This window comes from Lactuca serriola, chromosome 1, assembly GCF_051521515.1.
Source record: "Lactuca serriola cultivar US96UC23 chromosome 1, Lser_US96UC23_V15, whole genome shotgun sequence".
In the NCBI taxonomy this organism is placed as follows: domain Eukaryota; kingdom Viridiplantae; phylum Streptophyta; class Magnoliopsida; order Asterales; family Asteraceae; genus Lactuca; species Lactuca serriola.
In genome coordinates this window covers 11,848,724-11,920,812 of record NC_136408.1, presented here as the reverse complement: position 1 = coordinate 11,920,812, position 72,089 = coordinate 11,848,724, and the positions used below count along the sequence as shown (strand labels likewise).

The 72,089-nt window shown below is 36.0% G+C and overlaps 2 protein-coding genes across 2 annotated transcripts; both read right to left on the bottom strand.

Annotated features, from left to right (window-relative positions):
• Window positions 1-33,963: 33,963 nt before the first annotated feature.
• Window positions 33,964-34,456, bottom strand: LOC145051615 (uncharacterized). The gene is made up of 2 exons (XM_078999500.1): window positions 34,177-34,456; window positions 33,964-34,070 (listed from the first exon to the last, which is right to left on the bottom strand). Exons 1-2 carry the CDS (start codon window positions 34,454-34,456, stop codon window positions 33,964-33,966), a joined length of 387 nt encoding a protein of 128 aa, XP_078855626.1.
• A 9,575-nt stretch (window positions 34,457-44,031) lies between these two features.
• LOC145099971 (2-oxoisovalerate dehydrogenase subunit alpha 2, mitochondrial-like) lies at window positions 44,032-49,282 on the bottom strand. The gene is made up of 8 exons (XM_079037451.1): window positions 48,856-49,282; window positions 46,485-46,622; window positions 46,212-46,394; window positions 45,306-45,463; window positions 45,143-45,242; window positions 44,838-44,949; window positions 44,618-44,757; window positions 44,032-44,516 (listed from the first exon to the last, which is right to left on the bottom strand). Exons 1-8 carry the CDS (start codon window positions 49,129-49,131, stop codon window positions 44,163-44,165), a joined length of 1,461 nt encoding a protein of 486 aa, XP_078893577.1. The 5' UTR covers window positions 49,132-49,282; the 3' UTR covers window positions 44,032-44,162.
• Window positions 49,283-72,089: the final 22,807 nt, after the last annotated feature.

Genomic DNA, 72,089 nt, shown 5'->3' with positions numbered 1-72,089 from the left:
TACTAAAATGTAGTTTAAGTTTACCTTTATTGCTCTAATTTTTTATCGTTTTTTTCTAGATGATGAGAATCGACTGTTTTTCTTGAAACATTTCCTGAAATTGAAGAAAGAAAGATATTTAATTCATTTATATATAATCACAAATAATTAATAGGACATGCAAAAATTCCCATAGGTGAATAATTAACCTATAGTACATGGAAATATATACAAATAATACTTCGTTATTCACATATAATTACAATGTATATAGTTTTATTTACAGAAAAATACATAAGAAAACTCCTGAATCATCTCTGAATAAAGATATAATACATGCAAATACATGACAATTTTGTTATTTATATATGATTACCATATATGAAATTGTATTTGAAGAAAACACAAGCAAAATTTTCCAATATTCATATCTAAATAAACCTATAATACATGTAAATATATAATAAATCATCACGTATGATTACAATAAATATAACAATATTTATAGATAACTTTGTAAAACCAAAAACATATATTATTTAAATTAGTTGTGAGACTCATATATTACATGAGTTAATTAAAAAAAAAGTTAAATATAAAGACCAAAATATTTGAAAATATTTGAATTTATAAGAAAATAAGAAAAAATAATGAATTATTATAATGAAAATATTTTTTATCTTTTAAATTTAAACAAATAATTTAAATAAATAAAAAAAATTAATGAGGAAAATCTGAAACTAAAATGTAAGTTCATTAATAAAATTGATATCCATTTATTACTATATTTATTGCAATCATTACATTAAAAAATTATGTGAAATTTAATAAAATAGAAAAACTCATAAAATGACATGTAGAAAAAAAATTAATTCAAAATAACTACAAAATAACAACGCAGTTTTATAATACCTTTATGTTTATGTTTGGCTTTTGATTTTCTTGAATACATGTTTTAAAACTTTTTTTTTTGTAAGTTTGAAAAATAGTATTAGTACCAAAACCATACAAAGTTCATAATAGACAAAAATAAACAACTAAATAAACAAATTAGTAACAACAAGAAGGCAAAAAAAAAACTGTTAAATAAACAAAAATCGATTATCAAGTATGTAAAATGAAAAATCAACTACTTTCCATTGATTATAAACTAAAAAGTAGAATAAAAACAAAAATAAAAAATAAAATAGTTTGATTGTTATTAGGGCTAAGAAAAACCGAATCATTTGCATCAAGGAGGATGCGATTTTGTTTAAGCGTTCATCGGATGACATTTTCGAGAGTTTATTCTGGATTTACTGCAAAATGTCGAAAGATTTCTATGGTTTTCACAACTTAATGGAGAACGAGAGAGAAGCAAAGGAAGAAGAAAAGTGAATTGGCCATAATGCCCTTACCGTCATTTAATTTGAAGTTGCATTTCACAATATTAGAAGTTTACCAATTCTCACAATCTCAACATTTTTTCAATGCTCAATGGAACTTATATATAATTAGAACTTGTGTGTAATAAATTAAAATCCCATATTTTTAGGTAATATATTATTATATATTCCGAGGAATTACTAATAATGCTAGTCAAAAGTCGACATAGATTTTGCCTCTTGAATACGACTACTCAGGTTGTTAGTTATAATTTTCGAATATTTGATATGAGTTTAAAAGACAGTATAATTTAGTGTATTTTAGGAATGTGACATTTATCTATTTTACGATCGATTTGATGTGGATTTTGAGCCATGAAAAATGGAATCTTATTCGTGGCTTTTAGGCTTTTAGGGGGGGTCTCCTTCTTGTTATCTATTCGGGAACAACGATGAAGCATCAACCAATCATTTGTTTAAATAATATACCCTTTTCAAGGTTTCCTTTGTTAAGAATTTAAACCCTTGCTTTCATAATCATTACTTTTTCTCCTTTCAATAATGTCTTAAATGATAGTAATATTTTAATAGGCCGAGTTGAGTTATTTAATTAGCAAGTGAAAATTTTATTACGTGTCCATCGTAGCAACTCTGGATGACACACAAATATACGAAGTATAATAAAGAAAACTTGTTACTGTGTTTGTGTAAGGTTCATCAATGCATATAAGAGGATGATAAGGCATGCATAATTGGAAGTAAAGAAAACAAAGTTCGAAGAGTGCTAAAGTCTAAATGGTAGCTAAAGAAACTAACCACTGACACAAGCATATATCGAAGGGGTCTCAAAATGAATCACACCATGAATAGTTATCAAGATGAAACACACTAGCTTAGAACTCGTCGGTAGTTTGAATCTTATTGAATATTCTTTTTACTTTTTAGTATAAATATAATTATTAATCACCTAAAACTAAAAGTAAAAGTAACCTATGCTCAAATCGTGCCCCTATGGCCATGAAAAATCGTCTACAATGACTCTGTGACAGCTTCATAGTCGTATTGAGATTAGTTGGTATGTGAAAATTGGTTAGGAAAACCCTCATTTCTCTTTAAAAACGTTGTTAATTTTTTAATTTAAATTAGAAGGCATGTCCCGAATAAAAAGTCTTAATTGATCTACATTAAGGGGTTGTTTGATGTAGAGTCTAACTGGATCAAAAAAAGACCGGGTCCAAAAAAAGTCAATTGAGATGTTTAATAAAGATTAAAAAATAAAGGACTCGATCCAAGTTTTTCATCAGTTTCGGTCCTTTCTTTGCAATCCACAGACCGGGAACAAAAACGATGACTTCCCATTTTGCCCTGTTATTTTTTTGTACGCCTCCATTGAAGAAATAGAGAAACCGAAGGTTGAAGTCGTTCACTTCGAGTCAATTTCTTCCCCCGACGAAGCAACCGGAGCAGCCTACTTCCGACGACGAGGTATCTGTTTCTTCCCATCTTGTTCCTAAGTTTATTGGTATCGATTTTTTCTATATAACACCCTATTGGTATCGATTTTTTTCTTTTTGCAGATCTATTTATGAGTTTTTTTTGAGATTTTTGATTGGCTAGTTGTTGCTGTGATTTTATTCTTGTTTTGCTGGGATTTTCAATTGAGTTTTCGTTCCTCTTTTGTTTAATTTTTTGACTGTTTGTGCTTTTTTTTTTTTTCTGTAGATTCTATGTGCTTTTATGTAATTTTGTTATAGAAGTAATGCAAATGGTGTAGCCTCCTTGTTAAAGTTACATTAAAGAATTTCTGGAAGCGTGATCTCTGCATTGAAGCCCCTGCAACAGGCTAATTAATAATATATATATTGTGGTTTTTTATAGTTTTCAATTGGTAAGAAGATGAAGACAAATCAAGAAATATGTTGTTTTTTTTCTTTTTATTTTCATTTTTTTAGAGTATTGTATAAATGAAGTTAATTAATAATATATTATGGTTTGAGATTATTGCATAAATGTATTATTATACAAAATGTTTTCGAGGGTAATATAGTCATTTTGCTCAGTCAGTCAGATGCAAAATCAAACAACAAGATTCAGTCTGAAGTTAACTCGATCAGAACTTCTAACCCAGTCAGCTTCTAATCCAGTCAGCTCTAACCCAGTCAACAACTATCAAACGACCCCTAAGTTTATAATAAAATCTTATAAACTTTTGAAAACAAAATCAAAGTAACAAACTACCACGTGACATATGACATTGGTAGTTAATAAATGGATTATTTTTGACAAAAATACCTCTGGATATTATCTTATGTCCTTATACTAACTACCAAGGAAATCAAATTTTGATTTTTATTTCGATTACAACCATTTTGGATTTCTTTTACTTCCATGGATGAAACTGTTTTAAGAAACAGACGCGTAGCTTTCTTAGTTTTCAAAAAGTCATCATGCAGTAAGAACTATGAACTAAGAAGCTACAGTAGCATCCACTCTTTGTTGGTGGCATCATAGATACTTATAAAGCTAGCATTTTTTCTTGAATCTCATGCATTTGAAACCCCCATTTTTTAACTTTCTCAAACCACATTCATTTGAAACCCCCTTTTTTAACTAATGCAACTCAAAAGTTTTCTTAATTATGATTTAACACTCAAAAGTTTTATAACTTATATTATGTTTAATTATCATTTAGTGAAAAGTTTCCTATAAAAATGTCAATCTTTTATGTATTTTGTGTTATATAAAATCTTACATGTAAGAAGGATGTCATAACATCAATGTTTTACTTGGAATATCTTTCAACCAAAACAAATGAAACTTTTCTATTCTTTCTTTATATTCGGTTTCTCATTTAATCGTTATATGTGATTTGTATGTATTATTCAATCTTGAATGTGACTCTCCAAACATCAATGTTTTGCTTGAAATATCTTTCTGATTCTTCTTTTTCAACAAAAAATATTTTGATTGCAGGTTAGTGAAGAATTGTTATCAAGATTCTATGGTTGAATGGTGTTAATGAAGAAAAAAGATTCGGAAAACGGATATAAGTTTTTTTTTTAGCAAAGTTGAAGAATACTCCCTCTATCCCAAAATGATAGTCCATTTTTGATTTTTGAATTCTTTTTTCTTCAACTTTGACCTTAAATATTTTTATTTGTGTTATATATTACTTGATAAAACTTATAAAAATGAAAAAATATTTAAAATACAACCCATTCATATATTTTTCATCAAGTATTATCTATCAAAAACAAAAATATTTAAGGTCAAAGTTGAAGAAAAAAGACTTCAAAAGTCAAATTGGACTATCAATTTGGGACAGAGGTAGTATTAGTTTTTTCTTTTGATTTAAATGTATGTTTATGTAACATCTTTATTTATATATTCAACCACCCAATGCTCCTATTTATTTGATTGTAGTTTTTTATTCTGATTATGTTTATTTTCTATTATTGTTTTGTTAGGTTATCCTACACAACATATTTAAAAGACAATATTTAAAAGATAACATAATTTTTAACATTTGATATGTAATTATGATAGAATTATCATGATATGTTCTTCATATGAAAGTAATTTATCCATATTACTACGACAAGAATTACATATGACATTTACGAAAATATATATATTATATGTGATTTGTTAACATGTATATGCACCTATGTATGTTATAAATTTATAATTAAATATCTTTATGTTTAATAATTGAAGAGGTTAAAATGATGCATCAAAACCAATTATTTAGACGATAATAATAATAATAATAATAATAAATACACATTTCCAAGTACTGGATTCATTTGAAACTCACACTACAACTCAAGAGTTTTATAATTTATGTATATTTATTAGTTACAACTCAAGAGTTTTGAACTTATGATTATTAATTAGTAATCACTAATAACTTTTTATTTTCCTTTCTTTTATAAGGTTGTAAAATTTTGCTCATTAAAAACATTAATGTATTTGAAGAGATTTGTGATTTAAATATGAAGAGTTAATAGAAATGTTATAATATATGTTTTAGTGTTTCTATGTTATTAAAAGTTATAGTGTTTATTTTTCATATTTTTTATTATTCGTTGTATATATATCTTTTTTAATACAAATGTTATAATAGATGTTTTTTTTTTTTTTTTTAATTTTATGTTTTTAAAAGTTGCAGTTCATTTGATATATAATTTACACAATTTTAAACGGTTTATAAAATTATCAAATAGTTGTATATATATCACAATGACTTAAAAATTAAACTATAATGTTTAATAAAATTAACATGGTAACTATATGTTTGCTTTACTACTAACATTTTGTTTCAAAGTAGAAATATTAAATAATAATTTGGTAAAAGTTATTATTTTAACCATATAATTCTATTCCCGCGCAACGTGCGGGGATTCGCCTAGTATAAATATATAATCATCCGCTTCAATTTCTATATCTAATCCAACAACACATGACACACGCATGGAACCCAAAAATCGAAACCGCAGTCTTTTCTATTCACTAGGACATAAGTTATTTAAAATAGTGTGAGTGGTTTTTATTTTTTGATGCTGTCCCGTCCAAAAACCGCCTTATTAAATATCTACAGCATCAATGAATCACAGAGAGTTTGTAGCCACTACAAAGATCTAACCCTTTGCAGACGACACCTATCCAGACGACACATGTCGTCGGCAAAAGTCAATATATAGAGACGACATGTCGTCTGAAAAGAGTTTTCAAACATTGACCATATAGCGTTGACCAGAACAGCTATACAGACGACAAGTCGTCTGCATAGGCTCGGCGGGAAGGGGCAAAATGTTGGCGGTATATCGAATTTCTATACCGACGACATGTCGTCGGGAGGAGGAAATAAAAACATATTTTCGATTTATTTTAATTCTTTGTCGCAGAAAAGCAATACGATGTCGTTTTGGTCAGCCTATGCAGACGACATGTTGTCTCTATAAGGTACTTAAAAATTAATTTTGATTTATTTTTTATCCGGCTTGCAGAAACGGAATACGATGTCGTTTTGGTCAAGCTATCCGGACGACATGTCGTCTGGAAAAGGTGGGACCGATCCGCGTGAAAACCTTTTTTTATTTTATTTTATTTTTTAATGAAACGAAGTGGAACGACGCCGTTTTTGTTTACCATGTCGTCTCTATAGGGTTTCGCTGTAACAAAAACCCTTTCAGTCTTCATTTTCCAGTCGGTTGCCCATGTATTTTCTTCTCAACTGCTTCGGCGATCCCAAGTCTTTTCCAACATTCCACTTCATTATCCAGCTAAAAGGTAAAGTTTTGCTCCTTGATTTCTTCTTAATTAGTAATAGCTTGAGTTTTATTCCGATTTTGGAGCCCTAAAACATTGCTGCCGGCTGGACAACGGTGAACACCGCCATAGAAAACAATTTCCAGTGATATACCTCTCTTCACCACCGATTTTAAGGTTGGTTTTCTGATTTTTTTTTCCCTGCTTAAGGAAACGTGAATGCATGAATGCAGTGTTCATATATATATATATATATATATATATATATATATATATATATATATATATATATATATATATATATGCATTTTGAGGAATGAAAGTGTATTTTGACAACCAATTTCTCTTAAGAAATTATACAGTGAAAATTAAAATAATGCCCTTGAGGCTAACAAGCTTTTAACGAACTCAATCATCTAACGTCTTATGAAAAATATTTTACTGTAATTGGTTTGCTTGTTATAATTTTTATCATTTATTTATTATTATTACACATTTTTGAAAAACTTTAAAGTTATAGTAAGCCATTTATTGTAAAATATCTTTTATAGTGAAAATTACAATAATGCCCATTGTGGTATGATTGTATGAAATTGAATGTATGTCTGAAATTGGATGAAAATTTGTATTGTATGTTTGATTTTGAAATTGAATGAAAATTGGAATTGGATGAAAATTGAAATTGTATGAAATTGGAATTGTATGTTTGATTTTGATTTTGTATTTAGATGTATATATTTTGTATTATGTGCCTAAAATGAAATGAAAATTAGAATTGAATGTATTGTATACATGTATGATTATATGATACTTTTGTTAATTGATAAGTTATAGTTTTTGTATTTAGATGCTATTGTTTGTATTGTAAAGTGCTTAATATGGTTTCAAAGTGCTTAATTTTGTTAGTGACTTAATGTTGGTCATTACGACTTTAGCTTAATTAGGTTATTAATAGCAACATACTTTTAGTAATTATAAATTAATTATCAAGTAAAGTTGAATTAATTAAAAAAAATCAATAAAAATAAAATATTAAATTAATTGTAAAATCAAATTAAATTAGCTTTAAAATCAAAGTAATATTAATTTTAAAACAAAATCAAATTAATTATAAAATCAAATTAAATTAGTTTTAAAATCAAATTAATATTAATATTAAAATAAAATAAAGTTAATTATAAAATCAAATTAAACGGTAAATTTTTTAAACCAAAATATTATGTAATATAATATTAAATATACGATGCTATAATAGAAAATAAACCAAAGTATGATGTTATAATTAACAAAGTTATGATACTTTTGTTAATTGATAAAATCAAATTAAACGGTAACTGGTTCAATGCGTCATTAGGTAATGGACGTTTAATTAGTAAAAATAATATGGTTGTTATCAATACCAGTCATGAATGGTATGTCGGTAAAACATGGTATGACGATCAACAATACATCTTAACGACTCAAGCTAAACAAGTGTTTTATCTCCAAGATCTTACTCGAAACAATAACTAGAGAGTTGTGGAAGATGTTCATCATCGAAAACTTTGGGATCATCCAAGTATCGGTGTTAATGAGATAGATGTGGTGAATGACACTCGATTAAATGATTTTCCCTTGGCTGCCGATTTAGGTGATGATGATGATGATACATACTCTGTTGATGGTGATGATATATACTTTTTAGATAATGATGCCGGTGGTGAACAAGTGTGGCTCCTACTATAAACGATGACAATTTCTTTAATGATGATGATGATGGTGGTGATACATACTCTTCAGATAATGATGACGATTTCAATGACGATTATGAATTTATTAATGATGATGTTGTACATGTATATTGTTCTAGTGATGATTCTAATTGATGGTATGTTACAGTTGTTATACATTTTGATTGCTTAAAATTGTTTATTATTTATTTAATGCATGTTTAGTATATTTTCTAATATTTGTTAAACAAATGGCTACACATGTCGCGAGGGGGCATGAAGGAGATGGCGGGGAACGACCTCTATATGAGCATGCATGTAAGATACCTGCGGGTTGTCAATCTTGTAAGTTACATGAAATTCCTAAATATATTGGATATATTTTTAAAGTATTAATTTTCTAAATTTTTAGTTCTATGTGTCAATGTAGCAAACCCGATGCGTCGGTGTGGAAAAGGAAGATGCTTAAATATGCGAAAAAAGTTCAATCACAACGGTCAACCTTTACCTGTGGAAATTGATAGCAACGGGAGGACCTATAGATTGATAACTACAAATGGCAAAATGTTGACAAGGTTTATCTCAAATTTTGTGGCAAATCATGTACCACTCCATTATAGGACTTGGAGACGTGTTCCTTTCCATTACTATGAATCTATGTATCCTGAGATTGAAGTAAGTAGAAAATACATTTTATATGTGAAAAATTTTATACTTTTTAAATATATTTATTACTAATTAAATTTGTTTTTTATGGCAGACATATTTTAATCTTGATATGTATCGGGGTACAGATCTATGGGAAGCCGTTCGAGCGACTGTACAAAGCGATTCCCAAAGACCTTATAAACAACACAACCATGATGTGAAAAAGTATTTTGATAGGGTTGGTGGATATAATGACGTGGAAGGTGCAAGACAATGTCCACTGGATGATATTAACGACGAAGCTTGGGATAACACGATCGATCTTCTTTTTTTGGATGAGGGTTATAGGAAGCAGTGCGAAGAAGGTAAAGAAAGAAGGTCCAAACTTCAATTTACGAGTTCTCATGGAAGGAAAACATATGCAGACAGACGACGTGAGGAGGTAATTAAATTTATTTGTATTTTATAAAATTTTTTTATTAACACTTATATAAATATATTAATTGTTTTTGGCTTATTATACAGAGAAAAAGGACAAGACCCGCAACATATCGACGGTTGGAGACAGATGCGATTTAAAGAAAGTCGGGGTTGGTGTACACCGCAAGCAGAAGTAGTTTGGGTAAGTAATAAACAAAGTTAATAAGTTGTTTGATAAATATGTTATTATTATTATTATAGTTAGTTTAAGGTATATTATTATTATTTTAGTGTATAAATTTAGTTATTTTTTTAATTAATGTATTTTTATTGTTTTCTTTATTTTAGGAAAATATTCAACGAGAGAGGATGTTGATGCAATCGCAGCTCGGGGAGAACGAAAAGTTAAATGAAGAACAATGTCTCGCTCGTGCCCTCGGTGAGAGACATGGGCATATTCTTGGAATTGGAAGGAAACCAAGCATCAACAATAATTTATTTCCAAATGAACATACCAAATGTTCCGAAGCTTCCACGTCCCAATCTTCAGATAATCCCCAAGTTGCTGTATTATCCCAACAAATTCAAATCATGCAACAACAAATGCTACAAATGAACCAAATGTTTAATAACACTTTCGTGTCTTTCATTCCAAACTTCCAACCACAACCAATGTCACAATTCCAGTTTAATCCCAATATGTTTCCATAAATAACCCCGAAACATCAAATGAACTCGCGGAGGATGATGATGATGATGATGTTGATGATGGTGGTGGTGATGATGATGATGATGAGGAGGAGGAGGAGAACTAGAATGGTAATGACAACAATATTTGTTAAAAACTTGCTTTTTTGTTATTTTGTTTGATGATGTTGATGATGGTGGTGATGATGAGGAGAAGGAGAACTAGAATGGTAATGACAAAAATATTTGTTAAAAACTTGTTTTTTTTTGTTATTTTGTTATGTAGTAGAATTTGAATGGTATGTTATGTTTATTAAGTGTTTTTGGATTTTAATGGTATGTTATCTTATGTTTATATATATTATTCTGCAAATATCCCTTTTGGATTTGTTTTAAATGGTATATATAACAAAACCTGTGGAAAATATTAAAAAAATAAATAAAAGGCTATAGAGACGACATGTCGTCGGTATAGCTTTCCAACTGTAAAAACGGTTTTCACATTCCAAACGACATGTCGTCTGTATTGATCAACTTTTCCAAACGACAAGTCGTCTCTATAGCTCACACTTGTCCAAACGACAAGTCGTCTCTATAGGGTCACACTTTTACCGACGACAAGTCGTAGGTTCCGAATAAAACTTTTTTTTTAATTTCCTCGAAAATCAATCCCGACGACCCTTTGCAGACGACATGTCGTCTGGACTGACTATGCTATACCGGCGACTCCTGTACCGACGACATTTTCGACTTTTACCGACGGACCTATACGATGACTTTTTACAGACCACATGTCGTCGGTATAGGCTTTAGAGACGACAAGTTGTCTGGAAAGAGTTCAAAATTGTCGTCTGCATAGTGTACAATCCTTGTAGTGAGCCTCTCACGTGAGTCATGGCTATAAGCTTGTTCTAATGCTTTCCAGATTTCATGGGCTGTAACCAGGCCAAGGGTTTCGGCCATAGCTTCCTCAGATAATGAGGATTGGAGAATAAGAAGTGCCCTTTGATCAACCTCTTTCCAAGCTGTATAAACAGGATTGGGAGTAGTTTTACCTTCAACTGTAATGGTGACAGGAGGAGCGACAGAAGACCCATCAATGTGTCCCAAGAGATTTTGATATGAAAGAAGCAGTTGGATTTGATTTTTTCCAGAGAAGGTAGTTGGATGATGATAGCTTAATAGTAAGAAGGTGAAGAATTGTTGAGAGAGGCATTATGTCAAAACGAAGAAGCCATAGCAAAATAAGAATCGATGGAAAAAAAGGAGGGGGTAATCGGCAAGATTAGGTTAACTAGGCTGATACAATGTTAATTAATATTTTCCACACTTTGTGGCTGCTATTTATTCATGTATATATATAATATATCGGTACATAAGTTATAGATAAGGATTACATAGGTTTACAAATATTTAAACTTTATACAAGATAAGATCTATTTAATGAGAAAAATAAAAGTTTTAATTCTTAAATATATATTATAAATTACATTTTATAATATTTTATTGAACTTTGTAGAGTTCATTATAGGAAAAAAAAATGGGAGAGTTGTATGGATTGTAAAAAGATGATGTGACAATCCATTGAACTCTATGAAATTGAATGATTTTTAAGATGACATTCTAATGCAGTTAAAAAGATTTTTATGTATCTATATAGCTATTCTGCAAATTTAGCGAATAGGTGGAGCAGCAGGATTATATGCATGCATGGAAATATATCCATGTTGTTTTTCTAGCAGATGAGCAAGCAAAACTATAGAGGATAACATAAGTAACATGAAAAGAATGAGGGCTAGCCTCATATAACAAAGCCCCTTCTAATTTTTACCACGTCATTTGATGTAGTAAAATGCTGGATATGGAGTCCGGAGTCAAACCTAAAAAACCCATGTTTGGAAAGGAGTTTGAATCAAACCTAAAATTAAAATAACATTTGGTTTTTACTTTTGGTAATTGAGTTTGATTCTGTCTTACTTTTGATTTTGATCTTAATTGGTTTGATTTTTGGGTTAACTTTGATTAAATTCGGTTTGATTTTTAAGGTTTAAGATCAACAAGATGCATGAATCGAGTAGATTTTAGAGTTAATTAATTTATAGTTGAAGAAGATGAAGATGAAGGCAAAATAAGTTATCCAAGCAAGGAAACAGACATGAAATGAAACTGCTTATTAATAATAATAATATATATGCGACAAATCAAATATTTGGACGAAAGAAAACCATGACTTTTGACATACTGTAAAGGACGCAAATTGTTATTTACGCTAGCTATAAATATGTTTATAAAATGGAAACCCCTCCTAATCAACTTTTCGTCGGATTAATCATTAATCTAATCGTATAAAATTCTTTATATAGCAAATTAAGATCTAGTGTAGCTTACAACAAAAGCAATTGGAGGATTATGGGTAAACTATTTATGCATCTATGCATATATAGTTGAAGGATGCATAGAAGAAAAAAGATAGTGGTGGTGGGGATGCGACTTGTAAATAGTTGAATAATGTGTGGATCTCCGCCCTTCACTGTTTATCAACTGATATTCTTTTTGGGGTGCCTATTACGTCACATTCTTTGCCAACCCCACACCCTTGAACACCTGCCATATTTAATTTAATCTTATAATAAAAGCTTTTAGCCTAAAGTTTTCGGTGTCATCTGATTTTAATACTCTATTGTGGCTCTTAAATAAATTTTAGCTAGGACAAATACTTTGATGTGGTTCTTAAATAACTCACCCCGCTTTAATATGTAGAGTCAGGTTTTAGGACAAATCGAAGCATGATTAAAGAAAAAGAAGACATTATCTTATTAACTATATGCAAATTTAAAGCAAAATATCATCAGTTTTCTTAATGCTCTATGGGATTAATTCATTTGTACATCTCTCTTTTCGGTACATTTTATCTTAGCCTAATCGGGCCTTTACATATAATGCATCAAATTAAGGTGGATTGCGTCTTCGCCTAATCGTGCTGTTGGAAGTCGGCACTTGAACATCAACCCATACTAAAGATTAATGTTGCCATCAGAGTAGCTTTTATGCTATATACATTGAACATTGTGCAGTCGTTACTTGGGTTGTGCAGGAGATGCAGTTGCATGGGGCCGCTAATCATAAAGGGCCCGACTAGAAATTTCATTCGATATTATATTACTAAATAATTAATAGACAAAATTAAGGATACATCAATTAAAACATATTTGCATCCCACTACTCTTCTTTATATTTTATTAACAATAAAAAATAGGTTTGTTAAATATATTATTATTAATTAGAATTTATATACCAATATAAAAAAAATTGCATGATCATGTACATAATATATTGAATCTCGGATGATTTTTGAGGGTGAAACTTTAGTTTACTGGACATGTAAATTTTTAATATTGGTATATATATATATATATATATATATATATATATATATATATATATATATATATATATATATATATATATATATATATATATATATATATATGAAAGTTAGGAATAGTAAATTTCCTAAGTGTTTGACAAAATTGATCCCTAAGGTTATGTATGTTTGCTCCTCTTCTTTTGTCAAATTTTTTGTCACTTTTGGTCCTCCAACTTATGTTGGTTTTAAAAAACTATTTACAATATTGACCCTTCACCTTTATGCTTTTGTTCACAAACAACCCTTTCACTTTCGTTTGAATTTTCATAACCCTTGCATTTTATTACATATTATTAGTATTTAGTCTTTTGACAGAAATGGTCCCTCATTATTATTATTATTATTATTATTATTATTATTATTATTATTATTATTATTGTTAGACAAAATTATACGTTTGGTCCCTGTGGTTTACCAGATTTAACACATTGAGGACAACGATGGAAATCGAAATCACTCTTTTACTCCTAATCCGATTTGTTTTTATTAATTTATATTTCTCTTTTTGGTTTTAAATTAATGTTTTATTTATTAGAAAATACCCACCCAATACCATAAAGCCACTCACCAATTGTCATCACCACCACCACCACCACCGCCAAAATTATATAAATGGTCCATATGGTTTACCCGTCGTCACAAATTCAGTCCCTACTACCTAAAAAACCAAATTACCCTCACATTAACGGACAAAAAACAACGGTCTATATTTTCCGGATTGGTTTTCCGGCCGTTGCCATACATGACAATAAAGTTCAATTTGTGAGAGCATTTCTTTATTTTCCTCATTTATTGCAAGAAATAATGATTTAGATTTCTTTACTTATGTAATTAGATGACATTGTTTATCTTCCTTTACTAGATTATCTCAATGCAATTCAACATGCTACTTTACTTTACAAAGCAATACCTTCCAACCCCGGCAACGCCGGAGACTCTTTTCTAGTTATAATGATAATAATGATATACTTAAGAAACCTAGTTTTTATTGTCAATAAAATATGAAGAAGATTAATGGAATGCAAATATGTTTTAATTGATGTATCTTTAATTTTGTTTTCTAATTATTTATTAATATAATATTAAATAGAATTTTCAATCAGAGGCCCCGTACAACTGTCTCACACACTCCAAGGCCGTCAATGGAACCACAATTTGTTTCTTTTAAAGGACTTGGATACCAATTATGGTCCAACTCCTTTTTATAAGTTTTCACTCTTGGTTCTTCCTGGATGGGTTCAAAGAGGTAGTTAAAAACTCATAAAATCAAACAAATAGACAATCCATATAATGATATGTTAGACTTTTTAAGTAAAAACTCCAATTCCTTAAAAGGTAATTTGGATGCTTAGTATTTGGAACGAAAAAGGTAGAATATGAGAAAGAAATGAGATTCAAAAGAATCTTAGTAAGATCGATACCTAATTATGAAGGTATTGCAATTAGGGCTGGCATGGAGTTATATATTAATTCCATGAAGGAGTAGAAAGATATTGATCATATTGTAAATATGGACTTAGTGCAAAATGCTAATGTACAATATGGGATTGAAGGCGACGAAAGAGATGGAAAAACGTAATTCATGGTATCATGGTCTAGGAGGAATGAATATAGAGCCTCAATGGGTAAACCATAAACCATAATCCATAAATCATCAATTGTTGACCACTTCCCACCACCATTTGACTCAACACATTAGTCAAATCTAAGAGTTTTGATTCCAAATGTTAGGTGTTGCTAACTTCACCAACAACTTGTGGGGAACTTCTCTTCATGTCATTTTGAGGCCTAAATTTTCTTTGATTTCGAGAAATGGTACCAAAAAGTGATCTTATTTCTTGAGGTGTCTTGTAAATATGTCACCACCACTTGAAACATCAATCGTCCTCTAATCTTGCTCATTCATACCCTCATAAAATTGTTGAAGTAATTGTTCAGGTATATTGTGTTAAGGACAACTTGTACACAAGTTGTTGAATCGCTCCCAAAAATCATGAAAGTCTAATTCTCCCCTTGACGAATCCCCAACATGTCACTCCTTTGACTTAATATTCGAGAGGTGGAATATAAATTGCTATTGAAGGCTTTGAGTACCCCTTCCCATGTATGAATAGATGATGGTGGTAAGTTGAATAACCACTATCTAGCTTTATCTTCCAAGGTGAGTAGAAAGGCGGTTAACTTGAAATCATCCAATGTCACATGTCCAGGGCACATAGTAACACATATCATATGAAAAGGCATCAAGTGCCTTTGATGGTCTTCTCTATACAAATCATCACCAATGCAATCCAATAAAACAAGTGTAATAAAATTAACTAACTACAATTAAACTAAGGGGGAACGTAACGTCCCAAAATTTATAAGGTAAAAATTTCATTTTAGTTCAACCATAAACACCATTTAATCATTTCAATCATTCAAAAGTATAACAAAATAAAAATAGTTATTAAAGTAAAATTTCTCAAAATCATATAGTGCGGAAACATGGGTGGATGCGCTGCGATCAAGTCAATCCCTTCCCTCTCGAACTAGGAGTACCTGAAAAACATTTTAAACATAAACCGTAAGCATGAAGCTTAATGAGTTCCCCAAAATACCGCATACCATACATATCTGCCAACTTAAGGATTTGTTGGGTCTATTTCACCCCTGAGTCTATTGCAACTCATGTGTCGGCCCAAGGCCATACTGGGTCTATTTCACTCCCGAGTCTATTTCAACTCATATGTCATCATAAGGCTATATCGAGTCTATTTCACCCCTGAGTCTACTTCACCTCACATACATATAGCAAACATGCACATATGCATACATACATACAACGTGAGTCACAAAGACTACAATCATATACATTCCTAGTGTCCTACAATATAGTGAGCAAACTCACCTGAATCACAAAGACGGCTAACACTCAGCTCAAAATCGTGTCGACCACTGCTAATTGCTTTCCTGTCAAATGATGGGTGCTTAACACCCCCTGTCAATCCACATAAGGTAAACCATTAGTTAACCTTTTAAAACCAAAATTTGACCAAAAGTCAAATTCAACAATCCTATGTCAACTTATCCATCCTCACATAATGACCAGTCCTTACTCACATCGTGAGATCTCACTCGGTCCGATTCCAACACATCCCGACTCAACTCAGTCAACTCGGACATAAAAAGTCACCGGAGCTGACCTCACGTCGTGAGAAGTCTCCTCTCATGTCGTGAGCTCTAAGAAGCTAATCTGAAAATGAGGTTTGTAACACCCTATTTCCAGATTGGATCGAATTTGGGCTTCAAGGAGTCAAAGGCCTATTTTTTGGGTAAAATCAGGTCTCACGACGTGACCATTGAAGGGTCACGACGTAAGGATGGATCAATAAAGATTTTGATTTAAAACTGAGATCACGACGTGAGCTTTAAGAGCTCACGGTGTGAGGTTCGCTGCAGCCTAAGCCCACGATCTTTTAGGGTTTCCATGATATTTAAACCCCATAAACTTCATTTTAGGGTTCCAAACCAGCCTTCTTCATCTCTAAACTCAGTAAAACCCTAACCCTAACCTCTATTTGTGTTTCTTGAGCTTTTGGTGGAGTTTTGATGGTTTGAAGTAGGCCTGTCGAAAAAACCCGAAACCTGTTCTACCCACCCGACCCGTTCCGAATTCGGGTAGAATGAGTCGGGTAGAACGAGTAACGGGTATGAACATTCGGGTAATAGGTTAACCCGATAATAATATAGGTTGGGTTTTAGGTATGAATATTTATTTTCGGGTATACCCGAATTCGTTTTTTAAATAATACCAAATATACAATGCAATCGCGTACGCACACTTCAAATAAAACAAAATTGTTCGTTTCCTTCTTATGAACGACGGCTCGACAGTCGACGCAAACTTGCAAAGGGAAAACGACGCTGAAGCTGAAGTCCTGAACCGTCATCGCAATTCTTAGTTTCTCTCTATCGCACGTAATGTAATTAAAAAATTACATAACATATTATAATGATTTGTATTGTTATTATAGATGTACTTGTTAATTATATGGAGTAATTTCCCATCCAATTCTTTATTAAACCAACCAACATGTAAAAAAAGATCAATAAGTGTTATTTAAGAAATTTTCGGGTATACCCGATAAGTACCCGACCCGACCTCAAACCCGAATACCCGAAACCCGAAAACCCGAATTACAATATAGGTTGGGTATCGGGTATTATTTTCGTAAGGAAATACCCGTTCTACCCGAAACCTGAAAATTTTACCCATTCGACACCCCTAGTTTGAAGAGGAAGAGATCACCATGGAAGCATAGTTGCAGCTTGGAAGCTTCATTTGCAACCTTTAGCTACACTTCTGGACGAATGTGAGTAATCAAGATCCAAGCTTTATGTTTCCTTGTTGCTATATCTAAGATTTAATGCATATTCATCCAAGATCTTAAGAGTTGGAGTGTTAGGACTCCATAAAGTTAATAACTTTATAGGTCCTTAGGGTCCTTAGATGCTTATATGTCATGGATCTGAAGTTTGAATGATGTTGGAGTTCATGCATGAAAATTTATCCTCTTTTTCTCCATGAATGACCCATTTTGAGTTCATGTCTTGTATTGGACATACAAGACCTTGAAACATCGATTTTATGACCCTAGGAGTGTTAGGAAGCCTCATGGAAAAGATGGATTGGTGGCTTAACGGATTAACAGGTTTTTGGATCAAAATGGCGTATAGACGGATCTCACGACGTGAGGAAGATGCATGTAATGTCATGAGGGTTGCATGAATCGATTATCTTGTCCTGTAGTGGCTCACGAAGTGGGCCATAGATGGTCACATCGTGAGGGCTTGTTGGCCGTTGACTTTTGACCAAGTTGGACTTTAGGTCAAACATGAGGATTTTGGGCTATTGATTGAGATTCTATCTGGTTCTGGTGTTAGTGGATTCGCGGGAGAAAGTAGTGCTAAAAAGGGGTCGTATCGTAGTGTTCAGAGATCTTCAATTTAGGTAGGTTTCGCCTCATTGTACCATGGGTCGAAGGCACCAACGCTGACCCACTAGTCTTTGGTTGTCTTTTAGTAGATGGATGCCATAAGGACTGTGTATGGTCACATATGATAGACTGAGGACTCTTGATCTAGGTTATCTTACCTGTTCCTCGTTTGGTTGTGGTTCTAGGGTAGGATCATCTTCCCGGGTGGTTATCTCACCTCTGATTATGTACGGCCAAACATTTCTTAGATTGTTGCCACTTAGTATGACACTGTGCTGTAGTGATTTGTTAGATCTGTATTCTGGTATCGAGTATGCTGATAGGCTGTAGTGATCTGTTGGATCTGTATTCTGGTATCGAGTATGCTGATAGGTTGTAGTGATCTGTATTCTGGTATCGAGTATGCTGATAGGCTATAGTGATTTGTTGGATCTGTGTTCTGGTATCGAGTATGCTGATAGGCTGTAGTGATATGTTGCATCTGTATTCTAGTGTCGGGTATGCTTCTATGTTGTAGTGATCTGCTAGATCTATATTCCGGTATTAAGTACGTTGTTATGTGGTAGTGATCTGATAGATCGGCATCCTAGTATGTAGGATGTGGCTATGCTTTATTGTACTGTCGGATTGGTATGTTATTTGTACTTGCTAGTTATCATCTGGTGGAGTGCCCTAGGGACTGTTTGTAGTTATGTAGGATAACCTGAGAACTCTTGGTCTAGGCTCTCTTGCCTGTTCCTCGTTTGGTCGTGGCTCTAGAGTAGGGACATCTGTTCGGGTGACTATCTCAACTCTGGCTACTTATGGTTATGCATTTCATGGAGGTTAGCTAGTAGTAGGACTATGTACTGTGAGAGGATTAGTGCGCGAGAGTGAGCTGTATGATTGATGTTTGCCTGTTTTATGTGTCTGCTTGATCCTTGTTTGTTTGCATGTCGACATGTGGTGGTGGTGAGTTGAGGTGGACCAGTGTAGACTGAAGGCCAAGGAGACCCAGGGCGTCATGGATAAACTGTAGGCCTGAGAGGCGTACTAGTCAGGCCAAAGGCCCATAGAATGGTACAGATAGGCTGAAGGCCCGGTGAGGCGTTCCAATCATGTGTGAAGGTTCTATGAGTGTTCCAGATAGTCTGTAGACCGGTGTGACGTTCTATTCATGCTGAAGGTTCTGTGAGCATTCCAGATAGTCTGTAGGCTGGTGCGGCATTCCAGTCATGCTGAAGGTTCTGTGAGCGTTCTAGATAGTTTGTAGGCCGATGCGGCGTTCCAGTCAAGCTGAAGGCTCTATATGCATGCTATTTGTTATTATGTTTATGTGGTGGTATTTTGGGGGAAACCCACTAAGCTGTAGTTTTACCCAATTGTTTATGGTTTCAGGTATCATTGGTGATTGGGGGAAGGCGAAGGCGGGACTGTACACACTGATCAGCAACATAGCTGATTTCGCGTTTTCTACAATACTCTGATTTTTAATAAATGTAATTTGAAATAAATGATTTTCTTAAATAATGGATTTAGGGATGTCAACGGGGGCAAACGGGACGGGGAGTGCATCCCCTGCCCCACCCCTAAAATTTCCTTGTTCCCCCGCCCCCGCCCCCGAAATGTTCAGCCTTCCTACCCCCGCCCCCGAATCCCCTTTATTACCCCCGCCCTAGATTGATTTTAGGCTGCCTTTTTTTGGCTAAAAGAAGTTGTTGTTTACGCTAAAAGAAACTATTTTTTAGGTAACAAATAATTATTTATAGTAGAATTTTACATGTTAAAAATAAAAAAGTTATGACATCTTAAAAACATTATACTAACAATTTAAAAACATGTTTTTTTTATTTTTTTTTATTTTTATTTTTTTATGAATTTTGAAAGCTCAAAATCATGTTATTGTTTATTATATTTATATAATTAATATATGTCTAATTTATTAACGGGGTCCCCATGGGGGTTTCGGGACGGGATTGCCTATCCCTGCCCCCGCCCCCGAAATTAAAACGGGGGTTAACCTTGTGTAACACCCGAATTTTCAAATAATTTTTCACATTTTAAAAACACACTTTCATTCATAATTGTTATAAAAATATCATTGTATCACATAAAAATCCATAACATCACATCCCAAAATCATAATATGTAAAAACTCCTTGTGTGTGTACTGATCAAGCCGGTGCCTTCCCGCGATCCTCACTGGTACTTGAAACACATAACACAACACTGTAAGCATAAATGCTTAGTGAGTTCCCCAAAATACCACACACTACACATATTAGCCACTCGAGGCTATAACTCTGTTTGACCCTCTGGTCAATGTGTCTCAGTGGGACCCTCCAGTCCCATAACTCTGTGGACCCTCTGGCCCTAACTCTGTGGACCTTCCGGTCCTAACTCTGTAACTCTGTAACATACATAGCATGAATCACATAGAAATCTCATCATGCAAAAACATACAAATACTCTGTTACATAACTCTAATTGCCACTCTAGGTAAAGTATAGTGAGAAGACTCACCTCGGGTAACTCGGTAATCTCGAACTCTATAAAAATCTGGTCTAGCCTGCGCCTAATCATATGAAATAAACACTCTTAATCAATACATCTCTCAAGGCTAGACTATTCCCTCTCTTAGTACTCTCAGAAGGGTAAAAGACCATTTTACCCCTCTCATGGCTCAAAGACCCTAAAGTTGACCAAACCCTAAAAGTTAACAAAAGTCAACTCTCCGGGTTACGCTGCGCGTACCAAACATGTACGCTGGGCGTACCCGGCGTCCTCACAGAAACGGGCTACGCGACCCCTTACTCCGCGCGTACTGGGATTACGCTCCGCGTAACTCGCAATTTCAGACTCTTAAGTTCTTGAGGTCTTAAATAGTTAAGACACACGTCCAACTTCTAGATCTGACCATTTCTAAGCCTCTTAATCCATAAAGATGGTTACTTTAAGCCTTTGCATGGCTGGACAAGTCACTAACACCCATAACATTCCATTTCCAACCCTAGAAAGCTCATAACTCAAGCATGATCCCATAACAACGACCAAGTTGGGATTTTTATGGCTCTATAACACAAATATCACTGAAATGGGACAGATCTAGGTCCATGGAGTCCATTACACTCATAAAGTCTCCACCTTTGGGACTTTTAACCCTAGAAATGGTCCATACAACATCAAACCAAATAAAGAGGAAAGTTTTGAACTTTATACCTCTAGATGAAGCTCCTTCCTCTGAAGATCTCAGATCCAAACTTGCACTTCAAGCCCTAGCCTCCACAAGCTCCTCTCCTTCTTCTTCACTAACACACCAAGGCACTTTTAGCTCCAAAACACTCACACTCAAGCTAAGGACGGTGGAAGACTTTCTTAGGGTTTCACTCTCTGATATGGAGGCTGAGAAATGAGCCTTAGCATCCCTTATATAGGGTACAAGACAAATATTAGGGTTTGCATCTGGGCCTGCTACGCCCAGCGTAACCCTGGGTACGCTGCGAGTCCGCGTCCAAAATAAGCGCTTGAGTACGCGCAACATACTCCCCAGTAAGCCCAACGTACTCATTTGCTACAAGAACTCACTCAAGGGACTAATCTTGACAACTTGACAAAAGGGAAGGCTTAAATAGCTTTACCTGAATTTCAGGATGTTACACCTTGCCCCCGACCTCGTCCCCGCCCCCGATTTTTTTTAAAAATTTACCCCAAACGGGACGGGGCCCCACGGGAATTTTTGACATCCCTAAATGAATTAATAAATTGGGAATTTTTTACCTTAATAAAATGAAAAGTTTTGGTTGTTAGAAATGGGACGTTATAGGGTCATTCAACCCTCACGTCGTGAGACCCCATGTCTCACGTCGTGACAACAATCTAAAGCCAAAACTCTAATCTCATCAATTATTCCCTGGAGAACAATACGAGTACAATCAAATGTAACACCCAAAAATTTCGAACGAATTTAAACTTTCAAAACATGTCAAGTTCATCAAAACATTACAACTTTGTTTTCAAAATACATTTTTATCAGAGTATTCCCAGAAACATAAACATAGTTGGAGGAGCGGTACGATCATGCCTTCGCCTTGCCGCGATCACCTGAGGTACCTGAAACAATGAACTAAAACTGTAAGCCCGAGAGCTTAGTGAATTAACCCCAAAATACCAACGCCATACGGATATAACCGTATTATATCATATAAACATTGTAGCGAACAATACACCATGCATAATGAGCCATCAGTTTGACTGGACCTAATCCCGGTCCTTAGTCTATCTGGACCGCTCTCCGAGCCCTCGGCACGTCTGGACCGCCCTCCTCGGGCCTTCAGCATATCCGAACCGCTCACTGGGCCTTCGGCCTGACTAGATTTGCCCCGCCCGGGCCTGCAGTCTACCCGGTCCGCCCAGGGTGTCTTGGCCTACTGCACACAGCAAGACCTGCCTCAACCCTTTCCCCAAACCAACAAACATGTGCACATAACATATAATCGTCTACAATCCTCAACCAGAAAAACAGTCTAACAGATCACATAGCATATCAATATCCTAACCAGGATTCCGATCTAACCGGTCACTAGCATAACATTACCCTATATCCCGGGTACCGACCTTCACCGGGTCTCTAACACATACCATCCTAACTACCAGGATGCAAACATAGCAAAGCAATCACAAAACAACAACTACCCGGATTTCCATCCGATAAGGGCCGGACTTGGTGCCGTAGACCCTGTCGATATAGTGAGGATAACTCACCTTGCAACTGTTGTCTGAACTGGAAAAATCAACTCCCAGATCCAACACGAACTCCACCACCTATAGATACGTAACCCCTTTTTATAAATCTCCAAATTACCAGAATACCCTCAGAAGTCAACTGGTCAACGCTTGGGTCCAAGTCAAAGTCAACAGTCCATGTTGACTTGACTCGTCGAGTGCAGATCACCAACTCGTCGAGTCCTTCCTGAACTCGAGAAGTCGTGAATTCCTTGATTGGCTCATCGATTTCCCCTTTAACTCGCCGAGTTCATACGTGTCCAAGACTTTTAGGAGAAACCCTAGCCGACTCGCCGAGTCCACGAACGACTCGCCGACTTTAAGGCAATCTTTAACTGACTCGCCGAGTTGTTCATCCACTCGTCGAGTTCAAGGCCATCTTCAACGGACTCGCCGAGTTGTTCATCCAACTCGCTGAGTCCTTGCAGATCTTTATCCATGCAGATGCTTTTTAAGACATGGCAAGGTTCCAGATTACAGATCCAAGCTTCTAGGGCATGATTATCACGTAAAGTTGCAAACTTTACGTGCATGCAAGGCTTTAAGACTCTTAAATGGAAAAACTAAGCTTGCAATGAAGTCTCACACTTGAGGGAAGGCTCCTGCTAGGCAAAGCTGATGACTTTATGGATCTAGAGGTCAAAGGGAGTCCAGATCTGAAGTTACAACTTCAGATCTTATCTTAAACATAGGGAGCCTTTCATAATACTCATCCAAAGGAAGTTAAAAGAGGGATGAGCTAAAGGAACAACTTAATACCTTCCAAAGAGTGACAACTGATGAATCTCTTAGCTCCCCATGAGTTCCTGGCCTTGATTTCCTTTTTTCCCCAAGTGTTTCTTTCTCCAAATTTCTCCCTCCAAGCTTGAACACACCAAAGGAACACACACACACACACGAGTTAGGGTTTGAGAGGGACAAGGGGCAGTAAGGGGGAGGCTGGGGGAGGCCAATGATCCTTTAAATAGGGTGCCAAACCCCGAGGTTTAGGGTTTCATCCTCCGGCTCCTACTCGTCGAGTCCATTATTGGACTCGGCGAGTAGGTCACTTAAACGTGCGACCCAACCCACTGCTACTCGACGGGTAGGGCAACCAACTCATCGAGTAGACCTTGAAAACAAGAAAATTCTTATATAACATCGATACCTGAGAATCGGGGCGTTACAATTCTCCCCCACTTGAACTAGACTTCGTCCTCGAAGTCTTCTGCGGTGAACAGTCCCGGATAATGCTCCCGTATCTCTGCCTCTGGCTCCCACGTCCATTCAGACCCCTTCCGGTGCTCCCACTGTACCTTCACCAAAGGTATCTCCTTGTTCCTTAGAATCTTCATCTTTCTCTCCAGTACGACCACGGGCCTCTCCACATAATTCAGGCGCTCATCGACCAGAATATCATCCAGCGATACCACCGCCTCCTGATCCATGACGCACTTTCTCAGCTGCAAAACGTGGAAAGTGCTATGTATCCGACTAAGCTTCTCCGGCAACTCTAGCCTGTAAGCCACCTTGCCAAGCCTGGCAATGATCCTGAACAACCCAATATATAGGGGACCCAATTTTCCCCTCTTCCTGAAGCAGATCACGCCTTTCCAGGGCGATACCTTCAGGAGTACCATGTCACCCACCTGAAATTCCAACTCAGATCGGCGTTTGTCGGCATAACTCTTCTGCCGACTCTTAGCGGTCTGCAAACGCTGTCTAACCTGCTGGATCTTTTCGGTAGTCTGCAAGACTACCTCCGTACTACCCATCACTCTGTGTCCAACTTCACCCCAACAGACCGGGGTGCGACATCTCCGCCCGTACAACAGCTCGAATGGCGGGGCGCCAAGGCTAGAATTATAGTTGTTGTTGTAGGTGAACTCTGCAAGCGGTAGGTGAGAATCCTAACTCCCCCCGAAATCAATGACACATGCCCTCAACATGTCTTCGAGGGTCTGAATAGTCTGCTCGCTTTGGTCGTCTGTCTGCGGTTGGAATGTTGTGTTGAAGTGCAACCGCGTGCCCAGCTCCTCGTGAAACTTTTGCCAGAAGCGGGAGGTAAACCTGACATCCCGATCAGAGACAATGGAGACATGAATCCCATGGCGAGACACGATCTCGTGAACATATAATTCGGCCAATTTCTTGGCCGATGATCTCTCCCGTATAGCCAAGAAGTGGGCGCTCTTGGTCAGTCGATCCACGACGACCCATATAGCATCAAAACCCCTTTCCGTCCTCGACAACTTGGTAATAAAATCCATCATGATTTGTTCTCATTTCCACATGGAAATCTCCAGGGGTTGCAGCTTTCCATGCGGCCTCTGATGCTCGGCCTTGACCATCCTACAGGTCAAGCACCTCTCGACGTACCAAGCAATCTCTTGCTTAATGCACGACCACCAGTAACTCAAACTCAAGTCTCAATACATCTTGGTGGCCCTCGGGTGAATAGAGAAATGAGACTTATGAACCTCCTCCATAACCTTCTGCCTAACTCCACCAGACATTGGAACCCAAACCCGACCGCATCGGGTCAAGTCCCCGACTATCCCGTATGAACCGGGTATTCTCACCCCTGATTCTCTTTAGCTTCCAATTCTCCAGTCGCATGCCCTCTACCTAGGCATCTCTGATCAAGCTCACAAGCGGAGAATCCACTGTTATCCTCATACATACCGCGGGGGTGGAAGACCCAGCTGACTTGCGACTCAAAGCGTCCGTAACCATATTCGCTTTACCGGGGTGGTAAAGGATCTCACAATCGTAATCCTTGACTACATCCAGCCACCTGCGCTGCCTCATGTTCAGGTTTGGCTGATCCATGATATGTCTCAAGCTCTTGTGATCCGTGTAAATGGTACAGCGGACCCCATAGAGGTAACGTCTCCATATCTTGAGGGTGAACACCACCGCCCCCAGTTCCAAGTCATGCGTAGGGTATCTCGACTCATGCGGCTTCAGCTGCCGTAATGCGTAGGCTATCACTCGTCCTTTCTGCATGAGGACCGCCCCTAAATCTGTGATGGATGCATCACAGAACACTGCAAATCCTCAACTCCCTTCGGGAGTGTCAATACTGGTGCCTCGCACAAACGCTGACGAAGGGTCTCAAACGCACTCTGCTGCTCGGGACCCCACCGGAAATCCACCCCCTTCCTCGTCAGACGAGTGAGGGGCACTGCAATCTTGGAGAAATCCCGTATGAACCCCCGGTAGTACCCTGCCAATCCCAGGAAGCTCCTAATATCTATGGGAGATTTCGGAATCTCCCACTACATAACCGCCTCGATTTTGGCCGGGTGGACCAAAATCCCCTCCTGGTTAACGAGATGTCCGAGGAACTGGACCTCTCGTAACCAAAACTCACACTTCGATAACTTGGCGTACAGCCGTTCCCGTCTCAGAACTCCCAACAACTCTCGCAGATGCTCCTCATGCTGCTCTCGGGTCTTGGAATACACCAAGATATCATCTATAAATACTATGACCGAGCGATCAAGCATCGGTCTACCCCGATTCATTAGGTCCATGAACACTGCTGGCACGTTGGTGAGCCCAAACGGCATCACCACGAACTCGTAATGTCCATAACGGGTTCGGAACGTGGTCTTCTCCACATCCTCCTCTCTGACCCTGACCTGATGATACCCAGACCTCAAGTCTATCTTGGAAAACCAAGATGCGCCTTGTAACTGATCGAAAAGATCGTCTATCCTCGGGAGTGGGTAACGGTTCTTCACCGTCAACTTATTTAACACCCGGTAATCGATACACATCCGGTGCGAACCGTCCTTCTTCCGAACGAAAAGTATCGGTGCTCCCCATGGAGAACTGCTTGGTCGAATGAACTACTTGCCCAACAGTTCCTGTAGCTGCGACGACAACTCCTGTACCCGTGCTGAATGTACTGTCATGCCCTGGCAGCTGAACAAAACCCTGATCCCACTCTGGTGCCCTCGCCATATACAATCAGTTCTCCCCCTCTTGGGGTTCGAACTACCACTCGTTGGCCCTCGCAATCAATCATAACACCGAACTGACTGAGCCAATCCATGCCCACAATCACGCACACCTCCCCCATGGGAATCGGGATCAAATCTATCGGAAAGGACACCCCGAAAATCTCCAAGTCACACCCTCGATAAACTAAAGAAGCAGAAACCCCGTGTTCGTTGGCAATAGACACTCGCAACGGACACTCTAACTCGCTTATTGGCGCACTGAACTCCCTATTAAATGACTGAGATACGAAGGATCGACTCGCCCCCGAGTCAAATAAGACCAAAGCAGGCATAGAGTTCACTAAAAACGTACCTAATCACAGGTACAACAGATAAGCATACGACAGATATAATAAATGAGATAAAGGACATAAACATACCCGCAACCATGTCCGGTGCTGCCTTGGCCTCCTCGGCCGTAAGCTAAAAGACACGCCCCTGAGCCTTCGGGGGCTCTGCCCTACCCTGCCTCCCATCGGTAATCCTCAACGTAGCCGGAGCTGGAGCCTGTGACGGCTTGGCTGCAAGCTGTGGACAGTTGGTCTTCACGTGACCAACCTGATGACAGTGGTAGCAGATCCTCATATCCTGAACTGGGGTCGTATGAAGACAATCCCTCGCAAAATGCCCCTCCTGGCCGCATTTGCGGCATCCGCTACCGGACCTACAAACCCCCGCGTGTCCCTTTCCGCACTTGCCACAAGTGCGGCTCTGATGTCCCCCTGTCCTGGAATCAGCGGTCTTAGACCGCTTTGGCGCCGGCTGCGTCTGTACTGGGGCCCGACCCTGCTCTCTCAGCTGTAACTCAATCTCAAGCTCCCGCCACCTGGCGGCCTCTTGCAACTCCAGAAGCGTATCACAACGCTGAGTCGCCACGAACTGTCGAATATCCGTCTTGAGCGTGCTCAGATAACGAGTCATCTGAGCTTGCTCAAAATCAAACTCTGGGCAGAACATCGCCCTCTCAGTGAACATACGAGTGATCTCCGTCACCGTCTCCCGATCCTGTCTCAACTCCAGAAACTCCTGAGATAACCGCTCCCGCTCGACTCAAGGAATGTAGCGAGCGCGGAACATATCCCTGAACTGCTCCCAAGTAAAAACAACTCTCTGCTCGTCTGAAAACGACCCAGTCATCAATATCCACCAGTCCTTTGCCCCGGACCTTAGCAAGTTCAGGGCACATCCGACCTTCTGGTCAGTAGGTCACACGCATGTGAAGAAACATCCCTCCACGTCCGATAGCCACGTCATGTCTTTGATGGGGTCCTAGGTCCCATCAAAAGTAAGGGGCTTCGTGTTGTCGAATTTCCGATACTGAAAAGCCCGACTGGCTCCCGCCCGTGCCACCGCTATAGCTGTTGTAGCTGCCGCGACATCCGCCTCAGTGAGGGCTGTGTAGCAATCATCAAAATACTCCACCATAGCGGTCTTAATAGACCCGAACATCTCTGGCAACTCGGTCCGGAACAAAGAAGCAACCTCATCATGCAGGATCTCCCAGATCCTGTCATCCATCTCATCTGGCCTCATTTGGCCGATAGTCTCGGGTACTGTCGGCGCCCCCTATCCGCCCTCTCCCTCTCCTGATCTTGATCCCGAACCGGATCCAATCACAAAGCGCCTGGTCATCACCATTCTGAAACATAACACAAGGTATCAGATAATCCATATACATAACTGGGAACCAACTCCCTACTAACCCTAGGGATTATGACTCACTTGCTACGCATATAGGTCCTGTGCTTTTAGTAGTACGGGCCCATACTACCTTCCACACCTACCCATATTTGTCCCAAGTATCATCACAATGCCCCAACAATATACATAATCATAGCGAGCACTCAGGCCTCACTCCTAGAGGAAGGCTAAACATCTCGTAGTCGGCAGACTCATCCCAAACAACCTATCCATCCATGAAACTTCCACCAACCCTGCAACCCTTGTGTATGCTAACCATACATAACGCTGGACCCTATAGACTTTCGAATACTCGGTCCTACTCTAAGCCCACAACTAGACAAGGAACAGGAAATAAAGCCCACCAAACATTCTCAGGCTATAAGATCTTAATTATGTACAGTCGTGATGCATACACTAACCAACTACAACAATGATGTTAATTTCATATAAGGAAAACCCTAGGCTATAAGGCATCATATAATCATGCAATTCTATCATGCAATTCCTGAATATCCCTAGCCTAGTACTAGCATGCTGTTCTATCATATCACAAAATCAGATAACTCGTATGGTATTTTGGGGTCTACTTATTGGCTCTGGCTGATCGTACGCCCTGCATCCTCTTTTATTTATCTTGAAAACCATTAAAATTATTTTGAAAATCTTTCCTTCATTTGAGACTGGATTCACACGAGTGTTCCTCCAATTCACTCAAACCAAGGCTCTGATACCAACTTGTAACACCCAAAAATTTCGAATGAATTTAAACTTTCAAAACATGTCAAGTTCATCAAAACATTACAACTTTGTTTTCAAAATACATTTTTATCAGAGTATTCCCAAAAACATAAACATAGTCGGAGGAGCGGTACGATCATGCCTTCGCCTTGCCGCGATCACCTGAGGTACCTAAAACAATGAACTGAAACTGTAAGCCCGAGAGCTTAGTGAATTACCCCCAAAATACCAACGCCATACGGATATAACCGTATTATATCATATAAACATAGTAGCGAACAATACACCATGCGTAATGAGCCATCAGTCTGACTGGACCGAATCCCGGTCCTCAGTCTATCTGGACCGCTCTCCGAGCCCTCGGCACGTCTGGACCGCCCTCCTCGGGCCTTCAGCCTATCCGGACCGCTCGTTGGGCCTTCAGCCTGACTAGATTTGCCCGGACCGGGCCTGCAGTCTACCTGGTCCGCCCAGGGTGTCTTGGCCTACTGCACACAACAAGACCTGCCTCAACCCTTTCCCCAAACCAACAAACATGTGCACATAACATATAATCATCTACAATCCTCAACCAGACAAACAGTCTAACAGATCACATAGCATATCAATATCCTAACCAGGATTCCGATCTAACCGGTCACTAGCATAACATTACCCTATATCCCGGGTACCGACCTTAACCGGGTCTCTAACACATACCATCCTAACTACCAGGATGCAAACATAGCAAAACACTCACATAACAACAACTACTCGGATTTCCATCCGATAAGGGTCGACCTTGGTGCCGTAGACCCTGTCGATATAGTGAGGATAACTCACCTTGCAACTGTCGTCTAAACTGGAAAACTCAACTCCCGGATCCAACACGAACTCCACCACCTATAGATACGTAACCCCTTTTTATAAATCTCAGAATTACCAGAATACCCTCAGAAGTCAACTGGTCAACGCTTGGGTCCAAGTCAAAGTCCATAGTCAAAGTCAACAGTCCATGTTGACTTGACTCGTCGAGTGCAGATCACCAACTCGTTGAGTCCTTCTTGAACTCGAGAAGTCATGAAATCCTTGATTGGCTCGTGGAGTTCCCCTTTAACTTGCCGAGTTCATACGTGTCCAAGACTTTTAGGAGAAACCCTAGCCGACTCGCCGAGTCCACGAATGACTCGCTGAGTTTAAGGCAATCTTTAACTGACTCGCCGAGTTGTTCATCCACTCGTCGAGTTCAAGGCCATCTTCAACGGACTCGCCGATTTGTTCATCCAACTCGCCGAGTCCTTGCAGATCTTTATCCATGCAGATGCTTTTTAAGCCATGGCAAGGTTCCAGATTACAGATCCAAGCTTCTAGGGCATGATTATCACGTAAAGTTGCAAACTTTACGTGCATGCAAGGCTTTAAGACTCTTAAATGGAAAAACTAAGCTTGCAATGAAGTCTCACACTTGAGGGAAGGCTCCTGCTAGGCAAAGTTGATGACTTTATGGATCTAGAGGTCAAAGGGAGTCCAGATCTGAAGTTACAACTTCAGATCTTATCTTAAACATAGGGAGCCTTTCATAATACTCATCCAAAGGAGGTTAAAAGAGGGATGAGCTAAAGGAACAACTTAATACCTTCCTAAGAGTGACAACTGATGAATCTCTTAGCTCCCCACGAGTTCCTGGCCTTGATTTCCTTGTTTCCCCAAGTGTTTCCTTCTCCAAAGTTCACCCTCCAAGCTTAAACACACCAAAGGAACACACACACACACACACACAATTTAGGGTTTGAGAGGGACAAGTGTAACGCTTGTGTTTCTGGGCTTGTCATTAATGTTGATATAATAGTCTAGGTTAACCTTTGTAACCTGTTTTGAAATAATAGAAGTGTATTATTTGAGTATTATGTGTTTTGTGCTTAATTGCTTAATTATGTGATTTGATTAATTAAGAATAAAAATAAGTGTCAAATTTTAAGTGTAAAATAATCTCGATATCTTTACATAATGTTGTAGTAGTTGAAACGAGGTTTCCGAATATATAAAGAACGCCTAAATCTGACTTCGTATGAGGAAGTTATGATTTTCTGAAGTTTCGACTTAGCGATGTGCGGCCCGAATACCCAATTTGAGATCGAGCGGTTTTTAGCCGAAACAATCTAAACGAGAATCGAAGATCTCGTTGTTAGTAGTAAAACGATGAAAAGTTAGGCGAGAACGGACGTCAGACGAAGAAGTTATGAATTTATAACGAAGTTTTTCTGTCCCGGCCTACTAAAAATAAATAATAAAAATAAATTCAAAATTAGCCGACGGAGTCTAAACGAAAGTTGTAGAGCGTAGTCTCACCTACGCATGGATATAAAGAACGTCGAAAACAGAGTTCGTATGAAGAAGATATGAATTTCCGAAGTTTATTAAATATTTATTATTTAAATTTAATTCCTATTGTTGGTATTATCCGAAGAGGAGTCATCAGACTCATCCGGAGTACGCCCAGCGTACAGCGAAGCGTGACGTCCCTCACACTCGAGTTCTTCGGATGACGCATGCCATGACGTTTCGAACGCGTACGCCCCGCGTACGCCTATACGCCCAGTGTACTACGAGGCTCCAGCCTCCTATAAATAGGATGCGAGGCTGTCGAGTTCTTTTGCTATTTTTCTCTTCTCTCTCTCTCCCGTTTTGCATCGTTTTGCATGCCAGAAGTATCCCGAAGCCCCGGTATTATTCTCGAGCCCCGAAGCAAGATCCGAAGCCCCGAGAATCCCGAAGAGCGTTATTCCTGAGCCGAAGCTCTGCCCGCGAGAAGTTCAATTTTTGTGAAGATCTTCCAGATCTACGATGAATACTACTTCTGCAAGTCGTAGTGCTGCTCGATCATCTTCTGATCAAGTGAGTGTATACTACTTTTCATAAACACAATAATAATACAAGTATGGTCTGAGTGTATTAAGTATATTGTTGTTTATATGTGTGAATGTGTAGTTAGTTTCTTCTAACGCATAATTATGAAGTATTTTATACGAAATACGTGTTATGTGTATAATTTTGTTGTTATGTGTGTGAATGTATATTCACTCTCTTCTATCTCATAGATCTGAATTATTTTCTATAAAATACGTGTTATGTGGGTGTGCCTCATCTGTTATGTGGAATATATATTGAATGAACATGCTATACAGGTTTTAAACTATGTATGAAAATATATATTTTTATCTACTAATATGTTGGGTAGAACATGGGTAGATAGTTGGTGTGTAATAAACAGATGAGAGGCCTCGATGTTGTTGTTGTTGTTGATCTAGTTATTCAGCGGAGTATGGATAACGACTACAGACTCTTTCTAGACAGTCCAGTGGAACGCTAGCAGGTTCATAACCTGTAGGTGTTGTGAACGATGTGTTCACCGGTGTACTCTATCCCCCTCATGGTTGCCTTTAGGACATCTATTGTTGAGGAAACCCCTTAGCAGTAATGTCCGTCCCGATGAAAATCCTAGATTAGGTCCCTTGAGATAGATGTTGTTTTAGGGACGTAAAGTGAGGATAACAGGAATGGGTAATCGGGATATTGTTGGTTGGTGAAATTAAATATAATTATTTATTGTGGGTTAAAAACCTTATATGCTCACCAGGCTCCCAAGCCTGACCCACTCAATTTTATTTGTATTACAGGAAGTGGCGCAAGGGCATAAGATGGATGAATCATCGAGTTGTTTTGTTTACAAGTCTATATATGTATATATTTGTTGAATGACTTGTAATGTTATCGTTATGCTTTTGGTCTGTTTATCGGAACATGACATCCCGAATATTGTTATATAATGAAAAATGCATCTCTTGATGAAATGCTTTGATAAACTTTATTTTATCATAGTTTGTTTTGGGAATAAATTCCGCAACTCTTTTAAATCAAAAGGATTTACTCTGAAAATTATTTTAAAAGCATAAATAAAAACGGTCTATTCTGGCCGTGATTTTGGGGATGTCACAACAAGGGGCAGTAAGGGGGAGGCTGGGGGAGGCCAATGATCCTTTAAATAGGGTGCCGAACCCCGAGGTTTAGGGTTTCATCCTCCAGCTCCTACTCGTTGAGTCCCTTATTGGACTCGGCGAGTAGGTCACTTAAACGTGCGACCCAACCCGCTGCTACTCGACGAGTAGGGCAACCAACTCGTCGAGTAGGCCTTGAAAACAAGAAAATTATTATATAACATCGATACCTGAGAATCGGGGCGTTACAAAAATCAAACGTGTTAAGCAAACTGCAAATGGAACGAAAATGAGAACCCCAACGTGTATCATCAACTCTTCTTAATGTCCCAACTTAATTCAATCTTTTGCCTGATTCGATTTCACCTAGTTCCAATAATTCTTCAATCTTAGTTGCCTTTGCCTTTTGTAACTCATCATGACACTTACTGGAAGCACAAACTACATTAATTAAAAAAATTAAGTTTGTGAAAAATTGGTGTACAAGAATAATTTCTCTTGAAGCAGCTACCAAGGCTAGTTGTAATCTATGAGTAAAGCAATGAACTATATGCATAAGGACAATCCTTAAGAACAATTGCTTGTAATCTGTTCCATTCCCCTCTCATATTACTAGCACCATCATAAACTTGGCCACATATATTACTAACATCAAATTGATAGTGCAAAAGCTGTCTCCACATATTTGTTTTCAGGGTTAATGATAAGGTTTCCCTAACTTGAACCAAATCCAAGAAGCTTTCTCGTATGATCCCTTCTACATCAACAAATCTTAAAACTATCGCAATTTTCTCTTTTTTAAACTCATCCCGCAACTCATCAACCATGAAACAAAAGTATGAATCACCCACTTCACTACGAATATGCTTTCTAACTTTATTTGCAATAATACTAAGAATTTCTTTTTGAATTTCTCCAGAAGTATACTTTCAATTATAAAGAGCTTTCTCTAATATAACATTTTCAACTTCATCATTATAAGATGCTAGAAGTTTTAGTAGTTGCAAAAAATTACCACAATTTTTGAAATTAGGAGATTCATCATGTCCTCGTAAAGCACACACTTGAAATGTCAACCAACGAACCGTGTCAATCGAAGCTTTTAATCGTAAACGATTCTTCAATATTTGCGCTTCATTTTGCTTCACTATAATATTTTCAATGTGTGATTCTTGGTTCATCAAGTTTTCAGCGAATGCAACATTATTTCTTTGTTGTGAATAGCCAATGTGATTCAAGAATGCACAATTTTTCCCATCATTAACTTTTTTCCAATTGTCAAATCCTTTAACAGTAACAGTAATATAATATCTATGTTACATTAGTTTAAGAGTAAATGCATCATAACCATGACACACACTTGGTTTATCGTTAAATTTAAAAGAAATAAAACAATATGATGCATGTGCCGTTGGAGAATATTCTAACCAATTAGGGAAAATGTTGAACCAAGAATATTGGAATCTATGAGGATGTTTCTTTGAACCTTTAGCATGATACTTTTTAAGACGTATTTGGAAAGGTCCTAAAGTCATATAAGCGCATCTTATTTCTTCCCTTCAATAACCGGATAATCCCACATTTGTTTAAGTATAACGGACTCTTTCTAGTTGCTTAAGATCCACCTCATTAGGATTTGATTGTGTAGCTTCAGAATATCATTATCTTGTTAATTTTCATGTTCTTGTAGTTGTGGTTCACTTGTTGAAGCTTTGTGATGTTTAATCTCTTGATTTTCATCACGAATTTCTTCATTATCAACCTTTCTTTTGAAAAAAGAATGAATGGTTTTTATATTTCCCATGATTGTATCTATGAAAATCAAAATAAAAAAACAATTCATTCAAAATCAGTTAATTAGCCATTCTGCCCTTTAGCTTATACCACATATTAGATTAACATAAGCAAATAAACAATTCTCATCACTCATCACTAATTAGTAGAACCAAGAAGAGAATATTTAACAATGTGTAATTAGTTGATTCCTAAAATTCCAACAACAATCAAATATAGAGGAAATATTCATATCAGTTCATTCTAGAGAATAAGACAAAAGCAACAAAACAAACAGGCTCCTGAACAATTCCAACTTTCTAATTCTAAGTATCCAATAACTAAACAAGTACAACAATAGAAATTAAAAAATAGAGAATCCCTGATTGATTACGTGAATTGAATGAATCCAACAACTACAACCGAAGTGTCAACTGCCGAACAGGAGGGAGCATACCTGAATTGACTGATTACATGATTTTCTTCACTTCTGTCACAGCTCAACAACAACAACACTGCAGCAAGTGACGGTGGTGAATGGTGGAACCGACAACTTCGATTTAGTGATTAGCGAATAGCGATTAGCGAAGAATCGAGGATGGGGCCTGGGGGATTAGGGCGGAATCTTTACAGGTTAGTCGATTCACGATTCAACGATGGTCGATGGAACGATTGCTTCTCTATTTCTCTTGGATCAGACTTGACAAACGAACATTGGATTAGGAGGGGCACAGCCCAACACTCACATTATTGGGAATATAATTCTAAAAATTAAGCTTACGTAAAATTCAAGGGGGGGGGAGGGACACAACCCCTCCTGGCCCTATAAAAGATGCGCACTGCTAACCACACACCTTCGACTCTTAGGCTATCCAGTATGGATACGCGTGAGAGACATGCCACATCATCAAGAAACCCATTCCACCACATACCTACTAGCTTTGGGGGTGGTGTTAACTAGTGGATTTGTAGTGAACAAGAGAGAAAAAGAAGAGAGAGAAAGAGAGAGAGATAGATACAATCAAGCTCAAACACCTCCGCGACCTTCCGCACCCACTCCACAAGACACCATTAGGCCTTGGGGTAGTGTTCATTAGTGGAAACTCCTCCACATAGGATCCACATAAGATTAAGACGCGTGAATATGCCTCCATATCGGAAGGCCTTAGGTGGGCAAAGAACCACACATTTGTGGTAAATACTGATGTAGTGAAGTAATAAGTATCATACTTTAAACTTTACGTAGCAGGAAGTGGAGTTTCTATGGCATCGTTACCTCCAACCTAAGACTGACCAATACTGATGTAGCGAAGTGATATATCATATTTTTTGGGTAAGGAACTGTTGGTGATTTTAGTGTCACCATGTCATTTTAAGTAACTGGAACCAACATGTGAGCTAAGGGGCTTCATGATTTGTACTCTAATATATGTACGGGGTTGTGCGGAGTGCATGCATGTATAAGATCGAGTCAGAAGCCGGTTCGATGACTAGTCGGAGGTCCGGGGGAAGCGCCCCCGGGTCCAGGGTTTCTAAAGGGGCAACGCCCCTATCGGGGTCCAAGGGGAAGAGCCCCTGGCTGGGGTCCCCTAATCCGGATTAACATTACTTGATTCCAAAGCAACTAATGACGGCCCAACCCTAATGAAACCCTAATCTTGTTTAATATATAAACGACTCTTTCTCTACAGAAGAGGGTTACGATAAGCTCTCGTTTTTCATCATACATTCACAGAATCCTCTAGCATATTGGCTTACGTTTTATGTGCCTAGAAATGTAAGTGTCCACTTGGATTATCCTAGGCTGAATTTCTTGTAACCCAGTCATAAGGTAAAAATATCAGTTCGGAAAGTGATATCACGATCCGGTATCCAGATCTCCACCACATACCCTAAATTTACTATTGGAACTGTGGACCCCTAGAATTTCATTGTGAATGACTCCAAAATTTTGACGCTCCAACCTCTACACATCGACCCCACGAACGCTGCTGTGATTAACCCTAAACTCAATGAAAGTTTTTGCGATTAACCCTAAACTCAATGACGCTGCTGCTATTACTATTTAGAACGCCACTATTTTTCTGCATTGTGTGCTCGACTACGACCCTGGTGAGTTATTTGACTCATTTTCTCCATTTTTGTTGATTTTGATTGATAAAGAAATCGAGTTTCATGTGTATTGATGTTTGTTTTGTTGAATTTTATTGGGGAAATGCTTATGTGATTCTATACTCTGCATATGTTTATTGATTTTGGTTAATTACGGTTTTTTGTGTGTTGATAAAAGTTTTTTTTTTACTCAACATATTTTTTATCGATTAAAGTTTTTATCTTTGTCATCTTTTTTGTTAATTAAACGTGGGTAAGTAGGGGAAACCACATATTGGGATGTGCTGCAATTGGAATTGGAAAAAAAGCAGAAAGATTTCCATCAATTCATTGACATTTCATTGATCTGGGTTTTTATCATTTTAGACATTGATAGATTTTACTCACAGTTGGTGATTTAGATTTTTTGACAAGCAAAACAATGAAACAAAAAGCAGATCACAACAAAGAGATTTGATTTAATTAAAGTGAGTTGAGCCCTCTTTCTGAAGTACTTTGAACTTCGACGCATGTCTTTATTCACTCGCTTCATCTGCATGTTTGGTAATTATGTTGATGTTTGTTTCTTGCGATCTCTTTTGATGATGATGATTAAAGTTTTTTCCGATAATTTTTATACTGAGAGCATCTCCAATCGTGAAGTTATAATAAAACTTAAAACTTTTGCCACATCATCATTCTAATAACTTAGACCATCCGCACATGTACAATGTCACTCTTTCAAAGTTGCCACATCAGTTTTGCAATAATCATTCGTGTCAATGAAATATCAACACTCTTTCAAAATGGGACTCACTGTGACATCAACAACTATTTTATATATTTTTAATAAAATTTATGTATATATTCTTAAATGTTAAGAATTAATAATTATTTACTAACAAATTAACATAAAATACAATTATTTAGGTGCTTTTTGTTTTTTATTTAAAACCTCTTCAAACCTCTTTGTGTTGCACGGCGCAGCAAATGCGCAACACTTTTATTCCCGCAGCTGTTTGTTTTATCGCAGACTTCCAAATTAAAAACCTCTTCCCGTCCTCTGCTGTCCTCTGCTTGGGACAACACTTGAAAATTGCTTCTGCCCTCTTCTAACCTAAGCCTAAAAAAAAGCGGCCGACCTCCCCCCATTCTTTCCAGGAAATCAATCGCAAGAGAAGCTCTCGTCTCCCACCTCCCGTCGACCTCGCTGCTGCTTTCAGCCCAGTCCCCATCGGCGCAACCCCTACCGGCGCCTCTTCCTCTCCCTCCGGCATGTTATGTGATTGGATTGGAATATTAAATTACCTAGGATACAGTTTGAACGATGACACCTTTGGGGTAACAAATCCATAGGCAATCCGTTTGATTTAATATAACACCTGGAATTGCTAGGTGTTTGGATGTTTTTGTGTAGGGTTTAAGGGAATCGGATATATAGAGATAGAAATAGATGGAGAAGAGAGTGTTGTTTGCCAGCAAGAATACAGAGGGGAAATAGGAGAATGATGAATTATTGATGCTTGTATTCTAGGGCTTTGTTTGGGTCGCCCATAACCAATCGGGTAGATCACGTGGACGTTTGTACCCAAATTTAATATATATATTTATATTTAGATGTATATAACCATATATAACTATGAAATCTCGATAACATCATTTTTAGCAATAACTACTATTTGCCCTTCATGATTTTCATTTATCTATTTGAAAAGATGTTTTAATTTCATACTTTTAGCAATAGCTACAATTATTAAATTTTTGGTATTAAAAAACTATTTTTGGTTAATTAAATTACTTTATTTTAAATTTTTTAATATTTGCAGCAGTTTGCAGACATTAAAAAAACAAACATGCTTCTTATTACAGTCTGCAGCACTTTGGTCTACCTCTTCTGCTGCAGAGGGCAGCAGAGGTGGTCCGCAGACTTCAGACAGTTTCACTTCGGAAAAACAAACAACACCTTAGTGATACAAACATTTAAGTAAATATATATATATATATATATATATATATATATATATATATATATATATATATATATATATATATATAGATATATATATATATACTACACAACTACACAACGTATATAGATACTTCACCAGAAGTCAATAAACAAAGGTTTATTTAAAAAAAATACGATTCATTAATAAATAAACAACTTAACAAAAATTTGATTTTATAAAGTTGATACAATGGTCTCTAAAATAATTTTGAAATCATATATACTAGTAGAAACAAATATTGAATATTCATGTGAAGATTGTGACTATAATTTATTATAGGCTTAAAGTAGTTTTTTTATAAAAATAATATAATAATATTAAAATGACCCACAAATTACTTTTGCAAATCTTTCAAAGTGTGAAAGACCAAATCCAATGTGGCATTCAATTTGGCTTTGCAAGGCCCGCTATGGATGCTCTTAACCTATAATTAAATAGCAACTTCAATGGTTAACCCCTTCTAATAGGTTTATTTTAATAAAAATTTAAATAATTTATCCATATCTATCTAAAATGTTCTATAAAACCATTTTATTTAATTTTTTTTTCTAAACACACATTATATTTTAATGTTATTAAAAATATTACAATACATTGTTTCAAAAAAATATATTACAACATATCGTTCGGAAAAATTAATACGAAAAAACTATTACATAATAGTTATAAAAAATATTGAAAAAAATTACATAATCATTATAATTTTATATTCATAAATGAAAAGTTATTAAATATTTAATAGAAATAAGTAATTAGTAAATAAATAAAAAAATATTTACAACTAAAATATATTTATATTTTATACCTTATATGAGTTATCAAATTGTTCTTCGAATAATATATTTATATTTATACCTTATATGATGATGAATAGATCTTTATAGTATTATGAGTTTTTTAGTGATTCGAGCATAAATCAATTTAAACGTTTTCGTGAAAAAGGGAATTATTAAAAAATCGATTTGAATGTTTTCTTACCTATTTAAAACGATTTTGTAATAAAGAGTTTAGTAAAGGACAATTTTGTCATTTGACACTGTTTGAATTTCAAATCCTTTGCCCAAAACATAAAGGGAGAATTTCATATATACCCTTAATAAACATCAAAATATCATATTTATCCGGCCTAATCTTTAAATATCATATATATCCTTTATAAGCTTTCAAAATATCATATTTGCCAAAGTCTTATTTTTTTAACATTTTAATTCATTTTATAATCATTTTAAATCATTATTTTAATCAATTGACTATTATGCCCTTATTATAAGGTTAAGTTAAAAATATCATCTATACCCGTCCTAAATATTCAAAATATCATATTTACCAAAATTATAATTTTAATCAACTTTTTATCCTTATTGTTTAGGGTAAATTACACCATTCGTCCCTTATGCATGTGTCCAAAAGCATGTTTAGTCCCTATTTTCAAATTTTAACTCGAACCGTCCCTCGTTTGGTTAAATATTGCACATGTCATCCCTCATTAGTTTAAATTTGCATGCTTTATCCCTTGTGAGACATGAAATGACTATTCTACCCTTTTTTAATTATTTTTTCATTTATTTTATTTTTCCTACAATTATTTGTAAAATACAAAATAAATAAAAAAAACCCCACCCCACCCTCTTTCCTCTAAATTCTGACACACATTAGAGTCGTCGAATCTACTATAACCACAACCACCGGAATCTGATGCAACCACCACCACCGGAATCTGATACTGCCATCACCAACGGAAACACCAGAAGTAACTCATGTCTCGATCCAAGAACAATACACCGACAATGAGTAGTCTAACCCTCCACCATCGACACCACCTAGGGTTTCAAACCTTCACCTTCATCATCTCATTTCTAAGATCTCCCGGTGCCACCAAGAGCACCACTGGACTGGAGGCGCCACGAAGGAAGCATAACTATGTTCTTCGGGGGATTCGTTGACATGAAAAGACGTCAGTGACGGTGCTTGTATCACTCACGATGGTGGTTGTTATATCGATGCAAAGAAAGAGGGGGTGAAAAAGAGGGTTTGCCTGATTTTAAAGAAATAGAGGTGGAGCAAGGGTTTCGAACTGAGATGGAGGCAGAAAATAGCACTTTTGTTCTTCCATTTTGCTCCGACGATGGTAGCTCCGACGACCTAGATTCAACAGCTCCAAAACTGCCACCATCAACTCTTCCGCCTGCCAAAAATAAAAACGACCCACCATGTAGATTCAGCAGCTCCAAGACGCCACCATCTACTCCTCCAATGAATCCACCCATATCCTCCCCCTCCCTCCTTCCCCAACTTTCAAGTCACCATCTCCTCCTATAAACCCAACGACAGAATCGGTGTACTAGGGCCACAAGGACAACAACGTCTGGTTGCTATTTGTGTATGGAACCAACATCCCGGTGCTTCCTTTTTGCTCCATCAATGGTGGCTCCGGTGATCTAGATCCAACAGATCCAAAGAAAAAGATAAGAAAGATGAAGACTACTGGGTAGAAGGGATATGGGGAAACGGGAGGCAGGAGGGGTGGTGTGTTTGATGGAGATATATTTTTTTTCTTTTTTTTTTAAATTAAAATAAGATAAATAAACAAAAGAAAACTAAAAAAGAAATTATCAAGGGCAAATTAGTCTTTTTATGTTCAGAGGGACTAAACGCGCAAGAAAAAACAAACATAAGGACAGTCCGAGTTAATTTTTCAAAATAGGGACTAAACATGCTTTTGTGCATATGCACGAGGGACGGATGGTGTAATTTACCCTATTGTTTAAGAAAAGGTATTGAAACAAAATTATTATTTTTCCATCCTATACTCTTCATGCATCTACATGTACGAAACATAATTATTCTTTTAATGAATATTTTGCCTTCAGTTTATAAAGATTAAATGAAAAAATTATATATAGTACTTAAAGTATGTATAAAAGGATTGATGGTGCATCCTTGAAATTCCAATTAAGTTGCTGCATTCTAACTTCTGTTTTTCTCTTCTCCATGTTCTTGACTAATTTAAATGCAGCAACAATGTACCCCATTTACAGAACCCATTAATAGATAATTTTGACACACATTCCTCCAATCAATTTTCATAGACATTCCTCCAATCTGTGGCTGGAAAAGCAATTCCCTGTTTTTCAGTTATTATTTTGAGTGATCATTAATTCTTATGTTGGATGAGTTTAAGAAAAATGGTTGTGTCTTACCATGTGCATCGCATCAAGCTTATTTAAGGCAAGACCTGAATTTGATTTCATAATTCCCTAATTAAATCTTCATCGTCCTTAAAACCTAGCCACCTAAGTCACGTTTGAGAGGGAAAAACCCAATTGCATCATAAACCTAGTGTTGGTGATTTTGCATCATCAATGTGTATTTAAGTGTAATAGATTGACTTGTTGACCAAAAATCAATTTTGATGAATATTAAACAAGTAAGGAAGGTGCGGAGTGCACACTTGTTTGAGTTTATTCAAGATTCAAAGTAGACTGTCATTTAGGGGCGAAACCCTTAAACGAACCGGGGTCCGGGGGCAGCGCCCCTGGCTGGGATCGAGCCTTGACAGTTTTGACAGTTGGAGTAGTTTTTGGACAAAGAAAACTGCCTTGACAGTTTTCAGACAAATGATATACATAATCATTCCTTGGTCATTATTTTTCCTGGTACAAGAACAATCACGAAATCATAACTTCATATTCTCTATTCTAGAAACTCTTCTGAGTCTTATCCGATTAAAGGTTGGGAGTACCACCCAAATACTTTAATCTAAAAGTGTTTATCACGATTCTCAGGATTTCCAAGTCTTTCCATACCCCAATTTTCTAACACCTAGAACACATCGGCAATGGAAGAATCGTCCTCCGCTGCGATCGATCCATTTGTATTTCTCATATTCTAATTCATGTAATCCTAGAAAAAAAAAGTAAGGGTATTATAGGTATTCAAGAATTGTTTTATAATTATAATGATTTTAAATTATAATAAATGATTATAAAAATATTTAAAAATTATATTTGGATAAATATGATATTTTGTAATTTATAGAGGGTATATACGTTATTTCAAAATTAGATCGGGCAAATATGATATTTTAATTTTTATTAAGGGCATATACGAAATTCTCCCAAACATAGGGAGAAATACCGAGTATCCAAAAGTATTGAATTGAAAACCATTCCATTTTTGCCAACCCAACCAAACAAGTGATTGGATTTGACTTCCTTCGATTTTCAAAACCTTCAAATTTCAATTTTCTCAAAAAATTTCAACCCTCCTTCGAAAACAATCTTCAAACCAAATACTCCATAAGGATTACCAATAATATGGGAAAGTAGATTAGTCTAAAGGTTTATAGATATACCCAAAAGTAAATTCAATCCTCGGAAAATAATCATGTTTTTATTTAGCAGATTAATTTTATATTTTCAAAAAAATAAGTTTAAAAAGCGAGAATAAGTGAGATGTGACTATTTCATAGATGAAAAAAGAAGCGAGCTTCTCTCTCAATCTCAATCTTATCTATCACTTAATTATCATTAACAAAGAAGACGACTTTATTTCTTGGCATACATTAATGAGAACATTGCATTATTATATTTCCTCACTCTATAAACCTTTACCAGATACATGACAATTACATACAATACATATAAATGAATAATCAAAGTCATAAAGGTACATCTGTTGGATAGTCTTGTGGGTGTCTTTTTATAGTATTTCTAATCAATCTCTCTTGATCCTTTAGACTTGAAGGTAACTCTTCATACACATCAGTAAACATATTTTCAAGTGATGGCTTCTCTGTTTTTTCCGCTACTTGAATTGCATTTATCACCTGCTTTCTAATGTCGGCTCGAAATTCAGATTCTTGTTCATCACTCCACCAACCTTTTCTTTGAACCCATTTCCTAAAAATGGATACCGGGTTTCGCGATGTTTTCCAGTGTTCAATTTCATCTGCGGGCCGATACTTTGTTGAATCATCAGATGTCGAGTGATGTCCTACTCTATAAGTCATAGCCTTCGTGTTTACATACCATAAAAGATAAGAAAAACATATATAATTAGTTTGGATTTTGGAGTTGATCAATTTGGAATAGTTTATTAGGTTAATATTAATACCTCGATTAGTATCGGTCGTTGTTCGGTGACAGCCATTTCACGGGCCACACGTACTACATTATAGACTGCGAGAGCATCATTTCCATCCACTCTGATACTTCGGATACCATACCCGTGTCCCTTCACAACAATTCCATCACCTGAAAAAGTTTTGAGGTAAATTTAATTATGGTAAATGTAAAAAAGTTAATTAATTACTAGTGAAAATAGTTATAAGTACTTCGAAATTGATCTGTGGTAGGAGTGCTAATAGCCCATCCATTATTGCGACAAATGAAAACAACCGGGGCTTCCAAAACCGCCGCAAAGTTTAAACTTGCATGGAAATCTCCCTAAACAAGAATAAAAAAACAAAGTTAAAGAGACAGGACACGACAAGACACTCCCTAAACAAGAATAAAAAAACAAAGTTAAAGAGACAGGACACGACAAGACACGACAGTCAGTGTATCGCGTTCTGCATGCATTGAACTGAAACTGGAACTGATATCAATATCTATGCAAAAGATTATCTAGAAAAGGTACCTCACTTGAACTGCCATCACCAAAAAAGGCAACGACACATGCATCTTTTTTCTCTGTTTTTAGAGAGTATGCAGCACCAACGGCTTGAGGAAGTTGTGTCCTGAAAATAAATGATTAATTATTTTTCGCTCACACTTTATTGCGTTGAGAGATAACTACTCACGCTAAAGGTGATGAGACAGTGAAGTAATTGTGCTTCTTGGATCCATAATGAATCGGCATTTGCCTTCCTTTCCCATAATCATTCTTGTTTCCAAAGCATTGATTCACAAATTCTTGCAATGTAAAACCTCTCCACCACAAGATTCCTGGTTCTCGATACTGAAATTAATGTCAATAAAATATTAATTAGTTGTCATCACGATAATGAGCAACACATGTCCATTTTATTTGGGATCTTCACCTAATTAAATGGAAATCGTAGTTGATTACATGTCGATTTTGTCACATCGATCAGCTTTTATTGATGTTATCGTTAACGTCTTTGATAAACATATATACCAACCAAACCAAATTTCATTAGACTTATTCATATATAATTTAAAGTGGACCCACTTTCTATTACCCAGTATTATAATTTGAAAATTTATTTATTTTGTACACATAAATAAAGTTTGTCAACTTTTCTCTTTAAAGAATATCTTTAAAAACGTTGTAATTCAACAAAAACATTTTTTATCTTATTTTTATAAATTTCGATACATCAAATAAATTGACAAAGTCTAAAGACTACTACAGAAATAAGTAACAAAAACCCAACAACTAGTTTGAATCGAATTAAAACTAATAGATGTTAAAGGTAGCATTTATTGTTACAATAATTGAAAGACTAGATAACATTAAATAGTGATGAAAACCTGTAAACGTCAAATACAAGGAAAAGATACGTGAAGATTGAATAAAATCATTTAAGAAAATATATTGATCATATTAAATATCACAATAGGACAGCAAACAATTTTCATTTTTTTTTTATAAAGTTACAGATATAGTAAATATACATAAAACTCAATATTTGTATGATTTTGAAGATATAATATGTAAAAAATAAAACACATTAAAATAATACCTGTGGCATAATGAGATCATCGGAGGAAAGTGCTGCTGCTGATGCTAGATTGATCGCTTCTTCACCAAATGAAGTAACATAAAACGATATTCTTCCTTGCCTTTGTGCTTCATACAAAACCGTATCCAAACTGTCAAGTGTCAACATGCCACTATACATCTTCATTGCAACTTCCTTATTCATCTAAATATATATATTCAAAGTTTTCATGATCATGAAATCATTAATTATTTGTATTATTAAAAGATTATTTAAAAGAGTAGATATATATACATGTTGTTTGGGAGATGAAAGCTCATAGCCGTTATCATCAAGAACTCGATAACATTGCACTCGCTTCTCAGATGACTCTGGAAGAAACCTCATTTCAGAAGTGAACCCAATTTTACCACCAGGGAAATCCATACTACCCTATTGCATTAAAAAAAACAGTAAAATAAGAAAGAAAAGTACAAATAAATAATTAGATTGTTTTTTAGACTATAAAAGGAAAGGTCAATAAGAAAGATGCAAAAAATATAATTTAGAACTTAGAAGTGCCCGAAAGTATCCGGTAGTAGATAGATAACGAGTTACTTATTAAACACTGGGTCAAGATTTTGACCTTCTCTATCACGCAGTTCCTCAAAATATTGACCATCTTTATCACGCAGTTACATATTTGACATTTAAAAACTTAAATATCTTATCTTATTTAATGTTATATAGTAATTGTTAATTTCCTGATTTTTTTTTTCTGTTGTTACGGTTTTGTCCAAAATAAAGACTTCACTTATTTCAAGCTTTTGTAAAATTTATAATGATGTTCTCCAAAATTTATAATACCCTATTTTAAATACAACTAAATTTATTTATACGTTAAAAAATTATGTTTCAAGCCAAAGTATTGAGGATACAATTTATAATACGATTTTGACATCTTTTTACAATGTTTTAAAATATTATACGATACTAAAATTATTATACTTTGAAACCGTTTCGTTTATATGTTTTACAAGATTGTAACTTCGTTGATTTGACAAATAAGTAATTTATAAGAGATGGGAGAAACCCATAAATGGCTTATAAAAGTAACAACTCTTATTTTCAAATTATTGACAAAAAAATATGATATGTCATATCAACATATTTTTAGCCGTGGGACGCAAAAGATATAAAAATAACAAAAAAAAAAAAAATACTGTAATAATGAACAAATTAGTAGACATCTATGGGATGTTATAGCTTCCTTCCAAAAAAGAAAAATAAAATAGACATCTATATGGTCTGTAATGCATGTTTATCGGGACATGATATGCATAAAAGTTGTTTTTGACACTAGCTGTCTTATTGTTTAAACGATCGATGTTCAATTATATTCGTTTATAAAAGATGTAGCGTACGTTCTTCGTGATTTACAATAAACTCCAAGGATATTTTTTATGATCAAGTACAAAGTCAAAAGTGAATTATGTTTTTTTTTTTTTTTTTTTAAAACGGCAAAAAGTGACTTGTGTACAAAAAGATTTTGAAGAATGTTTTTTCTACTAATCGGTTTACGTTATAGATTTGTTCTAAACATTTTGAGATCTGATTTTTTTTTCTTAAATCTAAAACTATGGCTGTGAACTTCTATGCTGTGATGTAATTGTTGCTACCAACTAACCTAGATATGAATGGACTTTATTTTCTTATAAAAGTGGGCTACTTTATTTATTTGAATAAACTAAAGTCTAAAGAATAAATTAATAGTTCCAGTTCACTTACAGATCCAATTATCATGAACATAAAATTTAAATATTTCATTTCCAAACTAAAAAATTGATAAGATTTGAAAATAAAAATAAAAAAATACAAGACTTGCACCCTGTCTTCATCACCGGAGTAAACTCCCAGAAGGCAAGTAAGATATTGCATTAGAGCCGTAAAATAGTCGTGGCAAATAAAATATTGCATCATGAAAAAATCATCCGCCGTTTTAAATATATATACTTATAAAACCCAATAATTGGACCAGATTTTGAGTCTAAGGATTTGGGGAAATATCGTATTAAATAATAATCCAAATTTTGAGCATGGCATAATATTGCAATTAATTCTTTTGATAAGTATCCTTTACACCGAAAATATTCCGCAAAACGCCAACCTTAATTTGACGCTTGGATATCGATACGTGAATTACTTTGGTTCCAACATTATTTTGTGACCCCTCTCCCCCAATATATTGATATTATTTAAAATTTAACTAGCAAACATATATATATATATATATATATATATATATATATATATATATATATATATATATATATATATATATATATATATATATATATATATATATATATATATATATTCCTTCTTCCAAACGGGCAAAATAAATTTGGTAATAAAGTTGGGTAAATATCCAACCAATTCTGGTAACAATTAATTTACGTATATATCAGTTGTGGTGTATAAGAACATTAATCCGAGTTTGATTAATGTATCTATTATCAATTAAACAAGGTTTTGCGTAACCAAATTACGTTATAAAATCACCAACAGAAATCAAATTATTAATAAAATTGGAAAAAGATAAAATCACAGATTCTATATATATATATATATATATATATATATATATATATATATATATATATATATATATATATGAGAGAGAGACCTGAATTTGTTCGTCGTCATCATCGCTAGAGAAGAAATCCAATTGTGGCCCAGCTTGCGAGGATTCAAAGCGGCGAGATCTGAAAACGGCCGACGGTGATGAATCGGCGCACGGAAAGAATGAATAAGGCTTTCTGAAACTCCCGGTGCTGCTGTCATCGGAATCACCGAAGGAAGCAATAACAGTAGAGGAAGTTCGTAATGATCTGAAAGTGGTGGATATCAATGTTTTGGTGAAATAATCGGCGCCTTTTCTACTGGCCAGCCATATTGCCATTCTGAATTAAGGTTATACTGGGAGCAGAGACAGAGAATTACAGAAAGAGAAAGAGAAAGGGAAGAAGAGTTTGAAGGTGAAGTGAGGATGAGAAGGGAATTTAATGGCACAAATTGTTGTTGTTGTTGTATGTTAAGTGTTGACATGTCTAGAAGACTGAAAAGCACGTGTTGCTCAAATGAAATCCCATGCTTTACGTGGGATCTGAATTCTGAAACAAAACCCGATTCCCTCCTTGTAAATTATATGAATGGCACTTATGGTTTGAGGTAATTTACATGTTTAGTCTTTAACTAATTTTTTTAATTCGGAAAGTCCCTACTTACGCGTTTGGTGCCTACTATTTTTTTGTTACGCGCTTGGTCCCTATCTTACTTAAAAAGACTATTATTTAAATATGAAAAAATTGTGGGATAAGTAAGGTATGATGAGAGGAATGGAGTTGTGGGTGTGTTTATTTAAATAAATTTAAAAAACAATGACAAAATAATCTTTTTAGGTAAGACAGGGACCAAATGTGTAACCAAAACAAACTATATGGACCTTTTGAGTTAAAAAAATAAGTTAAGAACTAAACGTACAAATTACCCTAAACCATAGGGACCATTGGTGTAATTTACTCTTCACATTACTATCAAATTAAAAAAAAGATAGTAAATTACACAATTGGTCCCTATGTTTTTGGGTAATTTGCACGTTTTGTCCCTAACTTATTTCTTTAATTCGAAAGGTCCATATTATTTGTTTTTTTTACGTGCTTGGTCTTTGTCTTACCTAAAAAGACTATTTTACCTTCGATTTTTTAATTTATTTAAATAAACATATCTCAAATCCCACCTTCACCTCACATTATCTTACCTTACATACCCCACCTTATTTAAATAAATTAAAAAATCAAGGACAACATAGCGTTTTTAGGTAAGATAGGGACCAAACGTGCAACAAAAACAAATAGTAGGGACCTTTCGAGTTAAAAAATAATTTAGAGACCAAACGTGCAAATTATCCAAAACCGTAGGGACCATTTGTGTAATTTACTCAAAAACGAATACAAAATTTTAAAATTGATCCATTTAGTTTGAAAAAAATTGCATGGTGATATAATTATAAAACTATTACCGTTTGGTCTTTGTGGTTTTAAATGTTGCCTGTTTGATTTTTGAGTTCTCTTTTACTTCATAACTAATTTAAAATTACTATTTTATCGATATTTTAATTTTCAATTTGTTTTATACAATATACAACCCTTTTAATTTAATTCAATTTTTTTACTAGTTTAAACTAAGAGGATGTTTAGATAGGGAAAAAATGGTGTTTAAGACTTATTGTTTATTCTTACCACAGTAAGTTAAGTTTAAATGTTTGGATATGAATCCTTTAAAATCAACTTATTGTAATAGAAATAAGCTAAATAAGGTGATTTTAATAAGCATTATCCCTTGCTTATTGGTTATTGCTTATTTTAATAAACTAATTTATCCAAACACCCTTAACAAAAAGAAAATGCAAATGAATCGAATTCATCATCTCCCCCCCCCTCTCTCTCTCTCTCTCTATATATATATATATATATATATATATATATATATATATATATATATATATATATATATATATATATATATATAGTTACAAGGCAGAAAAACCTAACCCTCACTCTACACATCCTTAAATAACCTACAATGTCACAAAGAAACCTTGCATCACCACCGCTCCCTTCTCCCCATCCGCATCACCATCAATTCCATCTAACCTTGCATACCAAAGCCAATTCTCTTTCGCTACCTTTGTGGGCGTCTACGAAGGTCATGGTGGCCCCAACGCTACAAAACCGCCTTCCTCGATAACGAGCGGTTGAGACAAAGGTTGCTAGTTAAAACCCACCCCATCCACCTTTGTCGACCGTTGATGGATTCATTTTATTTAATTTTTTCCATAATTTATTTTTGCATATTTTAATTTATCTTTAGTTAATCATCATGTATGTATATTTTTTTGTTCTTTTTGTATCTATATCAGGTAATTTCTAGTCTTTGTGCTTATTTTCAGATTTTTTAGGAGACTAATACTAAGCAGGGATAACCCGGAGACTAGTGAGAATGATGCAAACTTGGATTTAAAGATTATGGATTTTGAGCTTGATGATGATGGAGAATGGAAGATCTTGGGATAAGGAGTGTTAGAAGAGAGGTGATTGGACTAATTGTGGTCCATGTAGAAGACATCATGGGATACATTTTCGGGTTTGGACAATTGGAAGCAAAGGAACAAGGAAGAGTCTTATGAAAATGATAGACGCATGCAAGCAATATATAAGCTTATCTTGAAGATTTGATTTCATCTTGTTCATTGGGTTATGTTTGACACATTTATAAACTCTTTTTCTTAATCTTAGTAATGCTTGGCTAAGTTCTTATATGGTTGATGTTGAGGAATTCATAGATATTAACTTGTTTTTGACGTTTTCATGAACTTATGGTAGTTATCTATGAATGCATTTTCTATCTGAAAAGTTATGTCATTCTTGTGTTTTTAATCATAAGTTAAGATGTTTGAATGATAAATAGTTGTTGAATTTCTTAATTAAGTAATGGATCTTCAAATTAATTAGCAACAAATAGTTTTTATGTATGCTTTCATTTCCTTTGAAACCTTGAAAATGTACCTCCAATATGGTAGTGAAAGCCTTAGACTCACCTTTGATTTGGTGATTCTTTAATCTTAATGCTAATCAAATTTCATGAATTAGTTGCTTAATTGTTTCATGACTTTAATTAAGAAGATGTGTTATGATCTTCTTAAACCATTATATAAATTAAGAAGAATCTATGTGAGTTAAGCTTTAAGTTGCTATAGCCAAATTGGATTAATTCATAAGTATTGTACCAAAATTTTTAATGATAAACTAGCTAAATGTTCATATGATAAAATTCCAATGTCAATCATCTCGTCTCAATTGATTTATATTAACTCTTTAGTTTACAAGTTCCTTGTTTTGAATTAAATCAAGTTTTGTAACAAACAATTAAATCCCTCGTTTTTATTCTAAATGTTGTTTTACATTGTTTTTGTTGAATTAGGTGTCTAAGCCTATAACTATATTTGGTATGTACTTGACCTGGTTGTAGTATGGTCCTTTTGGTTTCCCTTCACCAAAAGCAAATTGACTGGATGAATAATGGAGAAAGTGGTTATTATGGTTTATTTATATATTATATGAATAATATATTAAAAGAGAAATCATATTATTTAATTAATATTAGTCAAGAATTAATTTAGAATTAATATTGTGGACAAAAGAGGTTAATTAAATTAAGGAGACTGATATTGTAATTATGTGATAATTGCAATATGGGTTGAGGAACCCTAAAGAAGGGATGGACGAATTCTATGGGGAAGCCCACATAGAAATTGTCCATAGGGGGCCTTCTGGAAGGATCCTGTGAACTGCTTGAGGCCTAAGCAATCTAATTAGAGTTTTGACTGAAACCCTAGCATCTCACCTATATATAGAACCCTTAGGCATCCAATTTTCGGCTACTTCAACCCTAGAAGGACTCCTATAGCCGAAATTTAGCCTCTCCCTCTATCTCTAATATTCTCCAGTTGCCTTGGTGTTTGTGATCTATTAGAGGCATCGCATTTGAGGTGCTAGGTTTTTAAAAGTTTAAGGATCTTCAAGCTTCAATTGAAAGGTAACATTCTAACTTGTTTATTAGATGTAATTTCAATTTTGGTATGCTAGTTTTAGGGTTTATAAGCTTTGGATGATTATTGCATGTACAATTAGAAAAACCTAGATCCAAAGCTTTAGGGTTTGCATGTGCACCATAGGATTGATGTTTTGCTCATATCCCAACAGTGGTATCAAAGTCTAGGATGCTTTTTCTATTGTATTTGATGCTATGCTTAATTGTTCTGTGACATCCCCATTTTCACGGCCAGAAAAGACCGATTTCGTTTATGCTTTTAAATTAAAATCAGAGTAATCTTTCAAAAAGTGTTGCGAAATTTGTCCCCAAAACAAAATATGATAAACATTTATCAAAGCATTTCTTAAAGAAATGTATTTTTCATTTCATTACAAAACTAGGGATGTCAACATCGATATAGACCAAAAGCATAAACAGTACAATATAGGCCTTATAACAGTTACTTACATCTACTGGCCTATAATCCAAAATCTCTCGTCATCGTCTAACTATGCGCTTGTTCCACTACCTGTAATATAGAAAACTGAGTGGGTCAGGCTTGGGATCCTGGTGAGCACATAGGGTTTTCAACCCACAATAAATAAATTTATTAAGTTTAATCATCAAACAATTGTAACATCCTCCTCTGGCACGTATCACAATATTGTCCGCTTTGGGCCACTCGGCACGAGGACTTCCCAGGGGGTCGCCCATCCTGGTACTACTCCCGCCCGAGCACGCTTAACTGCAGAGTTCTTATGAGATCTGCTGCCCTCACGGCTTTAAAACGCATTGTGATAGGGAATGTATCCACACCCCTTATAAGGAATGTTTAGTTCTCCTTCCCAACCGATGTGGGATCAAATCTAACCCACTTTCCCCCCCCCCCCCCCCCCCCCATTATAGGGTTTGACGTCCCCGTCGAACACATCGACTCGTGCCCTGGCTCTGATACCATTTGTAACATCCCCCTCTGGCACGTATCACAATATTGTCCGCTTTGGGCCACTCGGCACGAGGACTTCCCAGGGGGGCACCCATCCTGGTACTACTCCCGCCCGAGCACGCTTAACTGCAGAGTTCTTATGGGATCTGCTGCCCTCACGGCTTTAAAACGCGTTGTGATAGGGAAGGTATCCACACCCCTTATAAGGAATGTTTAGTTCTCCTTCCCAGCCGATGTGGGATCAAATCTAACCCACTTAATTGTAACGCCCGCAGATCCGGGCTAGTCAATTTAGAGGCAATAGGGGTCGAAAACGACTTTTCGACAAAAAGATTATTTAGAGTAAATAATCTTAACCAAGTTGTAGAATATGTCACAAGGTTTCCGTACATATAAAGATAGCCGAAATCCGAGTTATAACGAAGAAGTTATGACCCGTCGAAGTTTCACGTCGGAACCGGCACGGCACCGGGAAGCGTAAATACTAAATTTATGATAGAGCAAGATTTAGCCTTAGCGATCTAAACGAAAGTCATAGAATATGTTAAACTAAGAACATCGATAAAAAGAACGCCCAAATCTGACTTCGTATGAAGAAGTTATGATTTTTCGAAGTTTCGAAATAGCAGTGTACAGCCCGAAATTCGAATATTAGATCGAGTGATTTTTAACCGACACAACCTAAACGAGAATTGAAGATCTCGTTATTAGTAGCGTAACGATAAAAAGACAGACGAAAATGGACATCGGATAAAGAAGTTATGAGATTTTAATGGACCAATCCTGTCCCAGCCTGTTAAAAATATAACTTTAAAAATAAAGTCAAAATTAGCTGACGGAGTCTAAACGAATGTTGTAGAGTACGTCTCCACCTACGTATGGATATAAAGAACGTCAAAAACGGAGTTCCTATGAACAAGTTACAAATTATAATAGCATATTTACGTATTAAAATAAAGTATAAATCATATATACGTACACATATATATACATATGTATATATCATTAGAAAGGTATCGACGATGCGGTCATTATAAGACTAATGTTGAGTTTTTTCGACATTAGTTTAGTGCAAATATCATTAAATCTATTTAAAATAGTATTATAAAGGGGTGTTTAGTTGTTTATATAAATATAAGGTTATTAAGTAATTATGGAGGGTAGTTTTTGTAAATTCAATTACTACAAATAAGAGGCTTGGGCTCTCATATTTCTTGCACCATTCTCTTGATTCAAGAGTCTTTCTCTCCTTATCCCCCGAGCATTTCGGTCCCTCGTGATTCGACTTCTCTTTCTGTAGTTTTAGTATAGTAAGGTGAGCGCTGAAGCGCTGCACGAATCTTTCTTAGAAAGATTCAGCGACGAAGTTCTGCCCCTGCAGAGCCCGACTCCTAGCTAAAACCCCCTTGTAAGTAAGTTATGCTTACCTTATTTTAATATAGCTTATATTTAAAATTAGTATTGTTATTATGAACTTATAATAAATATTTGAGCTATTATTATAACTCATATAAGTGTCGTTATAATATTTTTTTTAACTACTCGCGGTACGGGGAATTTGGTTTAAAGGGCCGCATAGGGTTGTTGGATTTCAGAAGTGCTATATGCCAAAATGGTCCTGCCCTCCGGTGTTTTATGTCTGGCTCCTGTCTGTACATAGTGGTTGGAAAATATTGTTTAACGCTTATATAATAATAATAGTTGGTCACGGTAAATATTAGACTAAAATTTAGCGATAATAATGCTAGGTTTCGTCGAAGGAAAATAGAATCATTAGAAGCAAGCGCTGCCCGATTTTGGAATCATCACTTTAACAAGTGAGTGCATAGTTACTTTCAGCTTACACATAGATATGAAGTATTTTATATAAATTACGTGCTATGTGTGCATATTATCTGAATACTTGCTATCTATGCTGGATGAACGTTTTATACATGTTTTCAATGATTTAAACTGTATATGTATTTTATATCTACAAAATGTGTTGGGTAAAACATGGGTAGATGTAATAGTTGTTGTGTGACAGGATAAAACGATGAGAGGCCTCGTTATAGATGTTATTGATAATCCAGTCATCTAGCAGACTATAGATGACGACCACGGACTATTCTAGACAGTCCAGTGGAACACTAGCAGGCTCGCAACCTGTAGGTGTTTATTCGAACTGTGTGTTTATTTGAACTGTATGCTCACCAGATGTACTCCATCCCCCACATGGTTTCCTTAAGGACATTTATTGCTGAGGAATCCCCTTAGTAGTAGTGTCCGTCCCGATGATAATCCTTAGGATAGGTCCCTTATGATAGATGCTTAGGGACGTAATGTGAGGATAACGGGAACGGGTAATCGGGTTTGTTTAATTTAATGAAATTAATAAACTTATTTATTGTGGGTTGAAAACCCTATGTGCTCATCACGCTCCCAATCCTGACCCACTCAATTTTATGTATTACAGGTAGTGGCGCTTGAGCATAGTTATGATGTTTGGACGAGGGATTACGGATATAGGCCTGTAGATATGAAATAATGTAGTAAGGCTTATATTGTACTGTTTATGCTTTTGATCTGTACGAACATGACATCCCAAGTCTTTTAATGAAATACATTTCTATGGAAATGCTTTTGATAAATCTTTATCGAGAGTACCAAGTACATTTGCATGGTTATTCACACCTTGGTTGTGATCCTCGATATCCTAGTCACAAACTTGAAGGGCATATCGAGATTTAAACATGCCATTGAAAAGTTTAATGAATCTCAAAAGAATCTAGGAATTTCAATTTATTTAGAACTTAATTGTCTTTTTCGTTTTTCATGGTGGAAATTAGTAAATCGTCATTTACCTACCTTCAAATTATTTGCAATTAGATTACGGCACCCCTCTTATGAGTTGTAAATAATTGTATTGGGTCGTATCCCTAATTACTCATTTGGGTGTTTAATTGGGAATTCTTATCTAATCTAAGCTTTGTTCCTTTTCTATTTCAGATGTCTACTCAAAACAACAACGCTTCTGGCTCGAACCCTTCCGGCTCATTCTCACTCATGAACTTGTGTGGGAGGATGATATTCGATGGGTCCAACTTTAATGATTGGATCTGCAACATTCGTGTGGTCACCCGCTACGAGGACAAAGATTATGTTCTCGACAAGGAGCTGAAGGAGGTTAATGTGAACACTGCCACTCCCGAAGAAATTACTATGTAGGAAACAAATGAGTGAGATGCTACGAAGGTTCATTGCATCATGCTCGCAACAATGACTGATGAACTCCAAAAGTCCTACGAGGACTACTATCTATACGAGATGCACCAATATTTTATGGAAAGGTACCATCAAAGTGTTGGATTAATGTCTAAGTCCATAACTATATTTCGTATGTACTTGACCCGACCCGGCATGGTCCATTTGGGTTGCACTTCACCGACACAATTTATATGGATAGTCTTTTGAGAATAGTATATTTATGATTTATATTAATATATTATAAGTTCTAATATATTAATATGGAATCATATTATTTAATTAGTATTGATAAGGAATTAATTTATAATTAATTAAGTGATCAGAAATGAACTAATTAAATATGGACTCTTATATATATGGAATGGGCCAAGTTCATTTAGGTTGGGCTAAGATTTTATGGATAGTCCATGGAGTGTTTAACCATGGATCATATGAAATGAAAGGTCATGGGTTTAAACCTAGTCTCCATACTATATAAAGATGTCCTTGGTTGGTGAAATTGGCACTAGTGTGGTACACTATGAAGGGCTAGCCGATTTCACTAGATAGAACCAAGTATTCATATTCTCTAAAGTATTCCAAGGTGTCTTGGTGATTTGTGATTCCACTTGAGGCTTCCACACTATTGGGGCTAAGCTCTTAAAGCTTGAAGACATCAAGCTACATCAAAAGGTATGTCATCTAACTAGAACTTTGTAGTATAAGAACTTCATAATATGCTAGTTAGGATTAAAGCCTTGGAAAGTTCTTATTTGCATTTATAATAGAGAAAACATAGATCCAAGGTTTATAGGGTTGCATGTACACCATATGAGTGTTAGAATGCTCAAAACCTAACAATGGTATCAAAGCCTAGGCTTGTTTTCTTGTTATGCTTGCAAAAGTAGCTGAAAAATCGAGTTTTGATGCTGTCTGCCTAGCAGACTCGCCGAGTCCATGAATGGACTCGCCGAGTCCAAGGCAAGATGCATCCAACTCGCCGAGTTGGTTCGTGCACTCGACGATTTGGACCTCCAGACAGCATAAATTCGACCTTTTTGGCTGGAATTGGACTAGGAACATTACCCTAAGATGTTTTTGGACTTATAAGCTTGTTTTTGATGTGGTAATGTTCATGCTAATCCAATTTCAACGATAATTGTCAATAGATTCATGTTTTGTATTAGTTTAAGGTTTAGACTAATTACATGAAAAAAGTTTGATTTGAATTATCTTGTTCTTATGAGTTGCTTAGATTAATAGAAAAGTTGAATGAAATAGTTGTTTTCAATCCAAATTAATCTAAGAGTTGATTCTAAAATGTGTTTTTGTAACTTGTCCTCAAGTTATATGAAAAGTCACATTTAAGTTTCATAAAACTCATAAAAGTTGGCAAAGGTTACAAAATGAAGAGTCTAGTTCTAATTAAATGGTTTTATGACTCCATAACTTGTCCTCAAGTTATGGAGGACCAAGAGTCTCTTCATTAAATAATAAATAAAAAAAAGTGTAACCTCAATTAATTCCATAAGTTATAAAATAAATAAAAGTTAATTCTTTTATTAGTTTAAAGTCTTCCATAACTTGTCCTCAAGTTATGGAACTTGAAGAGTTTTTCGACTAAAACTACTTTAAACACATAAGTTATGGAATTAATTAGTTTTGAATAGTTTCAAAAACTTGCCCTTAAGTTTTGGAATTTGAAAAGTTTTCACTTATGAATACTTTAATTCCAAGTTAGCCCTTAGAATTTTAAAAGTTAAAATTCAACCCTTATACTTTATAATATTATAAGTTAATAATATATATATATATATATATATATATATATATATATATATATATATATATATATATATATATATAAGAGTAAAGTCAGTCTTATCGTTAGTAGGTCTCATTCACGAAGCCGGTTTATAAGGGGGGTATAAGGTTACTGCCTATAAAATGGCAGTTTAATGGGTGTCCACTCTCACCCACCGCTTCCTTGACTAGTGGAGGGTCGTTAGCCGAACGGGTTTGACAGGACTATAATTCTCCCTTCATTAAAAGTATTAATGTTAAATACTAAGTAACTAAACTCTTAATAATACCCAATCTTAGTTACTTAGGAAAATGTGAATAAGGTGCTAATCCATGAAATTACACTTTGCACTTTGTTTAAGTCGGTTAGTGGAGCGTGTGTGGTTAATCGGCACACTAACTCGTATTTAACAAGGTAGGCAAAGGGTAACTTAATGTTTATCATAGTATCGATGGAGCGTGTGTGGTTAACCAGCACATCGATTGAGGGGTAAACACTTAAGGGTACCAAGTAATTTGCATGGTTACTTCACACCTTGTTTTGTGATCCTCGGCATCCCAGTCACAAAACCTGAAGGGCACACTCGAGATTGAAACATGCCATTGAACAGTTCAATGAATCTCAAAGATCTAGGAATTTCAAATCCAATTAAAACCTAATTAATTATTTCGTTTTTCATGGTGGAAATTGGTGAATCGTCTTTCACCTACCTTCAAATATTCTATAGCTTGGATTACGACATCCCTCTTCCAAGTTATAAAATAGTTTGTTGGGTCCTAGCCTTAATATTTCATATTGGGTGTTATATTAAGGACTTTAAATCAGTTATCTTGAATATCTCCCAAAATATGTCAAGTTCAGACATCTATGATCTTCCCAAATATCTTGGAACTTCACTTCCTCCACCTCCTCCAATTATTCTCCCTAACCCACAAGTTCAAGGTCACTCAAGCCCTATTGGGAAGGCAAGGTCTAGGTGTGATCACATCTTGGAGATGTAGTCACATATTGACAAGCCGGGAGAGTTGGGTGTCAAAGTCTTGAGAAAGTTAGTGGTTCAATCACTTTCTAAGTCACATAGTGAGTTCCCTTGGGACACCTATGAAACAGACCATGACAAGACCCTTAATGATCTTATCTATTTGCTAAGATCAACTTCCTACAACTTTATGGACATTGACAATTATGACATTGGATATCCAGTAAAGCTCTCTCTTCCCAATGGAAAGGGATCGGCCATAGTCAACTCGGTTGACCAAATGGTAAAGAGAAAAGCTAAGTCTATGATATTCCCGTGTACCATTACCAAAGGGTCCATATGTTTATATTGCCAAAGGAAGGGGCATTGGTTGTGAATCTGCCAATTTACCTAAGGATGTTAAAGTCAATATGTTTGACTCTACTTCAGGTAAAATCCACTATCTAACTCTGCTAAGTTTCTATTCTAAGATTCTTGATACATGATGTGACTGGGTCACATGTTGATGTTTTAAGAATCAAAGAAAAGTGAAGAAACTTAAAGAAAGAATATGCTGAATCTGATCGCATAGATGTATTTCTATAACATAGTTTGAAGATCGGATTCTTGAGCTACTTCTTAGGAGATATGAGCTATTGCTTAGGAATAAATAACAACAAGTTTTCATATGGATTGTAAGGATAAGTTTTTCCGCAAAGTTCTAAAATAAAAGAAAATTTTTGATTTTATTTATTTTAAAATATCCTTACAATGGCATTTGAGGAAAAATTGTTGCTTATATGATTCCATTAATAGCAAGAGTGGAAATATGAAATTGATTCTTTCATTTGTGTTAATGTCTAAATTTACCAAATAAGGAAAGATTCTCATCACCCAAGTTTCAATTGGACCGGAACTTGGAATCATGAAAATTGTATAGCATGATGAATGAGAACTTTCAAGTATTGGAAAATTAAGACTAATTACTTGTTCACATAAATGTGTGAGTCAAGTGAAGGACTAAGGGATCGAGTACACATTCTTGTGCACTGGTCAAGTCCACCACAAAAGATCGATAAGATTATTCATCATAATTTACTAAAGCTCAGTAAATATTGTTATACTTACAAGCTTAAGTGTAATTCTGAGACATTGGAAAAGGTTCCAATGTAAGGCAGAGCGAATAAGAAGAATCAAATTAGGCAGAAGGATAAAAGTTTCTCAAATCTGAAAAGATGGGAGAGTACTTTAGTATCAGTTTTATGATCATCTTAATGATTTAGAGACCTTATCACAATTCATCCTCTAAGTGCATTCTGATAGCTAAAAAGAGGAGCTATGAATTGTTGAAGTGGTCAAATCAAGATGATGAGTCATACTTCGTTTCAAAACAAGTCTTAGAGTCATACTCCAAGACTGTAAGTTGAGTGACATATCTTAAAGAAGGTTTAAAACACTTGTCAAATGTAAGAGTAAAAGTTTTCTACTCTTGTACATTTTAAATTGGTAAGTTGTGATGTTTTGGATAAAACAAAGACCAACTAAGGTTAATTGTGTTAAGTGTCTGTCTTGATTAGAATCCATACTATCTCTTGAATATTTGGCAAGAAAGTCTTATAGGTCAAGGAGACAGTGGGAGTCTAAAAGATCCTGAAAGGGTTTCAAGAAGTAATCAAGAACAAAAAACCTGTATTTCATCACTAGCACACAGCTAGAGGTAACCTATCGTGTTGACATTTCTGTGCACATTCCAGTTAAGTTGGCTATACATTTGAGTTCTACATGTTCTAAATTGTTTGTATAGCTACTAGGAAGCAATGGCAGGCCCTTGAGCTACCAGGTGGCAAGAAGTTAAGATTGCACAAGTTCAATCCATATGAGTTAGGATTTGTCACTAACTTAGTCCTGTGATTATGGTTTTGACAAATTCACATGGATAGGAACACATATACCATAAAATCTGAGTGTCATAAGGTTTCTCTTCGATTCATGAAAATGATGGTAAGGAAACTCTTTCACTAAGTAGATTTTAAGTAGATAGCAATTATGATATTTACAGTTCTCAAAGTCGTTAGTGGAGCGTGCGTGGTTAACCGACACACTAACATTGACTTATGAGAAATGGCAAAAGGTCTAAACAATTTAGACTATAATTACGACATCCCTTTTCATAGTTCTGAAATTGTTTAGACACACATGTGAGCTATCTAAGAGAGGTGTATGATATTGATAAAGTCTTATCAAGGCAATCTAGTATCAGAAATCTGAAATTTGGTAAGAAAGTTAATAAAGTATTGATTCTCTTATAGTCCAGTTCATTTTTGGGTACATGTCGAAGCTAGTAGGAGCATAAGTGTTATGCTATTAATCATCATGTTAGTGGGAGCATGATAAAGGTTGCAAGTTAGCAATGTTAATTATAGAAAACAAAAGGTTTCAATTGGGAAAAGTTGTTTTTGCTATAATTAAGGGAGAGGAAATTATACTTCATCTCAAATCTAAAAGCTTAGATTGAGGTTTTAATCGTATTTAGTCAAGAATATATATGAATTTCATGTTGGAATGGCTCAACATAAGGAAATTCTATATATGGGTTCATTATTTGCGTTCTAAAATTCGATTATGATTACGACATCCCTTTTCATAATCTGAATTATGAGAACTTGGCAAATAGAAATAGAAATATTATAGCAAAAGACTGGTTTAGTCTTTATGTGAGACATCATGAATCGTGTCCCATATACTTCGGATATAGGATCGATTACATGTGCTATATTCATCCTTTCTAAAAATTTTCCAAATGCCTGGGGCATTAAGAAGGGAAAAGGTCTAGAATTGGATATGACTAAAATGATTAAGCAATTGTTGAGGACAATCTAAGGTTTACCAAGGATTGGTTGCTCAAGGACAGTTGGAAGTATAGTGTTGACTTTGGAAGGACCATATTGACATAGTCTGAAAAGAGGCAACTCTTGTTCGGAAGTGATAGTCAAAATGGAATATGGAAATGGTTCAAAGTTAGAAAGTATTAAATCTGTAAGATTAAGAAACTTAATGCAAGAAGGATGTTTCCAAGGAGTTGATCTCCTTTGGAATACTCTGTAATGATTGTTGCCAAGTGAATTTGTGCATAATCATTACAAGAGGATCAATGCATATAAGTTTAGAATCTAATAGATTTCGGTAAATGACATGAATTTGGAATTCTTGCATTTGCAGTAAGGGTTTGGGACTGTGAAAAGATGATCATTGGAGTTATGTTCAATCGATCTAAGTCACAAGGTAAGGATCATAGACAAACATAGAGTGCATACTTGGTGTATGACAAAGCTATTGTTTAAGAAAAACATAGTGTACATGCTTGGAGCATAGGACAACTAGTGTTTTTAATCCGAGTATAAAGTTGATAAAACTGAAACAATGAATAATGAGTAATCAGTATGGTGATAAATAAAAATGTTTATTTATTTTCATAGTGTTTGATACCATATTTGATTCATTTATTCTTGTGTTTCACTTTGCATGTTTTGACTTCCAGAATAAACTAGGTTATTCTTCTGGAATGACTAAGTTATTCAAATCATCCACAGTCGGTCATATGTTGGAAGTAGATATGAATTAAGACTGTGATGGGTTGGCTTGTAGAGGTCTAAGATGTTGGACAAAGGGCTACAACACTCATGAGTGCTCATAAGTTCTGAGTATTGGATTCAACCCGCGCTCATTGGAATCACTTCATGGATTTTATCACGAGTGATCATGAGACGATAATATCTTATATTCTTCAAACCTAGAAATATGAGTTGTTACTATGAGTTGGTTGTACATTGATTGCACGAAAACGCATTCGGTAACTCGGTGTTATAAAACGTGCCGTTGTGTATGATTCAACAAGTAGTAGAACAAGCCATATGAATCGGAGTTTATCCATTCCTTTTACCTTCGGGATAAAAGCGATATCTGTGGGCCCCTCGATGATTTAATGATGACACATGTGAGTGCTTGGCCATGCCAGGACTGATTTGATTTGTTCAATCAGTCAATCGTCATGAATCGGAAATCGGTAAACAACAAATGGACAGAGAGAATGATTATAATCCATGTCTCAGTCCATATGATATCTAGAATGGAGGAATATATGATCCCTTATCTAATGGACAAGTTCGTTGACAAAGATCAGAGTTTGACAGCGGCTTTAAGAGCTACGATTGCCAGTTAGGTTTTGAAGTCATACTGTATAATAGTTTTAGACTTATCCAAGTGGGAGACTGTTGGATTAATGTCTATGTCCATAACTATATTTGGTATGTACTTGACCCGACCCGGCATGGTCCATTTGGGTTGCACTTCACCGTCACAATTTATATGGATGGTCTTTTGAGAATAGTATATTTATGATTTATATTAATATATTATAAGTTCTAATATATTAATATGGAATCATATTATTTAATTAGTATTGATCAGGAATTAATTTATAATTAATTAAGTGATAAAAAATAAACTAATTAAATATGGACTCTTATATATATGGAATGGGCCAAGTTCATTTAGGTTGGGCTAAGCTTTTATGGATAGTCCATGGAGTGTTTAACCCATGGATCATATGAAATGAAAGGTCATGGGTTTAGCCCTAGTCTCCATACTATATAAAGATGTCCTTGGTTGGTGAAATTGGCACTAGTGTGGTACACTATGAAGGGCTAGCCGATTTCACTAGATAGAACCAAGTATTCATATTCTCTAAAGTATTCCAAGGTGTCTTGGTGATTTGTGATTCCACTTGAGGCTTCCACACTATTGGGGCTAAGCTCTTAAAGCTTGAAGACATCAAGCTACATCAAAAGGTATGTCATCTAACTAGAACTTTGTAGTATAAGAACTTCATAATATGCTAGTTAGGATTAAAGCCTTGGAAAGTACTTATTTGAATGTATAATGGAGAAAACATAGATCCAAGGTTTATAGGGTTGCATGTACACCATATGAGTGTTAGAATGCTCAAAACCTAACACAAAGTGCCAGGCAGGAATGGTATGAGATCATCACTGCGATGATCACTACCAAAATGAAGGATAGAGAGTCAATCACGGCCCACTTGCATAAAATGCAAAGATATGTGGACCGCTTTTTGAAGTTGAATGTTAACTTCGATGAGGAGTTGGCCATAGATATCATTCTACACTCCTTGCCTCCTTGCTACGACAAGTTTTGTATGACCTACCACATGAACATGGAGAAGGCCACTCTAAGCAAGCTTCAAGGCCGGCTAAGTACTGTTGGATAAGGTGTCTAAGTCTATAACTATTTCTGGTATGTACTTGACCTGACCCGGCATGGTCCATTTGGGTTGCATGGCATCATGCATTTGCATAGACTAAATGAGAGAAATAACACTTGTGGTTTATTAATATATTATAAGTTCTAATATATTAATAGTATTATTTAATTAGTATCGATCAAGAATTAATTTGGAATTAATTAAGTGATCAAAAGATAACTAATTAAATATATGGGTTGATTATGTAAATCATCCATAACTTGTATAGTGGGCTAAAAGACTCCATGGATTATCAAGTTGGGTTAAACCCATAGGATGCTCCATGGGAGTTACAAACCCATGGGTCATGGAAATGAAGAGTCATGACACATTAGGGTTTACATGGTGTAACCCTAGATGTGACACACTATATAAGCTATATGTTCTCTACCAAAATCGGCTACACTATGAGATAAGGGGGCTAGGCCGATTTTTAGAGTGTTACACATTCTCTCAAAGTCATTCCAAAGCATTTGGTGTTGTGTGAAGCATTTGAGGCATCACACTTGGGGTGCTAGGCTCTCATGGTTTTTAAGGAATCAAATCAACTACAAGGTATGTAATTCTAGCCAACTTTTAGAATAAAAGTTCCCCATGTATGCTAGATGGGTTTATGAACCTTGGAAATCATATTTTTCATGTATTTTAGACAAACATAGATCCAAGGTTTTCTAGGGTTGCATGTACACTTAGGGGTGTTAGAATGCTCAAAACCCATTAGTGGTATAAGAGCCTGGTTTTTTTGTTAATACTTGATGCAAAATAGTGTTGAAAATCAAATTTTTTGTTGTCTGCACAGGGGACTCGACGAGTCCATGGGGAGGACTTGACGAGTCCAAGTGAAAATGCAACCAACTCGGCGAGTCAGTTTGTGTACTCGACGAGTTAGCCATGCGGAATGCAGAAATTCGGTTTGTGCTGCTGGAAATGGACTAGAAAGATTACCCTAAACTGTTTTGGTGCTATAAAACTTATTTTAGGTGGTGTAATGGTTGTTCTAATCCAGTTACAATGGCTAATATCAAAAATTACATGATTATATGTTTTCATAAGTCCTTGGAATTTTGATATGAATGTTCATGTTCTTATGAGTTCTTAATAGATCATAGGAATTACTTTTTTATATGATTAATTCATGATCTTTATGTGTTTTAATGGAGTCCATAACTTGTCCTCAAGTTATGGATAACCAAAAGTCTCTTTGTGTTAAAAGCCATTAAAAGAACACATAAGTTATAAAAAGAAGAGTCTTCATTTTAATGACTCATAATTTATGAATGTGAAAGGTTTTGTAAAATTACAAAACTTGCCCTCAAGTTTTGGAACATGTAAAGTCACATAATAAACTTTAGTTCCAACCCCTAAATTTTTAAAAGTTAAAAATCAACCCTTATACTTTATAATATTATAAGTTATATATATATATATATATATATATATATATATATATATATATATATATATATATATATATATTGTGACATCCCCAAAATCACGGCCAGAAAAGAACCGATTTCATTTATGCTTTTTAAAATAATTTCAGAGTAAATCCTTTTGATTTAAAAGAGTTGCAGAATTTGTTCCCAAAACAAAATATGATAAAACAATATTTATCAAAGCATTTCATCAAGAGATGCATTTCATTATATAATCAAAATTCGGGATGTCATGTTCCGATACAGACCATAAAGCATAAACGATAACATTACAAGTCATTCAACAAATATATACATATACAGACTTGTAAACAAAACAACTCGATGATTCATCCATCTTATGCCCTTGCGCACTTCCTGTAATACAAATAAAATTGAGTGGGTCAGGCTTGGGAGCCTGGTGAGCATATAGGGTTTTCAACCCACAATAAATAATTATATTTAATTTCACCAACCAACAATAACCCGATTACCCATTCCCGTTATCCTCACTTTATGTCCCTAAAACAACATCTATCTCAAGGGACCTAATGTAGGATTTTCATCGGGACGTACCTTACTGCTAAGGGGTTTCCTCAACAATAGATATCCTAAAGGCAACCATGAGGGGGATAGAGTACACTGGTGAACACATCGTCCACAACACCTACAGGCTATGAACCTGCTAGCGTTCCACTGGACTGTCTAGAAAGAGTCCGTGGTCGTCATCCATACTCTGCTAGATGACTAGGTCAACGTCAACAACATCAAGGTCTCTCATCTGTTTATCACACATCAACTATCTACCCATGTTCTACCCAACATATTAGTAGATAAAAATATATATTTTTATATATAGTTTAAAACCAGTATAACATGTTCAATCAATACATATTCCATATAACAGATGAGGCACAAACACATAACACGTATTTCATAGAGAATAAATTAGATCTATGAGATAGAAGAAAGTGAATATACATTCACACTTCTAACAACAAAATATACACATAACACGTATTTTATATAAAATACTTCATAATTACGCGTTAAAAGAAAGTAACTACACACTCACTTGATCAGAAGATGATCGGACAACACTACGACTTGCAGAAGTAGTATTCTTCAGTAGATCTAGATGATCTTCACAAAAACCGGGCTTCTCGCGAGCAAAGCTTCGGCTCGGGAATTGCACTTCTCGGGATCTTCGAGGCTTCGGGACTTGCTTCGGGGCTCGGGATTGATACCAGCGCTTCGGGGGTAATTCTTTGCACGTAAATCGATGCAATACAGGTGAGAGATGAGAGAATGAGCAACCAAACTCGGCTGGCCCTTCAAATCTATTTATAGGGCAAAACTGGCCCTTGCCACGTCGTGGCACCTTTTCCCACGTCGTGGGATTGGTCGTCACTGCATGCGTCATCACAAGTTGCATCTGGGGGACTCCCGGAGGTGTCAGAAGACTGGCCACGTCGTGGCACTGCTTGCCACGTCGTGGTATCTGACAGTTTTGGGGTTTCGAGCCTCGAACTTCATAAATTCATAACTTTCGCATACGAACTCCGTTTTCGACGTTCTTTATATTGACGCGAAGGTGAGATTATGCTCTACAAATCTCGTTTAGAATACATTGGCTAATTTTGACTTGATTTTTAATATATTATAAGTATATTACTTATATATTATTTTTAGTAGGCCGAGACAGGAAAACTCTGTTCGAAATTCATAACTCCTTCATCTGAACTCCATTTTCGTCTGTCTTTTTATCGTTGGACTACTATCAATGAGATATTCAATTCTCATTTAGAAATTTTTGGCTAAATATCACTCGATCTCTATTTCGAGCATTCGGGCTGCATACCGCTAAGTCGAAACTTCGAAAAATCATAACTTCCTCATACGAAGTCAGATTTGGGCGTTCTTTTCATGCACGCTCTCGGTTTAAGGAACTCTAAAAAATTCATTTAGATCAATAAGGCTAAATATCGCACTAACATAAATTTCACTTTTTACGTCATTCAGTGTTGCCGGTTCTGTCGCGAAACTTCGACAGGTCATAACTTCTTCGTTATAACTCGGATTTCGGCATTCTTTATATATTCGGAAACCTCGTTTCAACTACTACAACATTACCCATAGATATCGGCTTTATCTAACATTTCATTTTGACGCTTATTTTTATTCTTAATTAAATTAAGATACACAATTAAGCACATAACACATAATACTCAAATAATACACTTCTATTATTTCAAAACGGGTTACAAAGGTTAACCTGGACTACTATATCAATATTAATGACGAGCCCGGAAACACAGGCGTTACAATTCTCTCCACCTTAGAATGATTCCGTCCCCGGAATCACACATCAACAAACAAATGCGGGTAGCAACTTATCATGTCACTCTCCGTCTCCCAGATGAGATTCGGCCCATTCGTGTGTTTCCATCGGACAAGCACTAACTCAACCATCTTGCGTCGCAACTTCTTAGTCTTTCGGTCAACAATTGCCTTTGGTTCTTCAATCAACCTTTTGTTCTCATCGATTCTCAACTCCGAAAGTGGAATCATGTCGGGAACTTCTCCCGTGAACTTCCTTAAATAACACACATGGGAAGTGTTATGAATTCCATTCAGTTCTTCTGGTAGTTCGAGCTTGTAAGCTTGGTTCCCAATCCTCTGAAGAACTTTAAACGGTCCAATAAACATTGGATTTAATTTTCCCCTTTTACCAAATCTTATAAGTCCCTTCCACGGCGAGAATTTAAGTAAAACCGAATCTCCAACTTCAAAAGTCATCGGTATTCGCTTGTTGTCAGCATAGCTCTTTTGACGATCCTGAGCTGCTAACATTCTTTCCCTAATTATTTTCAACTTTTCAGCAGTTTGATGGACTATCTCCGGTCCCATAAATTGTTTTTCCCCAGCCTCAAGCCAACAAGACGGCGTACGACACTTCTGTCCATACAAAGCTTGATAAGGTGCCATCTTAATGCTCGAGTGGAAACTATTATTGTAGGAAAATTCTACCAAAGGTAAATGTTCATCCCAGTTACCTTTGAATTCCAGGGTACATGCTCTCAGCATATCTTCAAGTGTTTGTATCATCCGTTCGCTCTGACCATCAGTCTGTGGATGGTAAGCTGTACTTAAACACAACTTGGTACCCAATTCCTCTTGTAGACTTTTCCAAATTCGCGAGGTGAAACGGCTGTCACGATCTGACACAATCGTTAACAGAACACCATGAAGCCTCATAATTTTCTTCATGTAAGAATTTGCAAGCTTATCCATAGACTATTTCTCCTTGGCTGCTATGAAATGCGCACTCTTAGTGAATCGATCAACGACCACCCAAATCATGTCGTGACCATTCTTTGTTCTGGGGAGTTTAGTGACAAAATCCATAGCAATGTCTTCCCGCTTACCCATAGGCACAGTCAATGGTTCTAAACTCCCGTATGATTTCTGATGTTGTGTCTTGACTCTAGCACAAGTCACACACTCGGCTACATACTTTGCAACATCAAGCTTCATCGTCGGCCACCAGTAATAGGGTTTTAGGTACCTATACATTTTAGTGCTACCAGGATGAATCGAGTACATGGTCTTGTGAGCTTCTTTCATCAGAAGATCTCTGACTCCTCCTGTCTTAGGTATCTAAATCCGATCTTGGAACACCTTCAGTCCATGACTGTTTATACCGAACACCAACGTTTTGCCCAAACGTTCCTCCTTTCGGTCATTCTTCTCAGAAGCTTCCTCTTGAGCTTTCTTTATACTCTCCACAATTGTCGAGACAACTTCTATTCTCAATGCTCTTGGCCTTTTCCTTTCAAGATTGACTTTCTGACTGAGAGCATCAGCAACAACATTTGCTTTACTGGGGTGGTAAAGTATCTCACAGTCGTAGTACTTAAGTAACTCTAGCCAGCGTCATTGCCTAATATTCAATTCTTTATGATTAAAGAGATATTGGAGACCCTTATGATCAGTGAAAGGTTTGCACTTCGTGCCATAGAGGTAACGCCTCCATATCTTCAGAGCGAAAACTACCGCTGCCAACTCCAAATCATGAGTCGGGTAGTTCTTTTCATGCTCTTTCAACTGTCGAGACGCATATGCGATCACCTTATCTATTTGGGTCAAAACACTACCCAATCCAACACCAGACACATCGCTATAAACAGCGAAGTCTTCAACTCCATCGGGTAGAGAAAGTATCGGTGCCTCGCATAGTTTCTTCTTTAGCTTCTCGAATGCTTCTTTATGCTTATCACTCCAAGCATAAGTAGCTCCTTTGTGGGTCAAACCTGTCAATGGAGTATCAATCGAGGAAAAGCCTTGGATAAACCTTCAGTAATATCCGGCTAATCCTAAAAAGCTTCGGATCTCCGTGGGACTTTTCGGTTGTTCCCACTTCATCATAGCTTCGATCTTCGCTGGATCAACCATTATACCTTCTTGGTTGACCACGTGACCCAAGAATTGGACTTCTCGAATCCAAAAATCACATTTAGAGAACTTTGCATACAACTTCTCCTTCTTCAAAACTTCTAACACTTCTCGCAAGTGTCTGCCATGCTCCTCTTGGCTTTTCGAATAAATCAGAATGTCATCTATGAACACTATCACAAATTTATCAAGGAATGGGTTACAAACCTGATTCATTAAATCCATGAATGCTGCTGGAGCATTGGTTAGTCCAAACGACATAACCAAAAACTCATAGTGTCCATATCTAGTTTTGAATGTAGTCTTCTCGATATCTTGCTCTTTTACTTTTAGCTGATGATATCCTGACATAAGATCGATCTTCGAGAAATAGCTCGAACCTTGAAGTTGATCGAATAGGTCATCAATCCTTGGCAACGGGTATCTATTCTTTATTGTTGCTTTATTCAGCTCTCTGTAATCAATGCACATCCTCATGCTCCCGTCTTTCTTCTTCACAAATAACACCGGAGCTCCCCAGGGTGATGAACTAGGTCTAATGAAACCTTTGTCCAATAACTCCTGAAGTTGCATCATCAGCTCCTTCATTTCCGTCGGTGCTAATCGGTAAGGTGCTTTTGCAATTGGCGTCGTCCCTGGTAACAAGTCTATTCTAAACTCCACTTGTCTATCAGGCGGTAATCCGGGAAGATCTTTGGGAAATACTTACGGATAATCACATACGACAGGAATGCTCTGCATCGCCTTTTTCTCCTTCTTAGCATCTATCACAAATGCTAGATACGACGTACATCCTTTGGCCAAACACTTTCTGACTTTCATCAATGAAATGATTCCAGAATTTACTCTGCGTTTATCTCCAAACACCATAAATGACTCTTTCCCAGGTGGGTTTACCTTTATAATCTTCTTCTTGCACAATATCTCGGCGTCATTGGCGCTAAACCAATCCATTCCCAACACGATGTCGAAACCATTAAGTTCTATAGGCAATAATTCCTCGTGGAACTTATTCACATTTAAGTCAATTAATGATGTTTTTCATACGATGGCTAACAGGTACAAACTTGCCACTAGCAACTTCGACTAATAAAGCATTATCTAGTCTATCGACAGGAAAAGCTAGTTTTCTACCAAATTCAT

Bases quoted from the DNA above. Each gene is read 5' to 3' on its own strand.
- LOC145051615 (XM_078999500.1), bottom strand. From the start codon at position 34,456: ATGGTTGATGAGTTGCGGGATGAGTTTAAAAAAGAGAAAATTGCGATA. The intron at 34,071-34,176 runs GTTCATTGCTTT...TAATTAATGTAG, and splicing joins GGATTGTCCTTATGCATATA to TTTGTGCTTCCAGTAAGTGT.
- LOC145099971 (XM_079037451.1), bottom strand. From the start codon at position 49,131: ATGGCAATATGGCTGGCCAGTAGAAAAGGCGCCGATTATTTCACCAAA. The intron at 44,950-45,142 runs GTACCTTTTCTA...ATTCTTGTTTAG, and splicing joins GTGATGGCAGTTCAAGTGAG to GGAGATTTCCATGCAAGTTT. The intron at 44,517-44,617 runs GTATTAATATTA...GTAAACACGAAG, and splicing joins AACGACCGATACTAATCGAG to GCTATGACTTATAGAGTAGG.